A 72,089-nucleotide genomic window follows, 5' to 3' on the forward strand; every position below is an offset into this window, starting at 1 on the left:
ACTGGAAAGGAAATAAATACTTAACCTTGAATTATGAAACTAACAACCATCACCTACCTAGTCAACTCTTTCTAGGGAAGAAAGAGAATAAATATATCTCTTCATCTTGGGAAATCAATATTTTTAACTGTTTGTCCTCCAAATGTACTAAACTTCAAATCAAGATTTTAAACAACATATATGGATCGTTTCATATTTCTTGAACTCGTTTATTTTGAAACCTTGGATGTATTTATACCTGAAATTCAAAGAGGCATGGATGGAGTATTCTGAAGATCTTTCCGTTTTGTCATGGAATTTTCAAACGAACTTGGCGCTCCGTATGGATCAAGTGAAGAAAAGTGAAATAAATCCCCAGACATTTATAGAATTAGTGCCATCAAGTGTAGTATCTTGTATTATATCATCCTCCTCTACAAATGTTCCATTGCACTCAAAACCTCAAAGACGAACTTGATAATTTGCTTCTAAAACTTGAAAACAAAAACTTTTCGGCCTTACGAAGATCAGCAAATTCTACCACTTCCGAGAATTTGGTCTACTAATATGTGCACGTGTATATTGGTAACTTTTACATTTTTTTTCTCGTATTAAAATCATCGATAACGCATTAGTGTTGGGATGATCAGCTTGACTTTAAATAACTGGGAGACTGCAAAGGAGACAAGCATGTATTTCTTGATTTGAATGTTTTTTACATGAAAAATGTGAAACGGAGCCTGTCTTGAGAGTTATTTTGAATATCATCTGCTAAAGTAATGCATTTCTAGCGAGGGTTGGATTATATCGTGTTGCAAAATTTAATTTGGAGTGCAATCAATGGTACCCTGTAGTCAATTGAGTTGTCAGTGTCTTAAAGAAGGGATACGGTTAATATGAAACATGGAACACAGAGATTCTCCCTACGTTTCATGTTATTTATTAGGCATTAGGGATATATGTTGCTGGAATAAGTCGCCTTTTTCTGCTTCTAAGGATTGAGATTCCATGTAAACACGTCTTCAATTTTAGAAAATATCTCCAATTAAAACCCTCTACTGGAGTTTTTTTTCTTGTGTCACCGAGTCACTAAGGTGACCTATTGCTATCAGTATTCGTCCGTCAACATTTGAACATTATCAGCCTTTTCTCTGGAACTGCTGAAACAATTTCATCAATTTAGGTATAAAGTATCTACGGGAAGGGGAAAAAAATTGTGATTTTTTCATGGGTTTTGGCCCCTAGGAATTGAGGGGTGGGGTCAAAACCATCAAAATTAATGCAGTCTTCAAAAATCCTCTTTACTCCTGGACATAAAACACTCGAATTGTTTGCATTATTATAATCAGCGTCGAGTTATCTACTACAAAATTGTGAAATTCATGGCCCCAGGATCAGGAATTTTTATGTTATGGTAGGACTCTATACATGTAGATCATATAGTGAAAATGCATATTTTTTTCAAAAAAAATCTTCTCTTCCTTTATATATTTCGCAGATTCTTTACCCCCCCCCCTTCCCGTTTATTTAGCAGATCAACTAAGTACCTGGTTATGTTGGGCAAGGGTACTTCTTCCAAAATTGTGAATTCATGGCCACTGCGTAAGAGGTTCTGGAGTTAGGGTAAGAGTTCATTGATCATATAGATAGTGGAAATGCATTAATTTTTTGAAAATCTTCCCTGCTGTTAGGTATTGAGCAGACAAACTAAGTGCATGATTATGATAAGCAAGAATGCCTCTGTATACCAAAATTATGAAATTCGTGGTCTCTGAATCAGGGGTTGGATTTAGGGCTGGGCCTCATTGATCGTATTTTGAAAATACATGTAATTTCTCCCCCAGTATATTTAGCGGACCAAGTAAGTGAATATATAGATGAGCAAAGGTACTTCAAAATTGTGAACTTCATGGCCTAGGTCAAGGATTCTGGAGTTAGGATGGGGCTTTGTTGATTATATATGTGAACTTGCATTAATTACTTGCAAAACTTCTCTCCTTTTGATATTTAACAGACAAATTAAGTGCATTGTTATGAAAAAGCAAGAGTTTTCTTCCAAAATTGTGAAATTCATGGCAAATGGGCCATGGGTTCCGCAGTTAGGGCGGAGCTCTATTATGATCATGTATAAAAAAATAAAAGAAGTTATTTTTCTTTTTTTCACCTATGATACTTAATCACGGTAAAAAGAGTAATTGAATATTATCTTAAATAAAAGATTTATGCATGAAATTTTAATTTAAGTGCAAAAAGTACTTTCATACTTTTAAATGGTCAGGAAGACTTGTAAATAGTAGATAATAAAAATGAGAAAATGTACATTAAATTTTAATCACAGACCAAAAGAGGCCAAAGGTTTGGTGGAAGTGCTGGGTTTTATATGATGTGAAAACTGTTTTATACAAAAGCACTGTTGTGTTGTTAAACTTTATGATAATGATACAATGTAGGTAGCACTGGCACGTACAGGCAAGTAAATAGATCTACTTTCTTGTTTGTTGCTGATTGTAGGCAAAATGACGATTTTGTTTATTCCTGATCATCCTACTTATACTCCCATATGCGTTCCATAGATCCTATACAGGAGTGTATTATAGCGTTAAGGTCCTTGGGCTTCCTGTTTATTTACATTTCAAGGAAAATTTGAACTCCCATCCGATCCATTTCCCTTGAGCATATATATCTTTATAAAACTATGATTTTCATCTGAAAATTGAGAGAAAATCATTTAAAGTCAGAAGTACATATATCTTCTACAAGAAATACATTACGAAATTAACCCCAGATGACTTCGACAGTCTGGAAAATACAATTACTCTTTTTTTGCACTCGATAAGTATGAAAATGCATTCATTCTTGTCTGAAGCTTTGTTCTCACCACCGTGGGTTTGAATAAATTGACGGATTGATTATTCCATCTCTATGGACATTTTGGGATTTAAAAATTTAGATTTTATTATTCTGTCAATCATTAGTGTTTCACACAAGCAAGTCTGTTGTCGTTCTTGAAACATTAATGAAAACCTTACTGAGTTAGAGTCTAATGAAATACATGTAACTGGAAAATAAAATAGTGTATCTTTGAAATGAATTTAAAAAAAAAAAAAATCGTGCCGTGTTCTTGTAAAATTGAGTGTAATTTTGAAACAAAAACATCTTTGTAATCGGAGAATTTTTTTTTTTTTTGTTAATCTCTTATATTTGAAAAATTATACGTAAAACTTCGTTGAAGTTCCATGGGACAGACTCAATGTCATTTAAACAGCAAGGATATGATATTTTCTTGGTCTAAGATTTAATATCAAGATAATTTTACATTATAATTCAAAACGTTTTACGTTATCGTAGGGAATTGTTCTTGACAAATACCGGTACATCTCAAATATGGTATTGCAATACTGAAGATTCCTTTGGTTCTCTGGAGTGTCACATTCATTTTTCAGTATACCCTTATAAAGTGAGTTAAATATATTTGAAAAGGTACAACTTAACTTGAAATTTAACTCCAAAACCTCATCATCACTATTTTATGGTAATTTTGAATCTTCGAATTAAATGGGAAAAAAAACTTTGATTTTGCTTGAAACTGTATTGACAACCAAAATGTCACAATCAGTATTTAATACCACTAATTGTCTTTTTTAATGTACACGATCCTTTACGGGGCCTCTCAATGTTGTTTAACTGTCATGAACCCCGATTATGGGTTTTGCAGGCATTGGTCTGTCGCTTTCTCCCCTGCATTGTTGACTAGGCAGCCAAAGTCCAAGTTTTATACTCTACTTGCCATCATTGTTGTACTTGAAAGAGGAAAATAGTGATCGAACCCTTGTCTGGTCCGCCACAAATTTTTCCTTTTCTTTTTTTCACCAATTTTTAACCAATTTTGTATCAAGTAAATATATTTTACTTTCATGTAAATATGTTGAATTTGATTCATGGAATGACATGTTCTATGGTAGTGTTGATTTTTTATTTCAATAGCTCTGGTGTCGTAATTTATGTATTACAATTTAAATACTTGCTGGTATTTCAGTATGATGATTTTTAACCTTATCATGTGTTTTTGCTTTTCAGTTCTTACTTATTTAAAACCCCTTTATTATTTCTTTTGTAAGTTAGTCCATGTGTTGACATTCCAAGTTTTACTTTTAACAGGAAGTGCTATCCATGTCAGCAGTCTTTCCGTAGTACTTTAGATAGCTGTGTTTCTGATTGGTTAAGTTACCATAGGATCTTTGATATTTCTTAGCTTTTATTTTTGGGTCTAGCTAGGATATTTAAGGAGGCATTCTACATCAAAATTTCATCTGATGGATTTTTAAGATGTTCCTCTTAAGCTTTGTTGTGGGCAATGAAAGATCGCTTTTAGCTTGTAAAGTTTTTTATCGCAAGGCCAGGGGTCCTGAGTCAACAAGTTGCCGTTGGACCCCTGATAAATTTCATTCGATATTCTGTTGGTTTGCTTCTCTCATTGAGAAAGCGCCAATTAGATCGGGGCTTTCATCAGTTGATATGAAACATAAACAGGAAGTTAGCAGTTGACATGTTACATGTTTACAATCAAATTTGTATTTCCCCGAAAGACATCGCTGCAGTTAGCTTTTTTGGGGGGTCATTTTTTTTCAAAGAAAATGTAAAAAAAAAAAATGGTTTCATTTCTGTTTCTCTTTATTCATGCGTGAGAGTCGACCATGACACATAATATATAAGCGAACAAAGTTAATAATGCATACAGAAATTGCTAACATGATGACTAGAACTAAACAAAAATATGAAAATGAAATCTATTTCTCATACCCTGAAGAATTCCCATATAAAGTCCATGAAATGCCGATATACAAAAATGACGTGTAAAGTCAAACGACATGAATTATTTCGTGGAAACATAGTACCTCTACTTTGAGGTTGATAGGTTCGATTTACATGAAAGCCCTTCTTGTCTTTTATGTAATGATTTATATGAAGGCATTTTTATATCTCTATATAACAGATTTACTTTATTCATTTGTGTGTTTTGTTTTTGTCCAATCTAATTATAAAGAAGCGGGTTAATTATTCTTTGCTTAGATATGATATATTTAAGTAAACCTAGCAAGTCTCCTTGGTTTTATTTACAATATATGTTATTAAGGTCTTCCGTCTTCACGGAAGACCTTATAGTGATTCTACTGTTTCTTATTATTATTATTATTATTATTCTTATTATTATTTTTTTGACTTTCTAATTTTGTGCACGCGATTTCTCAGAGACTATTGAGTGGATTGGGATGAAATTTGCAGGGAAAATGTGTCGTAGGCTGAAGTTATTTTATCCGGGAGCAAATTCCAAAAATCACATCCGGTGCCAAGTTATGGACCATTTCCTGATTTTAAAATGAAATTTTGTCCAGGGATAATCTCAAGAACGGCTAAAGATATCAATGTAAAACTTTCAGGAATAGTAGATCGTGATAAAGACTTGCCGGGAAGCTTATTTTTGTACGCCGTCGGCACTTCCTGTCGCTACAGGAAGTGGCTTTCAAAAATCGATTTTTTCAATTTTTTTGTTTTTAAATATTTTTCTGCGATATTAGTAGGGATAATAAAGCGTCTTATCGGATTACTAAATATATAATTTGTTTTAATGTTGATTCAAACATACTCTAGCAATTCGCTTTTTTCGTTTTAAGTCACTTTCTAATTTTGTGCACGCGATTTCTCAAAGACCATTGAATGGATTTACATGAACTTTTCAGGAATAGTGTGTTGTAAAATGAACTTGATCTATCTGAGAGAAAATTTGGAAATTTACTTCCGGTGCCAAGTTACAGACCATTTTCTGATTTCAAAATGACATTTTGTCCGCGGATAATCTCAAGAACGACAAGAGATATCAATGTCAAACTTTCAGGGATTATAGCTCGTGATAGATACTAGCCGGGTCGCTACTTTTTGTTCGTCGTCGGCACTTCCGGTCGCTTACGGAAGTGATCAAAGAAATCGTAAAATTTCAACTTTTCTTTTTTAAATTAATACTTACATCACGTTATTGCATCTCTTTTGTAGTTTCGAAATATGTTGGTCCCACCGGAAACAAAAACGTCAACTTCCGGTTACAAGAGAAAAACTACATAATTTGAGTATTTTTCTTTCCCATTAATATCTTTTGTAGTAATTAATGTCTTTTGTAGCATTTGAAATGAATTTTAAATGTGCTATTTAGACTGCAAATGTCTAGAGTAACGTCAAGTATCTTAAGATTTGTAAAATTCACTTCCGGTCGCGTGTTTTTCTGTCCTCAAAATGAGAAGTTGTCTGAGCAAGATCTCGGAAACGGTAAGAGATTTACATTAACGCTTGTCCGCTTGTCCGGTATCAGTGAAAAAAAAAATACGGACAAGTGAATATTGCTTGGCACTTGTCCGATTGGACAAGTGCATTTTAATGTAAAGAAGTCTTCAAATAATAAAAAGAACGACTGTTGAAAGTTCATCGGTAAAGACGGAAGCAGTACATAAAAAACGAACTTTGATCCCGATATGAATTGCTATGTAATTGAGTTCACACTCGATCGGGATCGAAGTTCACTAATTGCATACTACTGCAAAGGCATGGAAGTTACGCCGAGTTACGAAGTTTAGATTCTGTATGATGTTGACAGTTTCATTTGTGAACATTTATGTTGTTGTCAGGATAGAAAGTCTAGATAAAATTTTGTTTTTATGTTTTTTGTATTTATAGATAACATCACTAATCAATCACATGTAATGGACTTTATTTTAGTTTTCAAGTTGACAGTATTTTATCTTTATTGAACAATGTTCGGACAAGTGAAGTTGAAGTTCGGACAAGTAAATGTCCTGGTCACTTGTCCGAATGGACAAGTAGGGAAAAAGTTAATGTTGAGCCCTGTGATTAAGACACCAAACTTTTATGAGCAACAGACCTTAAGATGTAGGCAAAACCATTTGGGTTCAGAGCGTCAGCCGTCACTTCCAGTCGTCACAGGAAGTGATCAAAGAAATCAAAATTTTAATTTTTCTTTTTTATATTAAAACTTGCATCACTTTATTGCATCTCTTTCACTGTTTGAAATATGTTAGATTCCACCGAAATCAAAAACGTCAACTTCCGGTTTTAGGAGATAAACTACGTTATTTTTATATTTAACTTTCTCATAAATATTGCTTATCGATAAAGTACTTGAAATAGTTATATGTATGTGTAGATACTGCAAATGTCTAGAGAAAAGTCGGAGATTTTTCTAAAATTCACTTCCGGTCCTTGTCTACCTGTCCTCAAAATTAGAATCTGTTCTCAAGATACGGCTCGGCAACAGTAAACGACTGAAATCTAAAACTTTCAGGACTGATAAAAGGTCATCACTTTATTTGAATCGTGAGAAAATCTTGTATCGCCGTTACTTCCGGTCGTAACAGGAAGTGATGCAAAAAAGTGAATTGTTAATGATTAGCACGTTTGATTTTCACGTTGACGACCAGGGTTAAATCTCCAGAGTGTCTGAATTTCTTTTATCACTTTTTCAGCTTGAATTTTCGTTTTGTTTTCAGAATCGGACGGAAGACCTCTCATTGCTCGCAATGAGTTTCTAGTTTTCTTTCCATTTCTTTTTTTTTGTTTTTTTGTTTTTTTTGACTTTGTTTTTTTTTTTGTCTGTTTTTGTTGTTGTTTTTTTTTTTTGTTTTTTTGTTTTGGTATAATTACGATGTTCCACATTTTACTTTAACTCTGATCAGAGACCGTCCGGATTGAGGAAACAATTCAAATTAATGGCTATGTAGATTAAGATAATAATCTTATCAGCTGATTTTTAAACTGTTCTACTATTGTGTACTTTATTGATAAATCATTTATTATTTCATAATTTTCAACTTCATAGTAAACATTTCTAACCATGGTAAAGATAATAAATGAGGAAGAAATTTGTTCAAATTTTATTTTTATGTATTATTTACATATTTCAATGTATATATTAACAAAAAAGCAGGGCTTTAAAACGAGTCTGCTGCTGAAATACTTCTGCTTACGGTGGGAATATGAGATCCAACTGACATATTGATGACTTCACAAAAAAGTTTACCAAGTCTTACTGCACAGAACTTCTAACTTACGGATCAATGAAAATGATGCGCATTTGATGCTTAAATGATCTCATCGCCGAGGTAGGCATTTAGAAAAGCTACATATCGATTTATTCTATATTTGTGATGGATTGCGGAAATTGTAAACTGGTTTACATCTCACTCAATATTTTTTAAAGCATTGATACACTATTCCGTTCACACACCTAAAAACCCAAACATTTCTATTGTAAAATTGGTATCAATCTATTCTTGCACTTAAATACAAGTTATGAGAGCTCTATGTGGTATGCACAGTTCTTCTAATCATACACTAATTTACAGAGCTGATGGATGCATCGTCACGGCATCTGTGGGCTGCTGAGGATTAAAAGGTGAAGGAGATGTTGAATTAAATATTTAATTGGTTTAAAATAGTATACTTCAAGTCTTAGCTTGGAAAATTTGAAATCACAAAATTTTATTAAAATCAACAACATATCTCGTATTTAACATAAAAACTTATCACATTATCAATTTTATAAACAACCATTCCCCACGATAAATTAAAGTCCAGGCTTTTTGATATCATTGACAGCTGCTTTTTCAATAAAAATGGAACTCGTTAATTTACTTACCTCGTCATTCGTCATTTGCAAAATTATTTTGTTAAAAAAACATTTTGATTGTGCACACAAGTAGTCTGAAGTTGATATTAAAAAGATGCTTGAGTTTCTGATTGACAATATCTATGTGTTTTTGAAGACCAGATCTTCCAACAATTTATTGGAATTTCTATGGGTACCAATTGCGCCCCGTTATTAGCAGACCTATTTTTGTATTCATATGAAGCAGAATTTGTTCAAAATTTTATACCTGAAAAGAAGAAAACAATTGCTGTGGCCTTCAACTCGACATTTAGATATATCGACGACGTATTGTCAATTAACAATGGTTATTTCCATTCTTATGTCGATACGATATATCCCGGTGAGTTTAAATAAAAGATATCGCAGAGTCTGACACATCTGTTTCATATTTGGATATTTTACTAGAAAAAGACGTCAATGGTTATCTAACAACAAAGCTTTATGATACACGTGATGACTTTAACTTTTCAAGCGTCAACTTTCCTTACTTATGCAGCAATATACCCTTATCACCTGCATATGGGGTGTATATCTCTCAGTTGATTCGATCCGCAAGAGCATGCTCTACTTATGAACAATTTCTTAAACGAGGTAAGCTATTAACAAACAAGTTGATGAGACAAGAATATCAGCAGTCTCGTTTAAAATCGTCATTTCGTTAAGTTCTATGGTTGATACAATGACCTTGTCAGCAAAGACAATCTTTCATTAAGTCGAATACTGACTGACGTTTTTCATACTTACTGTTAGGCTATTTACACAATGGACTGTCGACGGATTTTTCCGTTATTTCCCGATCATAACAAGGAACACACGGCAGGTGTGACTGGTCGGCAGGGGATGCTCACTCCACCATGGTACCTGATCCCACCTCTGATGTTTTAGAGTTCCGTGTTTTCTCTGCTCCAAAATTTCATTGTTTAATGAACTTCTGAGCTTGAATACTGTTCGTTATCTCCATATATTTCCTTTTAATTTCATCTTAATACATGGTTTGTAATCTTATCCTTTTCATTTATTTTATCTGCCATTGTCCTATCCTTAAAGCATAACCCTACCTCTAAATTAGAATCCCTCCAATAAGTCATAACCCCATCTCTTCGTCATCAAGCTACCTCTAAGCCGTGTTCCAAACTTCAAGTCATAACTCTACTTCAAAGTTAAACTCCACCTCTTGACATTCGTTTTTTGACAAGCAATATGAAGACGATTCAAATTTAATAGGCAGGAACTTACGTCTAATTCGAATGAAATTCATGATGATAACAGGGTAATAAATTCTTTATTTGATTATTTGATTATTATGTACCAAAATAATAGAATTGTTGACTGCAATCGTAATTTGACAATATTCATTAAAAATTTAATATTGGGGCTTTAACATTATAAAAGCATAAATTGGCAATAATTTCTAGTTCTGATTTAGTTTAACAGACATCAAAGTAACGATCTATAATCTTTTAAAATATCCCATAGAGTTACGTCATCAGACTGAGTAATCATCAAAATGGAGATATTTGATTTCATATTCGATAATGAAAATTATCTCGTCTGTCTTACATTACCATCTCATTAATACATTGTACATAAGAGATAGGTGCTACATCTCCTCATTCTCAATTCATAATATTAAAACCTGACTTGTTCAGCATTTATCTGCGACACTGCTCTCTCGCACACAAAAACATAATAAATTTCAGGTTATAGATGAACCTAGGTTTTACACTCCAAGGAAACGTGTGTCCTGTTTTATTCTTTAAAAAAATAGTGCTAGTGGCGTATTCTTCCTGATTAAAAAACAATATTTAAGTCATATAATTATACCGTGATGTAATGATATGTCTCTGTCATTCACCATTTCCATAACTAGAATCGTTTTCAAGGGAAATGCCATGATTAAATTTATCGGAATGTGCAAATTAAAGAATGCATCATGGGAGCCATAAATAATGTACCAGTGTTTTTTGGCAATACACTTTACTGCTAGACATGACGAAATCCCAAGAAACCCTTTGCTTCCACAATCACACCGATCAGAATTAACTAATCCCGTCATACCATCTTCACGCATTCTACTGTAATAGCCATTAAGCGTATAAATATATACTACTTCTTCATCAACTAATGTTTCCTTGGATTGCAAAAAGAAAAAAAGGTGTTTCTCTCTTTGAGAAATGAATTTAGAGAAGGGACTCGTCGCAAACAAATTTTTTAATGAAATGGATTGAGCTTTAGGAAATAAGCCCGTATTCCTTGAGAAATGTCAATCAACTTGGAAGAGGCAAAAACTGATGTTTTCAGTTTGGGCAGTATTTTGGTCGGTTCTGATTGAAGTAATCTACCACCACTAGACACCTTTTAAAAACCAAATCAGATCTCTCCCTGATTGGCACGACTCAGAGAATCACTGATGACACTTTCATATCAAGCTGAAATTAAATAATTAGTATTTTGATTTAAAAGTCAAATTGATTTTCTTTCTTTTTTTCGATGTATATATAAACTCATCAACTAGTACAAAAGTGTATGTTGTAAACCTTAGAAAAAAAGACCGAAGTAAATAATGATAATTAAAACAAATATATGGATATGTTTTAATAGAGTTTTTATATCTATTTGTAATCCCCAAGATGGTTAAAACGCGTCAAAGCTGTGATTTGTAATATTCCATCTAAAACAATGTATGAAATGTGTTTTGTTTGACAAAACATTAAATACACACCCTTTCATCAGCAACATTTGCAACAAATTAATCAGGTTTTGATTGGAATGAAAAACTGCATCCTATTTGCGTAATGAGTTTACAAAGAGTAATGACACTAATTGTCACTACTAATGCATGGTGAACAGCACAGCTTGCAGCGATGTATGAACTCCTCTTAATTCTCTGACTTTTACACCTTTCAAATTACCTCTAGACTTTTATCATTGAAAGCTAATAGTAATTTAAATATCTTTTTTTTTAAATGATCACATTTTTCGTTTGTCTGCTGTTTATTTCGATTATAGTAACATTCGTCTCAGAAGACAGTACATTCTGAAGCCAGTCTGGTGACCTTCTGGTAATCACATAGTTGTTTGCTCATCTTGCTTGACAAACTGGCTTTAAGAGTAAAGTCAAATGTTCTCCAATTCTACTTATTGTTCTTTCTGACAGATTTTATTTTATCAAATAAACTCTGCAATATGACTACTTTAAGAAGTCATTATAATTTAATGATATTTATACGTATTAAAAGTGATTTACGCTTTTTAAAAATTATACTTTCTCCAGAAAATTATGACTAATATGGCTGTGTATGCTATATACATAGCAGAACAACCTTTTTGGTATATATATTTTGCACCAAAACTGAAAAGGAAAATTACAATTGAATTTGTCTTATGGAATTATATGCAAATTTACTGACCAAATCACTTCTGTTGTTAGATAAAATACTAGTATAGTAGCACTAGTAAGTGTGAAAATTGATTATTTGGTTATATTTAAAGAAAAATACATAAAATAACTTCGTTTCAAGTTCAATTAATGTAGTTAAAAATTTTCTTAAGCATGAAACTAAGGTTAGAAGCATAGAACTTCATATTCAGTTATTTTAGCTCTATTTATAGGTAATCTGTAAATTCTTTCATATCTTAAAAATCATAAATTTACCGTGCAAGTTCCATTTCTTGATAAATTTAAAGAGGTTTCCGATGTTATATTTAAACTTCTATATAAGATAGTTGGATATTGAAATAATTTAACTGTGTGTGCTTTACTACCATGTTACGATTATTTTAATGTATTTCCATTCAGCTATGTGATATAAAAATGTTTCTCGCTACAATATTCTCCAGCTTATGACAGATATCAGAAAATATCTTACCGGTATAATCACTACTATTGTCTCTGTGCATTGGGTCAATATTGTAAATGAACACAGAAGAGGTGACACGGAAACATCCGTGAGTAAGAGTAAATATGTTGGCTGGTGCAACAGTGCTACGTAAACACAAACCAAAGGGCATAATGAACAAAATGTGGCAAGTCATCAAAAGTACCCGTTCACAATAAGGTGACAAATGGATACATTACGACATCTAACTGATATTTGGACATAGATTTCTATCCATAGGAAACAGCATTACAAAATAAGGTCATTGCCGCTTAGTTTTGGGTTGTGTCTCACCTTCCTACTTCTTTTTGGTTTTGTTTGCTATTATGACAAAATGTCAATGATATCCACTATTCATTCATGATCGGGAAACAAAAACCGGAAATATCCGTAGACAGTTCAGTGTATAAATAATGGCCTAACAATCAGTATGAAAAACGTCAGTCAGCACCCGACTCAATGACAGGTTGTATATGCTGACAAGGTCATTGTATCGACCGAAAAACTTGCTAAAAGATGACTTCAAACGAGACTGTTGATATCCTTGTTTCGTCAACTTGTTTGTCAGTAGCTTGCCTCGTTTTAGAAATTGTTCATACGTAGAGCATGCTCAGAATCAACCGAGAGACATAAACCCCATATGCAGGTGATAAGGTTATATTGTTACATAAGCAATGGAAGATGACGATTGAAAAGTTGAAGTCATCACGTTTATCATAAAGCTTTGTTGTTAGGTTTATATATATAACAATACTGGGGGCTTAACAAGGGGCTCTTGAGACTAATTGGTCAATTGAATATCAGATTGCAATTTTTGTAGTGTAATTCCCACAAGTAAAAGTTTGACAGGTATGTCAAAGCTTGTACTGTCTCATAAAAACTAAATACATTACAAAATTACATCTTAATCGCCCACCTTGTAAGAGTATCATTGAATATAGCGTATTTATACAATATCGTCAAGATTATGATTTTTATTAAGGATGTGTTTGGCAGGTCTTTTTAATATAAATTATTACCCACCGTAGAATTGTGATGAAATATTTGTTTTGATGAACAGGGCTAAAACACGGATCCCTGTACACACCAGAGGTGGGACCAGGTGCCTAGGAGAAGTAAGAATTCCATGTTGACCGGTCACACCGTCTAAGTACTCCTTAGTCAAATTTAGTATAATAACAATGACCTAAAAATAGTATTAAACATGTCAGACAAACAAAATCATTATAGCGACCGTAGAATTGACTAAAAGCTGACTTTGAACAGGATTTGTGAAATCCTTGTGACATCAACTTTTATGTCAGTAGCTTGCCTCGGTATAAAAATCAATGGTACTCAAAGCATGCTCTTGCGTATCGAATTAGTTCATTCAGTTGGGGAACATAAACACCATGTGCAGGTGATGTTGGAATATTATGACATTAATAAAGGAAACTGACGATGGAAAAGCTGATCGAAGCCATCCCGTTTGTCATACAGTTTAGTTATTAGTTGACAATTATACATTATACATCGTCTACAGTGAGTAAAACATGCAAATATAAAACAGACTTCAGTCGGATCGAGTCGACATATGAATGAAAGTAACTATTGGTATATATATATATATATATATATATATATATATATATATATATATATATATATATATATATATATATATATATATATATATATATATATATATATAATCGTTCAGTTGAAAGCCACCGAAAGAGTTTTCTTCGTAGGTAGAAGTTCATGAGGGAATTATGCTTCATAGAGATATAAAAACAGATAGGCTTATAAAGGGTAAACTGGTACCTATCGAAATTCCCACAGATTTTTGGAAGACCCGGTCTCTAAATACTACATGGATATTGTCATTTAGAAACTCCAGCATCATTTTAATATCAACTTATATCTAGAATCAGATTGATTTTTTACAAAGTAATTTTGTAGATGACCAATCACAAGATATTAAATTTGCGAGTTCCATTTTTATTGAGAAAGCAGTTGTCCAGGATGTCAAAAAGCCTGATCTTTTATATATCGTGAGGAATGTTGTATAAAGCTTAGAAAAATTATGTTTTGATGCTTTTGATGTTTGAAACGTTTTGAGATTTTTAAATTTTGCAGAAGTTTTTTGGAGTTGTTTAGAATTCACAATTGATTTATTGCAGTGTAGTTGCACAATACGCCTGAGGTTCCTCCTTCAAAGCAGTTAATAATTTTAGTGAGGAGTAAGGATATAGGCTTGTTTCAACATTTACTGGACCCTGCAGTATATCTTTGTTTGTAAGGATTTTTATGAAGTTTTAGAATCCAGTATAGGTACGGTCAATCAAACTCACATCCATTGACCCGGATGTTAAAGTATTTAAAGCTGAAAGGTGATTTGGAAGAATTTCATCTAAATCTAGATAGGCTCTAGGTCCAAAGGTCGTAATTTCATTAAATTTCATCGAAGCAGAACGAAATACAAACGATTAATCGAGATAGACTCGCAAACCAAAATCAGCTCAGTCTCTGCAAGCATGTAAAACAATTCCGGAAAGCCAAAAGTGACAGATTTACCAACAGATGGAGAGACAGACATACGGATAGACATACAGACAGATAATGAAGTCACTTATAGTTCCCTTTGGTCCACTGATGAAAATAAATGAAAGTTAGCTCTTAATCAACAAACTATTGTATAGGTAATAAAATTAAACATTCAATTTTAAAATTAATTTACAACAGAAACGCAAAGTGTTTTGCGTTTAAACGCAATATACATTGCGACTAAACGCAATCCTTTGCGATTAAACGCAATGTTTTGCGTTTAAACGCAATACTTATTGCGTTTAAACGCAATAAAAAATATTTCTTTCTCTGAACTGGCCTCAACGGGCTTCTGTAGACAAGCTTTCAGGGAAGTTAATTTTTTATATAGGACAGTAAAAAAAAAAAAAGAAATTAATATCACAAACAAAAAGATAAGAGATATTTGCGAAGTTACCATCAACAAATGCATTATTAATATAGCATTCTTACAAGGTAAACATTTACGGCGTAGGAGGCTCTTTGCTGAGTCGTCGGATGGGTCATTAAGTGACCGCTTAAATAATTAAAGAGCACGTTATTTTGATACATATATACATGTTATCGTCCGCCTCCCATGCCCAGAATGGTTATTTGATGGATTTTCAAAAATGTCTTTCTATTTCTGTGAACTGCACTGATGACTCAATTAGGGGAAATGAAACTTGACACGAGCGACATTGTTCGTTAACGAACAAGCTTTACGTATGTGCAGGATAAGCTTCCCTAGGCCTAATTTGTATCTCGGAGGCATTTGTAAATTAGCATGGTCTGAGAGCATAACGATATTTTCTTTAACATTATGTGTTATTTAAAACTTTATATCCGGTTGTCACTAGACAGCATTATTGTTTGTATTCTTTTGCTAATACGAGACCCTTTCCGGTGACATCTATAGTTCCTACTTACATGTACAAATTTCCGGTGCTTTGCGACATGCGATATTCCAGGGCGTGAATTGTGAGAACTCATTCAAAACTCTCTGAAACTGAGTTTATCGGTTCAAGTGTTTTGGATTTCAATATACAGATAATATACCTTTAATTGCATATAAATGTTACGTAAATTGCATTCAATATTTTGTTCTGTTTGGGCAAAATATTTGCTATTTTATTACGGATCCTCAACTCCTGTTAACACAGCTCCGATATACTTTTGAATAAAATGCAGTCAATTTTATTCAATTAATTGTTGCTTAGCACCAATTACTTTTCCCTATACCCGCATGCACTTTCTTAAGAAAGTTCGAGTGTATTGTTGTTATACAGGTCGGTCCGTCTTTCACACTATTTTCTTCATCAAACTCTCACATTTTAAACAGTAGCCAATTCATCGTTTGGAATGTGATTGACGGTGTTTGTCAGATGTGCAATAAGGTTTCGGAATTTTCATTTCCACACTGGGGATAACTGGACGGTTAGAAACGACTTTTTCTAGGAGAATTTTTTTAAAAAAATTATGTTTTACGCAGTAGCTAAAACATCCTTTAGAATATGATTGATGTCATGTGTAAATCATACACGATACCTATTTTGATGCACCAGAAGTGCATTTCGACAAATTATGTCTCTCCAGTGATGCTCATGCCGAAACGTTGGAAATCCAAAATGTTTAAATAAAACAGACTTGAAGAGCTGGAAAAAGGTGTCAAAGACTGGAGCCAAATGCGTCGAAGGATTAGAGCTTTGCATTAGGGAGATAATCCTTAATTTTGGAATACATTTCTTAATTTTATCACAGCAATTAAATATATCCGTATTTTCAAGCTAGTACCGAAGTATATATGTGCAACAGTGTTTCGGATTTTTTTTATTTCACCCTTGGGGCTAATTGGGTCAGGAAACAACGTTTTCTACGAAAACCTGGATTGTAGAATTTAATTTACTTTATACACTAGCCAAATCATCCACTGAATATATCGGTGGTGTCCTATGATGTAGACGGAAGCCCATTTAGGACCTATTAAAAAAAATTTGAATTTTGTATGTTGTTTAACGTCCCTCTCGAGAATTTTTCACTCATATGGAGACGCACCACTTGCCGGTGGAGAGCTGCAAATTTTGTCCTATACTCGGCACTTACGACCATTGAGCAGTGAGGGATCTTTTTCGTGCCAGCACCTACTGCAACACGGGACCTCGGTTTATACGGTCTCATCCGAAGGTAAAAGTTAAAGATAATGAAAAGTAATCAATCTCATAAATTCAGTAAACAAAACTAATCATGAACAGGGCTAAAGCACGGACCTCTGGAAACCGCAGAAGTGTGATCAAGTGCCAAGGAGTAAGTATCTAATGTTGACCGGTCACACCCGCCGTGAGCCCTATGTATTGATCAGGTACATGTATACGGAATACTCCTTAGTCAGATATAATACAAATGCAATGACCTAACAAATGCTATGAAACATGCCAGACAAAATACGACCCAACGATAGGTTGTATTTATAAATAAGATCATTATAACGATCGTAGAATTTGCGAAAAGCTTACTTTGAAAATTGAAATCCATGTAACATAAACGTATTTGTCAGTAGCTTGCCTCGATTTAAACAATGATCGTATTCTGAGCATGCCCGATGTTGAAATAAAACTACATAAATACGGGGAGTTTACAATGGAAAAGCTGAAGTCATCGCATTAGTGATTTTGGATGACTTATTATATGTTGTTTAACGTCCCATTCGAGAATTTTCAATCACACAGAAACGTCATCACATGTCGGTGAAGGGTTTCAAATGTAGTCCTACATCTACATTCAGAGCCAATGAGCAGTGAGAATTCTTTATCGTGCCAAGGCCTACCATGACACGGGACCTCGGTTTTTAAGGTCTCATCAGCAAGACACGTGACTTTCAGGACGCTTGGCAAAGGAATAGTCACTACCTATGTATACGTCTTAGGTATGACGCGGCTCGGCGACCGAATCGAATCCGGGCCTCCCGATCACGAAACGAACGCCCTACTAGGTTACCGTGTCCTTTCAGGCGATATTCGAATATAACTACAAAAATAAAGGAAGTTGACGATTGAAAAGCTAAAGTCACCATGTTTGTCATACAGTTTAGTTTTAATTTGACCATTAGTCGACCACTATCGTCTATAGTTAGTAAAACATCCAAATATGATACAGATATGAAGACTCTCTAGTATCTTTTATTTCGAGTATACTTGGACAAATCAAGTCGAACATATAAATGAAAGTAACTATTTATAATTGATAAATAATCGTTGTTTTGGAAAATTTGAAATCACAAAATTTCACCAAAATCAACAACATTAAAACTTACGACTTTTCAACTCTATATACAACTATTCCCCACGATAAATTAAAGTCCAGGCTTTTTGACATCTTTGACATTTGCTTTTTCAATAAAAATGGAACTCGTAAATTTACTTACCGTGTCATTGGTCATTTGCAAAATTATTTTGTTAAAAACATTCTGATTGTACACACAAGTACTCTGAAGTTGATATTAAAAAGATGCTTGAGTTTTTGATTGACAGTATCTATGTGGTTTTTGGAGACCGGGTCTGTTGGAATTCCCATGGGTACCAATTGCGCCCCGTTATTAGCAGACCTATTTTTGTATTCATATGAAGCAGAATTTATTCAAAATCTTATACATGAAAAAATAAAATCTCTTGCTGTGGCCTTCAACTCGACATTTAGATATATCGACGACGTGTTATCAATTAACAATGGTTATATCCATTCATATGTCGACACGATCTTGAAATATAAGATACCACAGAGTCTGACACATCTGTTTCATATTTGGATATTTAATAATCTAATAACAAAGTTTTATGATAAACGTGATGACAAACTTATTGCAGCAATATACCCTTATCACCTGCATATGAGGTGCATATCTCTCAGTTGATTCGATACGCAAGAGCATGCTCTACGTATGAAGAATTTCTAAAAAGAGGCAAATTATTGACACAAAAGTTGATGAAACAAGAATATCAACAGTCTCGTTAAAAGTCATTATTTCGTAAGTTCTATGGTCGATACAATGACCTTGTCAGCAAATATAATCTGACTGACGTTTTTCATATACTAATTGTAATGCCATTATTAACACACCGACGGATTTTTCCGTTATTTCCAGATCATGATAGGGAGTACAGGGCGGGTGTGACCGGTCGACGGGGGAAGTTCACTCCTCCATGGCACCTGATCCCACCTCTGGTGTTTTTGGAGGTCTGTGTTTGCTCTGCTCCCGATTTGTATTGTTTTAGTGAACTTGGAGCTTGAATACTCTTCGTTATCTCCATATTTCATTGATAAAAACGAAACGTCGAGCAAAAGTTTTTTTTAATTTTTTTTTTTTTTAAATAAATTCTGCTTCATAGGAATATTTAAAGATATTTAAAAAAAAAAAGGGGGGGTCGGCTTATAAGGGGGCACAAATATTGTTCATCGGAATTCCAACAGATTGTTGGAAGACCTGGTCTCCAAAGGCTACATAGATAATGCTCAATGAGGAACTCGAGCAATTTTTTAAATATCAGCTTCAGAGTCCTTGTATGTAGAACCAGAATGATCAATCACAAGTTATGAAAATTTGCGAGTTCCATTTTTTTTTTTTTTGAGGAAGCACTTGTCTGTGAAGTCAAAAAGCCTGATCTTTAATTTATTATAAGATTTGTTATATCGCATTCGATTTAATTTACAAAAGTCAGAATTCATGATTTCAAGTTATTCATTTTTACGGATTTTACAACCCGATGTGAAGGTAGGGTAGCATGAGTGCAGTTATAAGCTCCGCGTACTGCAATTTGATTGGCAGTTTGTCATATCCCCTAGTTACCCGGGTATGTGCCGGGGAGGAGGGGGGGGGGCAAATGAAGGAACTGATGGAATACAGTGAAGAATAGGTCAGAATCTGACGAAATGCAAAAAGAAATACGTTATTAAGATGCATAATAAATGTGCAATAAGGTTTTTAAAATTTCATTTTTCATAGGGGAGGCCATTAGAAGCCAAATAGAGAATTTTACAACAAAAGCCACCTTCCCTGAACTCCTTACATTTTACGCAGTAGCCCCAACATATTTTAGACTATGAGCTGTCCTGTAGTTTGGAATTTTCATTTTCATCTGGGACAATAACAAAAAATTAACAACAACCTCCTTTCTAGAAGTTGTTTTTAAACAAAATAATGATTCTTTATTAATTTCAGACTGATAATGAATTTATTATATTGAGTACTAACATAAGAGGCTCTTTGGCCATATACTCACCTGGACATTTTATGCTCAATTTGATACAAGTATATTCATGTAAACTGTAGAATAACTATTGTGATTTATTCACTAGTTAATTACCCAGATTCGAAGGAGAGTACATGTAAAGGCAAAGCCTTGCGTGCAGATATATCTGTCACTCTGTTCTACATAATTTTAAGTACTCTGAAGTTAATATTAAAGAGATGCTGGGGTCCCCCCATATCTAATATTCAATATCTGTGTAGTATTTGGAGACCAGATCCTCTAACAATCTCTTGGCCTTCAACTCGACATCCACACATATCGATGGCGTTTTATCAATTAACAATAGCTACTTCCATTCATGTGTCGACTCGGTATATCACAGTGAACTCGAAATAAAATAATAATAAAAATAATATAAAGTAATAGCTACAGAGTCTGCCACATCTATTTCGTATTTGGAGGTTTTACTGAGTATAGATGAAAGGACCAACTGCATGTAACAACTAAATTGTATGACTAACGAGATGACAAGCTTTTCCGTCGTCAACTTACCATATTTATGTAGTAATATCCCACTATTGCATGTACCTGCAAATGGTATTTATGTCTCCCAGCTTGTTCGATACTCAAGAGCATGCTCTGAGTACAATCAACTTTTAAATCGAGACAGGCTACTGACAAATTAGTTGATGTTACGGGGATTTCAACAGCCTAACTTAAAATCAGCCGTAAATTCTGTGGTCTTTATAATTTATGATGACCTTGTTAAGAAATACAACCTATCACTGAATCGTAGTTTGACGGACATATTTCATACCAATTGGTAGGCCTTTGTTTTGTTTTTTAAACTAAATTTGACTACTCCGTCTACTTAATCAATACTTATGACTCTGGGCGTATGTGACCAGTTGACAGAGGATGCTAACTCCTCCTAGGTACCTTATTTCATCTCTGGAATTTCCAGAGGTCCGAGTTTCATGCCCTGCTCACAGATTTTTATTTGTTTGTAGGATTTTTTGAGATTGATCACTTTTCGTTATCTTAAGCTATCTCATTATAACTTCGTCTAGTTTTTAATGTTATGAAGTTGTTATATTACTCAAACTCTTGAAACCTTGAATTTTTTTTGCATCAGAAGACGTAATTTATCATATATATATATATATATATATATATATATATATATATATATATATATATATATATATATATATATATATATATATTGTTTTGATATTTGTATCAAAAGTATGAATCAACGCACGCAAAGATAAAGATTGATTTAATTCTGATTATCTTTTTTGTAGATGCTGTCAAATCGTCGGTTTACCAGTATTCCATATCTTGGAAATTGAAGCCATTGTAACTACGTAAGAGTACAATTAGGAGAGAGGAGCGGGAAGCAATATTTTTCTGTTTGGCCAAGCAAAAGTATTTTCTTCGATGTAAAAGTAGATTTTTTTAGGTCCTGAAATTGAGTTAAAGTCTGATTGATCATTTTTATACTTAGAAATTTGGCTCAGATGTTCCGAATGCAAAAATGTGCTTGTTAGGCACCTTACAAGTATCAGTTATTTCTCATTATTACATCTCTCACTCTTCAAAACAATATCATTAAGAATCAAAACGTATGCTGTCTTTATGTTTGTTTACTCGGATGAAGTTCAAGATGAAGTTCAAGATGCACAAAATAAATAAAGTGTCTTAGATTATTACGGGATTCAATGCTTCCATCCGCAACTTCCTGTATTTATGTAGAAAAATTCCACTATCACCTGCATATTGTGTTCTTTTCTTCCAAGTCCCCATTACTTGTATACATCCTGGTGGAAAGATGCGTGGTTCCGTCTTCAGGTGGATCCTCCTTCATCAGCTGTTTCGGTGCTGTCCACTACAGCCTCCAGAGTTGCGCCGACTGGGGTGATCAGATCCCAGCCCGGAACCACTTGGCTTAACATCACTGCTGTTCTATTTTACTGTCTATATCACTGCTGTATCTTAACTGTCTTTCCACTTATCTGCCCTTCTTCTCCACAACCACATAGATGCTGACTCTGCCTCCCTACACAGACTCCCTATCAGTCTCCTTCTCTCTGCTCCAGTAAAACCAATGACTCTCAGTGCCCTCCACATGGACTGTTCGCAAAACCACGTTTTGAGTACGATCAATTTTCAAACTGAGGAAGGCTACTGATAAATAAATTGATATTACAGGGCTTTTAACAATCTCGTTTGCAAATTCTAAGATCGATATAATGACTTTGCAAATGCAAGCTATCGTTAGGTCGTACTTTGAATAACATGTTTTCTTCTAATTTTATACCAATTTTGACTACTGATAACTCCGTTTTCCTGATCAATGCAAAGGGCTTACAGCAGTTTTTACCGTCAATACAAAATGCTTACTCCCCCTAGGCACTTGATTCCAACTATGTTTCTAGTGGTCTGTGTTTTTGCCCTTTTCATGATTCTTACTAGACTGATTACCGATATTTTCACCTCTTTTCTTTTTCCAACCTAATTTGTTTAGAAAAGAAATCTAATCAAATCTTTGCCACCGTCTTTGATTGAAGGAAAAAAAAACTTCCTGTTTTTTTCTATAAAAATAACATTCTGTTCCAATGTATCATGGACTTTCAAGTATTTTATTAATTTGCGGACGCCATAATTGAAACGATAAGCAAGTAAGTAGCCATACATTCTGTTGTTTTGTAGGCTTGGTGATTACATAGCGAAAGGCGAGGGACCAGATAATTCTGCCTATCTTGATTACCGAAAGAAGTCCAGAAAAGCAGATAAAGCCATGAATTTATCACCTTCGCCCGCCTCCAGTCATCTCAGACTGTGTTACGGTAGCTATGAATCGCAAATGTGCTTTCCAGTTTAACCTAGAATAATCCGTGTGTGTCTGAGACCAATATGATAAAAACTCAAAGAACATTTTCAAAAAGTATTTTGATCCCTTGACGGGTACTATTCCCCTGGGGAAAGCGCCCTAGGAAAAGTTCCTCTCGCGGGTAAAAATATTCCTATGCTGAACTAAGACGCAAGCCAAGAAATATGATAAATTATATATTCCTTAATTTTTTTCCATGAATCAGGATGTTTTGAAGATATATTGAGTCTTTAAACCTAGTTTTATAAAGATTAATCCATAAATAAGAAAGAATTGATATTTTACGTTTAAAGGAAAACCCTGACGATAATTAAATAAAGGTTCAATGTCATTTTGTGAGCTACTGGATATATGTACCATGAAAATATAATTTATGATTGATAATTTACTTTGTAGTACTAAGTTGATTCCCTTTTTGCACGAATAACAGCCTTAATGCAATTAGGCATGTTATGAACTACTTTTTCACAGAACCTTTTTGGGAATTGAGAACCGTTCTTCCTGGAGTGTCTTTGTGAAAACTTAAGTTAATAATACCCCTAATTACATTAAGACTGTTATGCGTGCAAAAAGGGGGGCAACTAAGTACTGCATAATAAATTATCTATCTAAAATATCAAAGATTTAAATGCAAAATTGATCGTATCTGTATTCGTTCACAAAAGCAAGTTAGGTAATTTTTTTAATTGTATTGGAGATCCGACACAATATGATCTACAGTGTTATTGGTTTTCTAGTGTTATATATAGAGAGAGAGAGAGAAAGAGAGAGAGAGATTAGTACTAGACTGCACCTAACAAGCAAATTTCTTAGTGTATTCAAATTGTTAAACCTTTCCAACATAACGAATTAGAAGGCAAAATCCCCATATATAGGTCATTAGGAATCTTTATGTGATACAAAGAAAGAGAAAATTTACACAGGGGAAATTAATTTGTAATTATTCCTATCGTAAAGCCATGTGATGAGGATGATAACATTTTGTAGGCTTAATTAAAATGTCAGGATTTCAACCTGAAGTTTGTGGTCTCTTCTTCCATGTTATTCACAAACTTTATTCGAGTCCATTTCTGGGTAGTAGAACTTTACTTTCTTTCTTTTCATAAACCTTAATGTTCTATTCTCGTGAAGTTGGGGATTTGACCTCTGTAGAAACTATTTGCATCAAATTACAAAAGAAAAAAGTGTGATATTCGATTAAAATCCTTCTTTATAATTCCTTAAGTTCTTTTTGCTAAAAAAAGGGATTGGTGTAAAATGTGGAGGTTGGAGGCTCCAAAGTGAAGTGTCACAATGCAGGAGATGGAGTCTTTCGAGTCAGTTTATGCAAGAAGTAGAGCATCTTGTTGCAATTTTAGAACTTGCTTATTAGATCTGTCATCCCAATTTCCTATTATCTAAAAAAAATTCTTTTGACTGAATAAATCTATTTTATCCCGAAACTTAATTTGTGTAGATAATTTCAATTTTTAAGATAACGGAGACTGAATGAAACAGAAACAACATTCAAAATGAACCCTAAGTGCATTATTTTCATTTTTCGCAAAAGATGGAGAAACGAATAAACAACAAAATGAAATCAGCTTAAAAAATTACCTTTAAATATTTTCTGGCCCAGCGGTTCTTGTGAATAAGAATTTCAAAAGGTGCACCAAATTTTCACAAATTCTTTATTATCTCCCCCCGTAAAAGGGTGTGGCCCTTCATTTGAAGAAACTCTAATCCCCTTCACCAAGTGATACTCTGTGCCAAGTTTGCTTGAAATTGGCCCATTGGTTCTGGAGAAGAAGATGAACTTGCAAATTTATATCCTCTCACTGTTTGAAGTTCAAACCAGTACAGCTAGAATCTCATCAAAGAATCTGATCACTTAATTCTCAAAATATTGTTCCTAAAAGATTTTGCTAGTATTTTCCATTCTGAATACTTGTTGAGTATAATATGAAGTAGAAAGTTAGGAGACTGGAATTTATGCTTGTTTTTACCGTATGCAGGGCTAGTGAAAATCCTTCTTCAAGCAAACTTTTGACATTTTTTTGTCGTCCTTACTAAACCTCGCAACGAACTCTATGTACTTTTTTTATCGAATTTAATTCACTTTAGTGCTTATGTTATCTAAGCGTTAATTCTGATTAAATTTCAACAAGCAGTACCATGTGGACTGAGACTCTGGCATATTCAAACTGCATGTTGTGTTTTACTTTGTTTTGCACTCTGGAGTCTTTCTGAATTATCGTCATCGCTCTCCTACATCAATACCTGGTATTTGTTTCTGTACAGTCAAGGCTTCGGGTATTGAGTATTAAACAAGCCCACTAATTATTCGAACTTATTTATTCATTGGTGTTCTGTTGAATTATAGTTCATACAGCTTATAGTCAGGGCCTTCGAATTTCCATTCAAAGAGCGACGACGTGACTTCAAAGTATATGAAATCGAAGTATATTATATTTGACAGACGTCAGAATAATCCTGAAATGGTGTTGTAATCTTTAATGTAGTTATTTTATAACGCTACATGTGCATTCTTTTTCATTGTACTTTGAAAGACCTATTTGAAGCAAGAATTTTTTTTCCCCAAAATCAATACACACCTTTTCACAAGTCAACAAAACCCCAAAATATCCTCCTTGATATTGTTAAGATAAATAATTTTCGGTTGGAATGGTATAGACACAATTTTCTCCACGGTAACCACTCAGTCCGTGGAGACTTCACATTTCGTCAATCAATTTATCCAATCCTGCTAAGGTGTCGACGAGAAACAAGAAGAATGATTTCTGTCTTCTACCGAATGGATAACTAAATCACACGGGGGCCAGAAAATCTGCTGTATCGAATTTTGAAGTCTGTCACTGGGTTGTATCTAGGATCAAGTTTTGGTCTCCAGTACAGGGTTATCGATGTAACGGTAAGAATAATATTGAAATACTTCTGCACCTTATATAAGAAGGGGTCAGAACACTTCCTAGCAAGATCGATATAAAAATAAGTTTAAGAGGGATTTTAAACAAAGAAAAGGGAGAGAAGCAATCTTTATTATATGCTAACGTCATAAAGCAGACGGCATCATTATTATATTTACGTTATAAAGAAGCCACTGGTTAATTTGGTTATTTGAGATCACGTGTTTTCAAAGTTTTTAAAAATTTCGGTCATTGCAGTGAAGGACACAAGAAGAAATTTATTATTTTTAAAGGTCATCCGAGTGTGACGTTTAATCGGTTTTTTGAGCATTCAATTGTATACATGATGGTGTCACCAACGGAAAGCTACGGAAAATCACAAGTAATGACAAATCCCTTTCCGGAGTGGTGGTCAAATTCCAGTATACTTTTAGTCTGTTAATGTAGATAGATTGTTACACTGCATAAATAAAGAAGAAGTATTTTTCTGCGTCAGTTACTACAAAGCATGTGATAAAATTTATTTTATCTACTACGGTACTCAATTTACCTGATCAAACACTTTCAAGTTTAAATCAAAAAGGCCTACGGTGGATACATTTTTGTTGACAATATGGCTCACTTACATGAATAGTAGTAAAATAAAACCAGAAAACTTTCGATGCATTAAAATTGTTGCTTTAAAATCCACAGTTTATTATATTTTTGTAAATTGCTTATTTTCTTAATTTTGTCATAATCAAGCAGTTATATTTCTTTCAGGTTAAAATCACAGTCCATGATGCCTCTGACTAATATTTCACCAAAGGGATGTTTTTGAAGATTCGATTCTAAATACCATTATCTAGCAAACAAAGGCGGTTTATTGTCAAGAAATTTGCATGTATTTCTTAATACAAACATATTACATGCATTGTTATGCAAACAATCCCAGTCATACAATACATAAATTAGATTCGTAAAATAAAAATAATGATGATAAGCAGGGATGAGAGGAGTTGTGATGTTCTTCTGATTTAAATGGGTAATTAAGGATTGTTATGAATAATAACAGCTTGTATCTGATAAATTCTATTCTGTTTTTACTATGAGAACAGTCCAAATTATTCCAATATAATACTCCATTTATAAATCTCTGTGGGAAAGTTGTGAGTTTGTTTGATCTATAAAGGGTTACCCTAGTCCTCCGGAAATGAAAAAAATCACAAAGAGAAATGTTCAAGATGGAAACCTTTTAAAATTCAAATTGAAAGCGTTAAAGTAAAGATTTTCTATATCGCTTTTTGTGGAGTATTGTCTCCGATGCGGATCATCGAAGGATTGATATTAAAATGTTTTGTCTGAAAACAAAGTTTAAATGACGACTATATACTTATCGCTATCACCAATTATTCTATAGAAATAAACTACTAGTGCAAAACCCGTCATCGTTTCTCATTTCTTGTTAATGAACATGTACGTTGCATAGTCATACCCGATAATGGGGGGAATAGAGGGCGTTCGTTTCATTAAGTTGTTGATCGCTTTTATCATGAGAATATTTCAATAATGGTGACGTTTCTACGATCCAATGTATTGCTACACGATCTTCGACTTCCTTTATTTTGTTTTTTTCTGAAGATGAGTTGACACGTGACAAAACATGACAAGATGAGCTTTATTAGAGTCTAAAGTAAAATGGAGCATTAAAGAATGCATTCTCAAAATTCCTTACAGCTTAAGTTGAAAATAAATACATGATCTTACTTTTTAAGTTATTTTTTTTTTAATTATTTCTTATAACCATTTTCCAGCAAAGTTTATATGATACTATAATGTATTTCCTCATGCAGAATATGTTTTAATCACTTTCTAGCTGTTAACTGACAGAAATATATCTGCAGAGATCGTGTGATTGAGTCAGAGAAATATATCTGCAGCTCATATGGTTGAATTACCAAAAATATACCTGTAGCTTCTGTGATTGAATCCCAGGAATTAAAAAAAAGGCTCATGGGCCACAACGCTCATCAGACTCATTATGGCCCTGCTGTTCATCAACATTGGTATAAAAACAAAGGCTTAACAAGTGGTATGAAACAAGGAAGTTTCAATACCACCCATTGATAAGTTATATTCGCTAACCAGGTCATTGATGACTTAAAACGAGATTGTTTAAATCCCTGTAACATCGACTTATCTGTCAGTAGTTTGCCTCCGTTTAAAAAATGGTCGCACTCGGACTCTCGGAGCGCTCTTGAGTATCGAATAAGATGACACAAACAGACAGACGCCGGACACCCTTCAATTAGAAAAGTTTACTTGAACCTTCGGCTCAGGTGAACTAAATAGTCTCTTTAATTTGTTGGCAGTTTCGCTTACTTTCACCAATGAAAATTAAATACTTAATACTTTACGTCATACGCAAAGTGCATGTATGTAATTTACAAAGTACAGATAATTTTCCGAAATATTCTCAAATTAAATCATAATACCATTAGATTTTCTTACACACACAAAAAAAATTTCGAATACATTTCCAGTTCTGAACAGATTTCAAATGATGAAAATTAAAAAAACAACAACAAACTTTTAGCTGGTATTTTTAACATTTGATTCAGAAAAAGGTTTACAACATTAATACCAGATATCATGAAATTGCACAAAGGTCCTTCAATAATTATAACTCTTAAATTATACAGGAATTAAGAAAATAAAGATCAAAGTATGTTGCGTATGTCCATAAAAGAAAAATTATACACAGTAATTATCATACCTAAAGTAATTATAATTTTTCTTGTTTTTCAAGTTTAGAAAAGCACCTTACTCGCGCCAGTATTGCTTTTATGCCTCTGTCAGTTATTTTCTCTAGTTTTCTTTCAACTATGTCAGCAATTCGATTTGCGCAAAAAAGTCTTTAATTTTAAAAGTCTATAGAGTCATCACCTAAGTATTGATTGACTGTTCCACGGCAAAGCGCGAGTTGATTTATCACATAGTGTACATAGAGAACGGTTCCAGAAGTCGGCTATCTGCTCTCACTGCATTATCAATCTGGTCGCCGTGCTCAATAAGGAACCAACTTCGTGTGTTGTAATGCATCTCCTATGGAAGTGCCGAAAAACTGTATCCGTGCTTAATTTCACGAACGGCGTTGCTGCAAATGTTATTTTTCGGCAGTAGAATGCTTGATTTAAAATATCAATTAAAGCTCTGAAGTGTCATGTCGGTTGAAGACTCACAATGATTAGTAATTTTGGATTTTTTATTTAACGATGCGAAAATGGATAAATATCGTTCGCGTGAGGAAAACAGCGTAATCAAGATATCTCTTCATCTTAAGATTTTGTATGGAATTTTATTTATCAATTGCTCAGTAACGTTTCTAATGATAATGATGTGGTACACGAGTTACATTGGTGGTCAATGTACAAAAGACGACTTCCAAGATAGACAGGAAGTCCGTATTTCAGCAATATCTCACATGAACCTTACAGAAGACAAATCAGAAAATACCAAGAGAAATCGAAGATCGTACACTGCAAATGTGAGTAAATCATTTCCAGTAATTTTTATAAAAAGTATACACGAGAAATAATCAAGTAACTAAACAAGGTAAATTTTTAGCAAAGCATACGTTAGCTTCAATTGTAAAATGTAAGTCAGGTTTTCAGTTTATAGAAATCGAACTCAAATGCACTCTTTCAGAACACTTAGCAACTACGGATTACCTTACCTTGGCTTATTGTAAAAATTTCAGGCATTTTGCAAAGTTCTTCCCCGCCCCCACCTTCAACCCCAAAGTAAAATCTTCCTAGACATTAGCAATGGCGTCACATACTGGTGAAATAATATTTTGACAAAATCCCACAGATCAAACTCGTATCTGACTATGTCGTCCGCGTGGCGCAGTGGTAGAGTGTCAGCTCTAGAGTCGCGGAGTAAGGAGCTGATCCTTACGACGCGAATTCAAATCCTACTGCGGGACATGGATACCGGTCGTATGAACCGGTCCAGTGTCGCAGTAGGTGCTGGCACAAAAAAGATCCCTCACTGCTTAATGACCCTAAGTGCCGAGTATATGTCTACGTTTCTCCGTTGCAGTCGTCCACCGGCAAGTGTTGGAATCTCCATATGGGTGAAGTATTCTCGAGATAAACGTTAAATAACAAACACACATATCTGACCAGAGGTACTGTGAGCACTGAGCGCGCAAAATGATATCTCCTGCTCCAATATGACTATGATGGCAAGGTCCTTTTTTTTCCTACGAGAAACCCCAAATATCTGTCTGATCAGAACACAAAATAGGAGGTGTATAATGGCACTATGTCAATAAGAATCTGTGAAAGTCTCATTAAATTTTATTCAGTACTACAGGAAGAGTTGTGGATAAGAGATGGGTACCCCGAATATTATGGAAAGAATGGCAGTGTCCAGGTTTTGCAATTATAAACCCTAAATGGGACTATGCAATACAGATTCTGTGAGAGTTTCATTTAATTTTATTCAGTGGAACACGAGGAATTACAGATAAGAGATGGGTACGCCCGTGTTATGGATGTACGGAAAGAAGGACGTAGGATGAACGGACGGACACCTCCATCATAATATACCCCCTTTTCTCATGCGGGGGTTATAAAAATAAATTGATAATTGAATAATTAATGTATTGGGCCAACCACTCAGTAATTTTATAATTTTTACACATGTGTTGTATGCATGTTTTTGTTGTTAAATTACAATGAGTGTTCAATCTAAACTTATTTATGATTTATCATATCGAATTTTTTTATTGGAGAACTTTTATGATACTACTAAGTAATACAAACAACAAATTTGAACAAATTTGTCATGTAATCATTTTCAACTTAAGATTGAAAATTAATTAAAAAACAATACTTTTCTGTGTCAATTTGTGAAAGATATGTTTTGAGCGTCTATATGAATAAAACTGTCAGGATTATGACATAAAAAATAAAATGTGAGGATAATCATGAGCAAGATCATTCTCAAAAGTCTATTTAAACAATACAATTTATGTGCAGATCCGAAACAGACCCCTGAAAACAGGTGGGATTAGGTGCCATGGAGGAGTAAGCATTCTCTCTGACTGGTCATACCCGGTGCTCTATGTCATGATCAGGTAAACGGATAAATCCGTAGTCAAGTCAGTGTAAATGTAATGGCCTAACAATCTGTATGAAAGTCAATATTGACCAAACGGCACTTTGTATTTGCAAATAAGATCACTGTATCGACAATAGAATTTGTAAAATATTGACCTAAAATGAGATTGTTGATATCCTGGTGTCATCAACTTATTTGTCAATGCCAATAATGTTCTCTTACTTGTTAATAATATTTCGTGAACATGAAGTACAGTGAACATAAAGTGTATTATTAACTTGATAAACGTGTTTCAAGGAGGCAATGATGAACAAATTACCATCATACAGGAACACAAATAGGATGGTTTTATAATTCATGGAAAAAACCCAAGGGACTTCTATAAAGACTGCTGGCTAAACAAACCTATGAAAATATACAAATAAAAGTTAAATCAGCGATAAATTGTTCAAATGCGGGCTCTTTCAGACATCACATAGCCTGATGGAAAATGACTTGTCAAAAAGAACAGGACAAAACTGAGTGTACATATATATGTAATTTAAGATGAAAGACATCATGAAAATTTTATGACTTTTACGTTCAAAAAATTCAGGCGCCACGATTAATTGAAGCTTTCTGACTGCATTTTTATAACCAACATTGGCAAGAAAAGACGAGACTTGTTAAATTATAAATATTCCATGCACGAAGGTGAGGGAAGATGATATATGGGTAATTCTTGTACCTAATTGTTGAGGGAAAAAAGGAAATATTGAAAAGTTAAAGATATACACAAGGTTGTTTAATGTCCCGTTCGAGAATTTTTCACTCAATAGAGACGTCACCATATACCGGTGAAAGGCTTCGAATTTAGACCTTTACTCGGCACTCTGGGCCATTGAGCAGTGATGGTTCTTTATCGTGCCATTGTCTATCGTGACACGGGGCCTCGGTTTTTAAAGTCTCATCCGAAGGACATGCAACTTTCACTTCAAAATGCCGAGCGCTTCGCGAAGGAACAGTTGCTACCTATTTTTTATCGACTTAGGTCAGTCGGGGCCGTGATTCGAACACACGACCGTCCAGTTACGGAGCGAGCGCTCTACCGACTGAGCTACGATGTTGGGGTTATAAAAAATTGATAATTGACGGTCAAAGTTAAAAGAACAATACACACACCCCGTGGTCATCATCTCTTATACACACACCCCGTGATCATCATGTCATTTCATGTCACATACATGTATACTGTCAAACTACTGGATATCACTAAAAGTTTTCTTTAAAAAAAATGTGATAAATAAGCACATGTCATTTTACTGACGATCGTCTGTCTAATTCTCTCTATCATGTGTAATTTTTGGCGTCTCTAGAACCACTAGTACTGGTCCAATGACAACCAGCCTTGACACAAAGCTGGAATTGGTGAACGAAATATTATTTCAAGTTAGTTCAAGTTATTTCATTGAAAGTTTAAATTAAAAATAGGGTAATGTCCTTAACAAAAACATTTTCCATTTTACTTGCTTTTCATTTTATTAGAATATACAATGTATATCTATGTTACAACATTTGAAAGTATGTTGGAACGTTGATGTTCAACGAAGAAGACATAAATTCAGTACACATATGTACTGGAAAACAACATCGTGGTGTTAATTTTATCCTATAACTCATGACAAGGCAGTTATGTAATGTTAGCGTATACAGAAATTCTTAATATCAGTACTAGAAGTGTTTCCATTTTAAAGATTTGTTGTAAGCCAGTGAGGGACATGTTTCCCATGGTAACAATCTCAGCTTGATTACAGTATCAAAAAGGTTCATCTAAGATTTCTGGTAAATAAGATTACAAATGTGCTACTTTGTTTCATTATAATGAAAATTTCTTGAAAGAAAAATGCATTTTGATCGAGTGCATCTAACCCATATATATGTACATGTTATTAATTATACGTATGTTTCCTAAACGATTCTTGCCAAACCACGAATTTATACTTGATTGCAAAATTTAAAGTTTCGTTGAAAAATACAATTTTGCTTTCATGTAATTGTGAGCAACAATTATTCAAAACGAACAAATACGAGAACTCGCTCATGATTGTTTAAAAATTGCACAATTTATTATTTATAAAATATGATACAAAAAACTGATACACCTGGAAGAGTCCTGGATAATTTATAAAGGAAAAAAAATTCTGAATTCAATGTGCGTATTTTTAATTTAAAAATCAAGAATTGGCTTTTAGTAGAAATGCATTAACAGAAATTCTTGAATCGTCAGAAAGAAGTATGAAAATTAAGTTTCTTTTTTGGGAATTGGTCCATTGGAATGTTTCAATTCAATTCGAAGTTTTTCTGCCAAACAATCATACATAATTAATGGATGCCACTAAGGACCAAACTTCACACATCTTTATAGATTGGTATCGAAGAATCAATAAGAGTTAATAAAAATCGAGTTGGGAGGTCATGTCTTGTGTATTAAATGGTTATAAAGCAAAAGGAGAGGGGGAAGGAGAGTTTTGTGTGTGGTATGGTCTTCCGTAAATTGCAACTAAATGTGTTGTGACATGAAGTACTGACATTGCCAGCAGTACTGTCGGATAAAAAAGATATTTATTTTACCAAAAAAAACTTATTACAGATAATGAAAGACGAACACTAAACATTTTCAGTGATCTTGTAATATACATTGTAGCTCTATAAGTCCAGTTAAAGTTATTTCTTCTTGCTCGGGGTACTTTTACAATAGCAAGGGAAGAACATTCAAAACCTTAATGCACAGCCAGTATGTTGAGACACAATTGTTGGGGAGATTAATTTTTAAATACTGGCTTATATAGTGTATGTGATCAATTAATGTCAATTAATTTTAAAAAAAACTTGATGAAATCCCGCGCAAGCGCAAGGAATTGAATTTTTACTACGGCTAACAGAATAATTCCAGTAATATATCATAGTTTCTACTGAAAATTAATAGCAGGCATATAGCAGGAAGAAATACTTTGTTCAAAATCCTGCATCTGATTTAGGAACAGAAGTTCCCCTCTTTTTCTTTTTTTTAAATTCAAAATGCTTTCTTCTTTGTTCAGGTCTGACGATACTTTCATAGAATATCTGATTTTGTATATTTATCACCGTTAATATCTTTTGATTTTTAAACTGGTTTCAAAATGCCTTAAAAGATGTAAACAGCAAAAACTGTGATATCAGTAATCCATGTGATATAAAAATAGGATTATATAGAAGATACAAGCTCTGGTATTTTGCACAAATGCCTGGTAAGGAACCTCAATTTTTTGTGGAAAAGCTTGTTAACGTAGCAATACTTCAATCACAAGTTCTTTAAAAATTTAGATATTAATGAGGAACGTTTCGTCTGACCTTAATGCGGGGATCGACGGTTCCAGTATTGTAGAGAAAATACATAACCCGCCTAAGCGCGTTGGGTAATTTTCCCTGCAATGATTGCAACCACCATCCCAGCATTAACAAATAAAGAAAGACATTTATTGTTTATATTTCAATCTGTTTAAATTTGAATAAATTGGAAGAAACAACGTGAAATATTGTATTATTGGTTCGTACATTACATTGGTGGAAGAGCCTATTCTTAAGAAATCTGTCAAAAAAGATGGCTCTAAGAACCGGTTCTAACTAGTTCATTATTTAATATATTGATAACGGAAATCGGTTTTCATGAGAGAAGAAAAGGCAAAAATACGCAGTATATGTAAATATAATTTTATGAAACAACTATAGTTGAGAAATAGACCACTGCGCTGATTACGTTTCAAACACAACATATAATATAATCGGGCATAGTCTTATTTTGTATTGTAACATGGAATGTAACCTTGCTTTGATCATTACATCGATAGATCGATGTGGCTAATGTAATTTATCAATTTGCTAAACGTGCCTGAAAGATAGTTCCTGATGCCATTTATGTTTTTGTTCAATCCATTGATTGCTTTGTAATTAAGGACGCTCTATGGAATTAAAAGTTGTTGGAGCATATACATTCTATGACCCCCTGATACTTGGTCATTGTCGCTGCGCTTTGGGTAACGCCAGCTTCTATGTACTACTTGGTCTCAATTAGGCTAATCAAACACCGCCCTGTATCACGAGATTCTTGGAAGGAAAATCGATACTTGATGAAGATAATCATCATTTTGACTGCCAATTCAGATAATGCTATATTAGTCAGACAAAATTACCATGTGATATTTAAACTATTTTCAAGCATAGCTCCCCCCCCCCCCCACTACACACAAACACATCAACCAACCAAAATTTAAATTAAAAAAAAATGTAGTATATATGATTTTTACATCAAAAGAGACCTAAGTGAGATGATTGTCTGTTATTTATATTTTATTGATAATGAGGTTCTCATTCATCTTATCTCATTCAACCTTGATTAATTCACTGGGTAAGCAAAATCCCGGTCTTTCTAAAACAAACTTAATTTCTTCAATTTGTCTCCCCCTCCCGGAAATGGGTTTGATTTCATGAAGCCAGAATCCTTTTGCTTACCCCCCTTTTTATTGTAAAATACTATATTTTTTAAATTATTTTATTACTTTTTTATTTACATTATATTTGTAAATGCATGCATTATACATATGTAACAGAAATGATAATATAATGCAGTTCCTCTAGAGTATCCTTTCTTTATATATCTGAGTTTGAGAAATGGGTTATAACTCGCGTATTAAAGAGTTGTAATCGAGACAGGAAGTGGGTTGTAATAAGATAAGTTTTACAAATATCTAATTTGTCCAAAAGAATATCTAATTTGTCCGAACGAACCCTAGCAAAAAATACTATAGTTAACTTGAAAACTTTGACACTATGAAAACTTTGATTTACTATAGTGTTAACTTTGACACTATGATTTACTATAGGCTAGTGATAACTTTGACACTTTGATTTACTATAATAGTGATAACTTTGACACTTTGATTTACTATAATAGTGATAACTTTGACACTTTGATTTACTATAGTGATAACTTTGACACTTTGATTTACTATAATAGTGATAACTTTGACACTTTGATTTACTATAGTGATCACTATGAAAACTTTGATTTACTATGGTGAAAACTTTGATTTACTATATTAATAACTATGACACTATAGTGATCACTTTGAAAATTTTGATTTAGTATAGTGATCGCTTTGACACTATAGTGTTTACTTTGAAAACTTTGATTTACTATAGTGATAACTTTGACACTTTGAGTAAACTATAGTTAACTATAGTATTTTTTTTAGGGAATATCTAATTCGTCCGAACAGATATCTAATTCGTTCGCGCAAATAAATATTTTTTTTTATCTGGCCCATCAACGGCACCATAGGTATCAGCATGGGAACATATGAAGAACTTTGTTTTCCAATTAAAATTAAGAATAACTAGAGCAAAGCTCGTTGAAATGCAACGAGTAGGTCTTCCGACGGCCGGCGGACGTTGAAAGTAATGTATTTTGTGTTTTATCCTACTAGGAATAAAATTTTGGGAAATTTCTGAAAATTACACAGAAACTTTTTTTTCGAAAACTTCCGGTAATTAGGTCGTCACTTCCGGCTGACATCAGAAGTCACAAGGCCAGAAAAAAAAATTAAAAAACTCGATTTAAAATAATTTTAAACAATTTCTAATGATTTCGGAGAAAAAGCTTCAATTTTTGACTACTTCTGGTTTGAACCGGAAGTAATTCCAATGGATGCTTTTTTGTTGTCAATTATCCATGTGAACATAAGTTCTATATGCCTTTATTCAAAACTGTTAATTTTTTTTCAAAATCATGAAATTAAATATCACTTCCGGTGTCAACCGGAAGTAACGAATGCAAAATCAAAAGGCGTTATGCATAACTCAAAGAGATGTTCTATCATTCCTGAAAATATCATGATTCCCTCTTGAATCGTTTACAAGAAAATGCGTGAACAAAATGACAATTTGAAAAATGAAAATCGGACACAAAATGCGACCGGAAGTGATTTTTCAAAAAAAAAAAAAAAAAAAAAATCTAGAGATATGAACACAATACATCATTTCTGAAAAAATCCTTGAAATCGGTCCGACAGTTTCCGAGAAATCACGTGTGCTATGAAAATGGAATAATAATGACAAAAGGAAACAAAAGAAAAAACAGAAAGGTGTTCCGAAGGAAGTGGGAAGACCTTTAGTTAACTAATCGACACGTGAAAACCTTTCTTTTTCAAATACATGTTACTACATGGAAGCATGTGAATAACTTTCTTTTTTAGATAGAAAAATGAAAAGAACTTCATGGAAGCAAATGAATGTCAACTTTCTTTTTCAAATGGAAAGATATAAGTTACTATTATAGAAGAACTTTCTTTTTCAAATGGAAAGATGAAAATAACTATATGGACACACACGTAAATAACTTTCTTTTTCAAAAAGAATGATAAAATGAAAACTTACATGTAACTACATGGAAACATGTGAATAACTTTCTTTTTCAAATGGAAAGATGTAAATAACTCCTTGTGAGCATGTGAATAACTAAATGAAATCTTTAATAATACCTATACTTCATGAAGACAAATGAATTGAAGCTCGAAATAAATTAATTCCAATTACAAAGTGTAATCTTTGCTGATTTCCCTTGAACCGTCTTATAAATGTGGGATCTTATGAGTACGAATTTGAGATTGTGTGAAAGATTTAGTCTATCAAATGTGTTACTTGTGTTTGTCCCTGAAATACCATCTTTTTACAGAATTCCCAAAAGTGCTATGTCGTCAACTTTGATAAAATTTAATGAACGAGATGGCGCCAGAATTTCCAATTTCTCACGACTTGACATTTTTTAGACTTGCAAATTTGATTTCGATGTTTTAAAACAAAAACCGATTCAGAAAAAGAATATTTATTATTCAATTTCCACCGAGCTTATGCATATGTATTTTTAACAGAAGATATTCTTCTTGAAAATTCCATATTTTGTTTTCCTAAGTTAGATATAACGTAACAAAATCGATATCTTTATATTTCTGATTTTATTTAAGTTTGTTAATATGCGTGCGATGAAAAAAATCTTTAAAAATTCTTAATGCAATCTGATCGCGAGTTATGGGCTTCATGAGTCTAATGTATAATTTAAGTACATACGATTGATTAAGCCGCCTTGTTGGCTGGTTCTTTATTTCCCATCACCGGAGATTAAGTCTAATGTCTACAAATGGATATTAGATCTTAAGCTTGTACTCTGTGAAAAAGAAATGATATAAATCAGTTTTTACACATTTTAGTTTATCTAATGTACCATAATTATATCATTTATACTTCAGACGGAAATCTCTCTTAGCCATCTGAATATTGAAATGCAATAAACTCGGGTTATTTCCTATCGTGAAATCTCAATAAAATAAGACAATCGGCCAGTCCAATTTGTAGCTCTGTCATGAAAGAGAGGCTTTGTTAGCTCGCAGTCCCTTGCGTGCTTTAACACATCCATGTTATAGCTCAGAGGAAGGTGGCTTGTGTCCTTTCAAAAAACAATATTGATTACTTTTGTGTCAAATTGCCAACAACATTTTAGAAATGACCTTTCTCTTTATTTTTTACTTGACCTTCTCAGAACGGTTTATATATTGATTATTTTTTCAAGTTTTTGTGGCAACGATGTGATATTAGACAGTTTCGTGTAGAAAAATACCCATTTTTCAAATCTCTGATGAAGTCTTGTGGATTCTACATAAGAACGTACAAAATTAACAAATGTATATTATTGTAAATGAATTATAATGTAATGAACACTCAGTAACATTAAAATAAACTACTGGTTAATGATTACTAGGGCTTTGCCTTACAGTAAATAAAAAGAATTAATTTTCCATAAATTTAAATAAATATTACATGTAAAGAAAATGGATTATAATGTTAAACGAAATTATTAAAATTTAGTTTTAAACAGCTTTTACTTCGAACAAGTTTTCATAATATATACAAGTATTATAGCTTTCTTCGTTATAAATATTACATTACCATGTAATACAACCCGAAGACATATGATACTTCGATTGTTGTATTATTCAACCAAGCCTGACATTGTGGGCTAAGTAAATAAATTAATGCATTTAATTGATTAGTTTGTTTAGCTAATTTGTTAATTCAGTTCTTATAAAAATTGTCATCATTTCGTCAACGTTATGTTTGCAGTCTTTTGTATTAAAGGATTTTGCATTCCATGCCTCCTATTTACCCCCCGTCTCCCATTACAGTTAAATGTGTTATCCAAATTGGTATCCATAGCCATTTTAAAATTATAAAATTTATGTTTGTATTTTATGATCTCTGCTGGTCGGCGATGTCCATTTATCAATCATTCAATTTGGGCTTTTTTGTCACTAAAAAAACTAACATAGATTTAGTGATACAGGTTTACCAATTAACTATTAGGCAAATAAAACCAATTATAAACTGCTTTGTAAATTCCTTTTACAAAGTAAGAGGTATTTCTGCATAAATAAAATCAAACTGAAGGCCATTTTTTAAATTTCCTGTGCTTAATTTAATTTGTTCAGGAAATCTATAAACGTCATAATACTGCTATCACTCATGTTTTATGCGTTTAATTGAATTGAAAACTTAGACTGACTTAAGTTTCGTTAATGGATCTAGTTTTGTAATTCTTATTTCGTCAAATTAACCGAAATAGGCACTCTTCTTTCAACAATGACAACGGTTTACATTTTATGATGTCCTGTATCAGTAGTTTTCATTAGTTGATCTGAGATTATTTTCTTTCATCATTTGAGGCATCTTGTAATGAAACAAATAGAATAATAACTTTTACATTACTTCAGTTAATTTTAGAGATAACATTAATGCATCAAGTAGGTAAGAAATCCAGGCCAGCTTAGTATAGGTCTTTTGCTCAGTAGCGGACAGTATATTGGGAATAAAATATGTGAAGAACTTATACTGCTACACTGGAGAGCTAGCTTTTCTCAGGCAAATTAAGCAACGTTGTTTGAAGACCTGCTCGAGGAAGCTTTAGAGCTAGAACTTAGTGTCTATTTACAGACTTGGGTGTCTATGGACGACAGAGGTTGCCGTTACTGAAGAGGTCTCAGATCTGCTTCAGGAACCTCAAGGGTTAGCACTAAGTACATGTATCAGTATCCGTAGACGGCAGGGGTTGCCGCTACTGAAGAGGCTCCAGACGCTCAGAAAGGACCTATGCTAAATTTCGGGTCGAAGCTTCCCTGATCGAGGGGATGTGTAGCGGACAACATATAGAAAATTTATACTACCTCACTTGAGATCTAGCTTTTCTAGTGATGCTGTAGAGTCTCCCTCGATTTTAGGCAAGTTAAGCAACGACGATTCTATAGAGCCCTATTATGTGGACCGCTTCACGATACACTCACTTATAGATAAATTCCGGGTATAGTCCGTCACACTATTTTATTTCTTAAATTTTGTGCAGCAGCCAATTCATTATTTGGAATATGATTGTTTGTGTCTTGTATATGTTCAATAAGCTTTTGGAGTTTTAATTTTCACCCTTCTGCTGATTGGAAGTAGGAAAAACCACAAACGTTTTTATACGAAAACCTGTTTCTAGAACTCCTTTTATATTTTAAACAGTAGAAAAATTATCCTTTGGAATATTCTTGGTGGTGTCATATATATGTTCAAAAAGCTTTTTTGAGTTTTCATTTTCACTGGGGCTAACTGGGAGTCGAAAAGGGACGTTTTCCTACATAAGTCTGGTTCCCTGAAGTTCTCTAACATTTTATGCAATAGCCAAATCATCTTTTGGAATACGATTATCAATGTCTTGAAGATGTGAAATAAGGTTTTGGAATGTTCATTTTGTCAATGAGATGGCCAGTTGGAGGCCAAAAAAAACCAAACATTTTTTCTGCAAAAATCATATTCCAAGAACTCCTCTTACACATTTTGCAGTAGACCAATTACCTTTTAGAATATGATTGGCGGTGCCTTGTAGATGTACAACAAGGTTTTGGAATTTTTATCCAGGTGGCAAAATGTATAAATGACAAACATTTAAAATGGCTCTTTTAAAACTACATATTTATCTAAAGCTCCCTTTTAAACACAATGTAAGCTTCATTAATTTGTTAACTTTATTGTATGAAATACCAATGTGAGGTCCTTGGGCTACATGCTTACTTTAGCATTTTTATGCTCAGTTTGATTCCTGTAAATTTACCGTTATGTAAATTTCTGACTTGACTTTTTCGCTAGTAATGAGTTACGAAGGGAAGTATGTTTACAGGCAAACACACGTGCGGGTATTACTTACTGTCTTCTGACAGCGTCTGGTTTTTCCTTGCTATTCGCCGTTTCACTGTTCTTCGGGTTTTATCCTTTACCAAAAACGGACTTCTTAATCTTTGTAAGGAGCAGTCCTCTGAACAAAATAGGTGGACGTGCCTTTGTGAACAATGTTTGAATAGCTTCTCTTGTCAAAATTGGTAGGTAATTATAAGCATCGGCTTAGATTGCGACATATTACAACAAATCAATGCCCAAGGCCATCCTCTGCTTCTAAAACCCCTTACTTCACAATGAAATGGACATTGATAATTTCATTATCCTGTCAGGCTGTTCCTTCTGAGAGATCTGATTTAGCCTGTTTAAACATTTATCACATTTCCAGGAGCGGCGACATCATAAGTCTATGTCGCCTTTGTCGTAAGAAGTAAATGATAAGGGCATTTTCGCTGTTGCCCACACACACGTACACCCATATTGAAATTGTCCTTCTCTATAGATGAATCATAATTTGAGAGATATTTTGATGCAATCATCCATCAAAAAATAATGATAATAATAATAACTAATGTACTTCAGAAAATTTGATTAATTTCCTATGGCTACTAAAATTAAAGTTAAAAAAAAATCAGAAAAAGCAAGTAACGTGAAGAAGTAAAGAAAAAGTTCTTCAGAAAGTTGTTAATTGCGATATCTTACAGGATTCCAGATTATACCTCCACCTCCTAAAGAAAGTTTGGGTATATTGTTGTTATCCTGGTCCGTCAGTCCATTACACTATCTTCATCCTCAGACTACTCTTACATTTTAAGCAGTAATCGACTCATCTTTTGGAATATGATTACAACATGCAATCTCATTTTTTACCCTGGGGCCCAATGGGGGTAAAACATGCGTTTTTTTTCTACAAAAACATGGTTCCCTGAACTCCTCTTATATTTTTCACAGTAGTCCATTCGCCTTTTGGAATTTGATTGGGAGTGTTCTCTAGATGCACGTGCAAGAAGGTTTTGGAATTTTGATTTTCACCCTGGGGGCGATGGGAATCCAAAACCCACGTTTTTCTACAGAAAAAGGTTTCCTGAATTCCTCTTACATTTTTTGAGGTAACTAACAGACTAACTCATCTTCTGAAATATTGGTGGTGTCCTCTAGATGTGCAATAAAGTTTCAGATTCTTGATTTTTCACTGTGGGAGTTAAATGGGGATCAAAGAATTTTTTTATTTAAAAAAAGTATTTCTTTATTTCTTTATTTATTCATTTATTCATTTATTTTTACAAAAACCTGGTTTTCTGTATTCCTCTTACATTTTTCACAGTAGCCCAATCATATTTTGGAAGAAACCCGGGTGTTTTCTGTAGATGTGCATGTAGGTTTGGGATTTCTACTGGGGGCGATTGAGGGTTGAAACCCGACTTGTAAATTATAGAACTAATGTGCAATCACTTCCCCTTTTACCCAAATATGAATGTGAGTACATTTAGAGACAAATACCTCAGTGCCGGCATTACTGTCTTATGACAGCATCTAGTTTACAATATGAATAGAAATCCACAAAACACTAAATGATGCATATACTATGGTTTCGTTGATCGGCTTGAAAGAAATATTTCCTAGAGTGGTTCTACTAATATGAAAAAAAGAAAAGAATTGCTTAAGGTATTTCCATCCTACTATGATGTCATAGGTTTTTGCAAAAAACTTATTAATTTAAATTTATGGCCAATAGAAACAATCTCTTTTGAAAGACTGCTTTTCAATAGGTGTAATAAAAAATATTGTTAAGTAAAAGAATTTAATAGATATATATTTCCTTTAACTAACCAATTATTCGATCTTTTAAAAATGTTGCCAAGGACAATAACTTCTCATGTATGTTCATTCAGGCATTTTCTTTAAATGTACTTCTAATGTAAAATGGATTTCCTGATATTCACAATTCAAATATATTTATAAAGAAGCAATTAGTTTGGAAATTTTAACATCAGAAAATAATAACAGGAAATTGAGGGCAGATATACATGATATATGTTATGTACGTTCAAATTAAAATTTTCACCGATTTTAAACTCGGATAACCCCATGTTTCTAATGTTATGTTGACTTTAAACTTTGTTGTAATTGTGTTGAATATTTCTATGATCCGCTACGCGCATGACTGTACGAAAATAAAGCATTAAAACCATGGTGGTAGAGGAGGTATAAATGTACATGATATTGTTAAAATAACCTAATTTTCTCTTTACTTCTCTTGATAGCTGCCTATCTCTTCCTCGCTTTTCTCTCTGAATCTGTTAAACTACATACATGTACTTGTGTTCGCTGGTCCACCTCTCGTTCTCATTGTTTGCTATTATTGTTGATTGTCTAAATATAGTGTCACGTGGTCAAATTAAGGCGGAGTTATTCAAATATGTATTATTTTTGTGGAGTCGGTAAATAAATCGGTAATTGTTTTAAATTATTTCTTATATCTTTGAAACGCGATCTATTTAAATTGTGTAATGTACAGAAAAAATCCTATCTTCATTTAAAGTAGTGAAACAAATAGAACTTTCTAATTTTGGTTACCTGAACTAATCAAAAATACGCCATACATAGCTTTAAATTGAGATGCCTTTTTAAGCATGATTCTTTTTATGATGATTGGTCTCATTTAATTTCATTTAACGTAATCAATCAATCGATTTCTGTAAACATACAGAATGTATCTTTCCAGGTGCCATCAAGTTGTGCTGTGTTTATTCGTGATTGCAAAGATTCAATACAAGGTAAGGAGACACATTTATCTTTATAACCTAACCCACTGAATCATTTAAACGAGACATTTAGAATTGTTTCCTGATTATTTTAATTTTGATTAAAGTCTATTGACATTTAGGCCTATATCATTAATTTACAAAATTATAGATTAGGGTATGAAACACTTGTTTCATAGGTACTCGGTGAGCAGTCAAACTGTTGTCCCTCGGTAGTGTGGGAGACCCGGGAAACTGTTGCCCTGGCTTTTCGCCCTTGTCTTCCCCACTGATTCGGGACAACAGTTTGTTTTCCTCTAAGCCACGAAGTAAGTGTATTATGTAAATTATTTGCCGTCATTTTTCATGATTTTGGTGGAATATAAGAATATATGTAGACATTAATATTCTCTTCTTGTTTTGAAAAAAAAAAATTACTTCCTACTTTCGTAATTAATTGCAGCAAAATCTGGCCGACCTGTGACTGTAACAGGCAAGGCAAAAGTCTCAAACGTCAGGGAAAAAGTGAAAGTGATGGCAGAAACACGATTCGTGATTTTGCCTAAGCTGTTGGCATATCGCTATCGCGAATGCATTTTTCATGATTGATTAATTGTATGTTGTTTACCCTACTGTTCGAGATTTTTTCACTCGTATAGAGACGTCACCATATACCAGTGAAGGGCTTCAAATTTGGACCTTTACTCGGCACTCAGGCCATTGAGCAGTGAGGGTTCTTTATCTTGTCAACGCCTACCGTGACACGGGGCCTCGGTTTTTAAGGTCTCATCCTAAAGACCCGAAACTTTCACTTCAAATTGCCGAGCGCTTGGCGAAGGAACAGATGCTACCTATTTTTGTCGACTTAGGTCAGTCGCGGTTGTGATTCGAACACACGACCTTCCGATCACGGAGCGAGCGCTCTACCGACTGAGCTACCGTGACGTTTCCTATTCTTCGTCCAGTTGTTCATATCTCTCTCCTCCTAATCTCTTTCAGAATAATTTGTTGCGTGTTATTTCGGTTTGTGTCTAATTTCTATCCCTCCTCTTTCTTTAATTAATTACCTGTCCGTGAGTTGAGCGTTATTTCCGTAAGAGTCTCAACAAATCTAATTTTCCATCTGTTCTGTAGACTAAATAACCTTTTTGCACGGACCATTCCGAGATGACCTATTTGTGATAATTCCCCTGTTTTTATCTTTAACTGAAATTTGTTATAATTATTTTAGACTTAATTTTAGAAACATATACACACATTTTCTTTATAGTAACCTGTGGCACGTTCGTTTGTTTTATTTCACTAAGTTTTATTCGTATCATTTGGCTCATTAGGATTAGAATGATTTTTTTGATAATTAAATCAATACTAGTATTTCTTTTCTATTACTGGAAAAAGTATTAACAATGTATTGTTTTATACACTGTCTAGAGATTGTAAATCTTGTATGGAAAATCAGTTTAACTTATAGAATAATTGCAGAAGGTTTTTAATTGTTGTGTAAGATGATCTTATTGTGATTACTTTTTAACCCACAGATTCATTCTCACTGAAAGGTCAGAAAGGTGACAGAGGTTATACCGGAGTCCCAGGGGTCACCGGAAGTATGGGACAAAAAGGATCTAAAGGTGAAATAGGTTTAAAGTATAAATGATTGATCTAGGTACTGACCAAAAACAAAATTCTTTCACAACGATCAGGGGGTTAATAAATCTAGTTAGAGATGGAAAATTAATATCAAGACTTTTGACTCAGGCCAGTGAAATGTTTTTTTGAATCTGCACATACACCATATTTTTGTACCACATCATCACTTTTTTTTAATGTTTCATTGGGAGTTCACGCTACTTTTACGAATCATGCCGAACGTTTTCGAAGTAACAGACAATACCTGTGTAAATTTTTCTAAAATGACCGAGCTAAGATTCGAACTCGAGAGGAATTAAGCGGTGAATGTGCTACGCATCGATGAAGAGGCTTGTATGAGATTCATCGAAATGTAAAACCTTATATAATCAAATTAAAATAGCTGAATAAGGAAATTGTAGATATGAAAAAATATTCAGATAGAACAAAGTGTATTATAGAGGATGTCTGTGTCCTTCCAATAAAAAACAAAGGAAAAAATAATACAGTATACAGATAGTAAGGCTATATATCGGATAGTTTACGAGTATTATTTAAAATGTCTATATTAAACAGAAATAAAGTTACACTATTGTCGACAGAAATCTATCACGAACACATCAAAAGAAATCATTTTTTCAGCTGGTAACTGGAGACTCATAACAAACAAAAGGAAATTAATTTTTAATTCGAAACATTAATTATTCATCGAAAATAATCAACATTTTGAATTATCCTGACACGTTTTCTTTGTCTAATGCAATGAAGACTTGGCTATTAGACGAGAACAATTTGACAAATTGTGTTTGTTACGCTTCCAAGTATGAACAAAAATCCATCGATCAATTTACTTGACGTATCTTAATGATCAATATTCTACAGGTGATACTGGGGCTATTGGACCGATTGGACCCAGAGGACGGAGGGGAGAAGTAGGACTTCCGGGTCTTCGAGGCTCACCCGGCGAAAGGGGGTTTCCTGGTGAACCAGGTTAGCTTCATTAATAAGATGTCTCTAATACTGTAAAATCACATATTTTCGTGGGGTCCATTTTTCGAGGTCAGAGGGAAAATTGCTGGTTTGTAGGGAATTGATTTCGTCGAAGAAGTGTTGAGATACGATATATTTAAAATTTTCGTGAAGGACATGAATTCGTTGGTTTCTTCATACCACGAAAACAACGAAAATTAAACCCCCATGAAAAATATTGATTTCGCAGTATCACACCTTTGACTTTAAAAGTGGCATGGTTCTTAATTTTGTGTTTATTACGATAAAGTAAAATATATTGAATACAAACAAGTTTTTCTTCTTATCAGAATTTATTGTAATACCTTCAAAGATTGTTTTCTTTATAAATATATGCAAAAAAAGAACATTAATTTTCCAATGTTTTATTGAGCAGTAAAAAAAAATCGATGTTGAATCGGTGGGTGATATGTTGGACTTGTCGATGAGATATTAGACCGCTATGACGTTTTTCGTCACACTGTAGGCGGGATCAGTCACATTTTATTTGAATTTGTTGGTGTTCGACAGTTGCAGAATTAACGGAGTCAATTCCGCAGTGCGGGTAATAAGATATTTACGTAATGAAAGCCAGCGCAAGATTCGTTGTAAAAAGTATAATAAAACATTTATTGACCGTGTTCTCAGCCAAAATGCGTTTTGTCGACCCTTCCAACCAAATTGTTCGCCAACAGGTTAGGGCAAACAGTTTGGTTCTTGTGTCCAACAAAACGCATGATACCCTCGAACCTAATCAATGAATGTAAAATACAATTCTTTTGGAGAAATTTTGTTCAACTTGGTTTTATAATGCATTTAAAAAGTAGTCGCCTCGTCTTAAGTTCAAAGGATTAACTCATTTCGTAGTTAAATGTACCCTTTTGAAAAAATTTCATTTGTTAAATATGCAAATTAGGGACGAGGACAGTGTTCAAAAATAAAACTGGGTCACCATTTTCTGATATTATATTTTCATGTAAATGAGTTGAGTCTGATTCGTCGAGGAATATTTTGTGATAGAACGTCAACATTGCTTGACGACATGGATGGGGGAGGGGGGCTTCCAAAAATTATTTGATAAACCAAAAAAGCTATTTTACTGTCGAAGTCCTGGAATTTTCCAGTGCTTGACCTTACAACATTAAAAAAAAGGGGGGCAGCATCTAAAAGAAAAATACTATACTCAGAAAAAAGTGGTGCCCCCCGCGTTCTACGGACCTAGGGTAATATTGAAAAATTCATCCCTCGAAACCTTGGTTTTCTTCGGGTTAAAATTTACCTTCAACTTTATGCAATCATACGATTTTTTAAAGTTAGAAAATAAAATGCTTGGAGTAAAAGCAAAAAAGTTAAAATTGGGATAAAATTTATTTGAACAAATTAATTTTTATACAACTCTACAGAGTATAAGGGTTCATTCTTTTACAGGAATCCCTGGAGAGCCCGGATTACCAGGACCGAAGGGAGACAAAGGGAAGCAGGGACTTCTGGGATTCCCCGGTGATGACGGACCAGCAGGTTAACCATCTCCTCATTTCTTACGGCTCTATTTTGTCTTTAATCCTCAAGCAATATTTGATGCTGTGGGTTAATTCAGAATACTAGTTATTTTTTATCAAAAGTCATTTATATTAAATGTTTTCACATAACACAGAGCATCCTACGGAAGCATTAGTACCATCTCTTATATAATTATAATATTTTACACGTACATCAACGTAAGCCATCTTGAGTGAGGTAAATTTGGTTAAAAAATGTACACATTGTTAACTACTGCTAACCTTATCTGATTACAAGTTTGTTCCTTCACTGAAATCATAGAATTTAAGCAAACAGTGATATAATATTTTTGTTATACAAGGTCTAATAGGAGAGAAAGGGGCACCTGGTGAGAGGGGACCCCTGGGACCGTACGGGCCAGTGGGACCCACGGGTCCCCCAGGTAAGGCTCCATCGTACATGTACCTGTATTTCGTTATTTTAACGGATTTCATTAGTATTCTCTTTTTCTCTTGATTTTCCTTTAGTGGAAAATATAACGGTTAAAAATTGCTAATAGGCGGTCATTCGAAAATGCTATGTTAATGAAAAGTCTTAAAACTGGATCAAACTATTCCATCAATCTACGATATTATTATTTAAAAAAAATCCGAAAATATTTGTAGGTTTTCCTTTGGTAATAATTGCCCTTTAAAGTATAACTTCTTGCACATTTTGACACATTTAAAGAAATCATAGCTTTATACAAAACAGGTCCAATGGGGTATAAAGGAGATAAAGGTTACCGAGGTCTCATTGGATACACAGGACACAAAGGTGACAAAGGTGAGATATAGAAACTGACCTCGGTATGATACAACAGTATATCTTTATTGACTGGGTTAGAGGGCAACATGCGTTTTGTAGGACCTAAGAACCAAAAACTTTGCCTGGGGCAAAACGCATGTTGCCCGAGATAAATATTTTGTTATATCTTTCACTTTTTATTATAACGTATCCTGCGCTGGCTTCCATGTTTGCTTTCAATTTCACAAAATCTTGATGTGCATCTCGTTTACCCACATTGCGGATTTAGCTCGGTCAATTCCGTAACTGTCGAAGACCAACAAAAGCAAATGAAAAACCGTTGATCTCACATACAAGTTTGACGTAAAAAAGGCATAACGGTCCTACATCTCATCTATCTCTCAGCGTCTCGCTGAGCCGTCCAAGATCGATTTTGCTTTGGACTGCACAGTGTCACAGGTTCTTGGGGACGGAACCCCCCCCCCCCCCCCCGCGTTCCGTACCCCAATGTTTCATAAACTTTATTTATATAAAATATTTTCTTACGACACATTTAAAAAGTAGTAAAATTGAAAAATCCAAAATACATGTATAATCAAAACTAGCCTTTTATAAAAATCCACACTCTCTGATACTAAAAGAGAACAAGGTTGGCAACTTTGACAGACGACTTTCGATACCTCGATGAAAAATCCTCACAAAATGAGGATGAAAGCTACTCACCTAGTAAAGGTTTCCATATCTTCAGAGATTATTGATTAATTGATACATCGCTAATTTGTCCAATTGTATTTCCAGTCCTGGGAATCTTCATATTTTAAACTTGCACTGCAACTGTGGTATGGAACGCGGGGGGCCCCGTCCCCACGCACCTGTGCACAGTGTTACTTTTTTTAGCATAGATTTATATAGGAAACATTTTTTTTTAAAAGGTATAACAAAAAGCCATATTTTCCTGAGAGGCATTTACAAGCCTGGCAAAACATCCATGTAGCTAATCTAAGATTAGAAGCATACGGCGGGTGTGACCGGTCGGCAGGGGATGCTCACTCCTCCATGGCACCTGATCCCACCTCTGATGTTTTAGAGGTCCGTGTTTGCTCCGATCCTGATGTGAATTGTTTGAATGGACTTTTGAGCTTGAATACTGTTTGTTATCTCCATATTTAATTACATCTCACCTTAATTATCTTGAAAATATAGGTCAGATCAACCATGTTTGTAGTGTTCATCCCTAGATGCATCATTCTTGCAAGTTGGGTCCTAAAACTTTAACTTGATCATTCATCTGGAAATGTATGCCAGATGCAGTCTATAGTAAGCATCCCTAAATGCATCATTACTAAGGAATGGAACTGCCTCAAAAACCTTAATCTGTTCAAACATCCGGCAAATTTGGGTCAATGTCAGTAGGCCTTCTCAAAAAACTCAACTGAAACATGTATATCATATCCTTAATCTCAAGTATGCTGGTAATGTGAATTCCTAAATGCTTCATCCATGCAACTTTGGTCACTTGTAGTTACTTGGGAAAGGACCTGCTTTGAAAAATTGGTCAGATCGAGCATCTGAAGCAAGTCTGGTAATGTGAATTCCTAGATGCATTATCCATGAAAATTTGGTCCACCTAGGTATAGCAGTGAGTTATTTAAGAATGGATCTGATCCAAGCTGTAGGCCAGATTTAGCATCTAGTGTGCATCCCTAGTTGCATCATCAATGCAACTTTGGTCCAGATAGGGTTATTATTATTTGGTATGGACTGCTTTAAAATAAAGGTCAGATCCAGCATCTGAAACAAGACTGGTATTGTACATCCCTAAATGCATCATCCATGCAACTTTGGTCACCATAGGACTTACAGTTATGAGGGATGGAACCTGTTACAAAAGCTTGAACCTGTCACTCAAAAGGAAAATATAGGTCAGTCACATCCAGCATCTGAAGTATGTCAGTTAATATGCATACATTCCTTAATGCATCATCCATGCAAGTTTGGTTCAGGTAGGGCTTATAGTTTCTTGGGAATAGACCTGCTCCATTTAACCTATTAACGCGTCTGGAAAATGTAGATCAAGTCCTAACATTAGAAGCATGTCTAGTACTTATGCTTCCTCAGATGCATTATCTATTCAAATTTACAGGTAGGGCTAATAGTTACTTAGGAATAGACCTGCTCTAAAACGTCTAACACATTTAGTTAACCGGAAAATGTAGATCAGATCCAGCATTCTAGCAAGTCTGATAATGTGCATCTCTGGATACATCATCCAGACAATTTTGGTCCATTTAGGGCTATTATGTATAGTTACTTTGGAATGGACTTACCCAAAAATAACCTGGTAACTCATCTGGAAAATGTAGGTCAGATCCAGCATCTGTAGTCAGTATGGTAGTGTTTATCTCTACATGCATCATCCGTGCAAGTATGGTTCAGATAGGGCTTATAGTTACTTCGTCGAGGTGAGCTGAAAAGTTCTCTTGAGTTGTCAGCCGTAATAATATCTAATTTGGCTTTAGACATTGAAGATTATTGACCTTACAAGATTGTTTCTCCTAAAAGTAAAAAAAAAAAAATACATGTGTTTTATAGATTTAATGCATTTTGAGTATGTTTAAATATTCACCTACAAGTACGAATTAAAGGAAGATTTTAAAATATATACTATTTTTTTCTTTTCTCCCATTCACAAGATGCCATTGAGCAAGGCCATTGATATTATCAATTTCCTAATTCCTCATAAAGTTCATGGTGACCATGTTGAGTCAAATTCTGTACATAAACATTCTATTGAAGCAAGATAAATACATGTATGTGCTTTTGTTAGGATGTGATTTATACCTTTGTAAAGTCAAATGCAACGTTGTAGTGAAGGAATTGAGGTAAATATTTTCATCGAAAAGAAATTAGCAAAAGTGAGATTCTGGAGACACATCTTTTGAAAAGCATTTTCTCTTGCTGACACTTGGTATAGAGCTCGCTTATTACCAGGAACCAGTGTCGGTATTGCATGGTAATTTGGATATGTATTTGATATTGAAACGTGCTTAAAAGCAGAGAAAAGTCAAGCAAAATATGTGACGTCAATATGATGCAAAAAAATTAAAATTGTGGTTATTGAATTTTATATAAATGCACTATTAAACTTCAAAACAGAGCACACAATATAAGAACAATACTGTGTGGGATATGTTAGTATAACGGGTATTCTATATCGGTGATCAAATATTACATATTACATTGTATGTGTTTTAGGTCCAGCAATGTATCTGAGATCCATGTTCTTTTATTCCTCATATGGAAACAAATCGAATACCGCCACATCAATAACATCGACTAAATTTTTATTACAAGCAATAATGTGTTATTTGTTCAAGTGTGAAAGATATCTCTGTAACAAATTCATTGCTTTTCTTGCAGGAGAAGTCGGGCCTAAAGGGGACCAAGGTGACGATTTCCTAGTTAATTTGATTCCAGTAGTCTCTTGCTTTTTCTATATCGATTCCAAGGAATATCTGAATTTATAAAGTATTAACGTCTCATGAAAAAAGGAACTCCGCCATTGATTTCCGTTAAAGGGCTCACAAAACCCTCCGAAGATTTTTATTTATAAATTTACGTGCTTAAGTAACATTTTCACCGATATGGATGTAAGTAATATAGTTTTACGAGTAGTACACAGAATTTTCCATCACAGATAGATTGAATTAACTGCACTAGTCAACATTTGTGCAGGCTCAGTTTTAAATTTGTAATACTAATTTTTTTTTTTCACCACCCATCTGAAATTAGCATCTTTCTTCCCCTATATCTAGGTTACGGATATCCCGGAGTGACCGGACCCAGGGGACCAAAAGGGGATAAAGGTGAATGTCAAGGTAGGCTGATATATCACCTGTTATTTCTCTCCGTATATCTTAGAAATTCAGATATACCATTAAACTCTGAATGCTGTAAAACAATTGATCGAACATTCTTTTTTGTATTTTCGCTTTTTTTTCTTCGTTTTTTGTGATTTGTATGTGTTGTTTTGCTTCAGTGTTTCCGTTAGTCTAGATCACCGTTATCAGGAAACTTTTGAATGACTACCTGTACGCTTAGACTGGGTAAAATAAACAACAAACAATCGTATTTATATTTAGTACATCAGCAATCAAATTCACTTTACACATTGTGAACAAACACTGTGTTGTAGTAACTAGTATATATTCGCATATAACAGCTAATATCATGAAAATTGTAAAATTTCATTTTTATTGAAGCAAAACGAGATTTTTTACAAAAAATGTAGTTGAGACATTGATCAAAACTTGTATTTCTTTCTATTTGCAGCTTCTTCCTTCAAAATGGAAAACCTGAAAATGGAAAGAGATGCCACAAATCGTCCAGGTAGATCAGTCTTCAGAACAGTTATAATGAGAGGACAAACCCTTGGTCTCCCATTGTATCTTCACGTTACTCCTCGTTCTCGATTTCTTTAAACCTATTTGATTGGTTACATTTGACTATAAACTTCACCCCCCCCCCCTAAAATTTTCCAACAATTTGACAAATTTTCATCCAGTACTTGCAGTTAACAAGTATGTTCAGCTTTAAAGTTTAAGTATTCATGTTATATGCGCAAAAAGTCGTAAAATCAACTAAAGGAAGTCTAGCATGTTTTGTAAATGGGAGAAACAGGTTTTTATAACATTAACTAATGAGTCAATTTTCTTTATGTCAAGGTTCTTTTGTTTTTCAATTTAATGTTTAAATACTTATATTACTCCCTTTTTTGTTTATAAATGTCTATATTACAAATGCGATGAATATGTAAATTACTAAATCATTAGTGTAATTAAGTAAGTGATGTTATAGGAGCTCCATCGAGCTGATTTGAAATATTTGTCATTAATCTGCAGATAAACCTTCATTACAAAGTCAATGTGTCTTTTAGCGCGTTTGATCAGGTGTTTCAATAAACAAATGGATTATTTACTGGTGATTATCTGTCCTCAGTTTCCTTATTAAACATACACGATGGTTTAGAATCAATTGACTGATTAAAATCATTAACAGTTCGCAACTTTTGAGGTGCAGACGCTTTGGCTTCAAAGTTTAATACATCAAAGATAGATGATCATTGATCGACATTTTACTGATCATGAACTTTGAATACCCCGGCTGTTAAGGTCTGCAGCTATTAAGGGACTGATAAACCGAAGATCGGTGAGATTTCGTGTTATCAATCTTTTACACATCTGAAACGTAAAACTGGTCTGGCCTTTGAAACTTAAAGAGGAATACATAGCACTAGATTCATTATTGCTTCAATTAGTGTAGGGATTTAAAATATTTTATTGGGAGATAATCGTTTGATACGAATTTGTGATAAAAGTAAGAAACCCACAAATGTACTGAAATCTTTCATCATTTGGTTACATAACACACCAGGATTTTTGTTCACATCTATTTTGCAATACAATTTTTTTCACGTAAAATTGTACCGAAAGTAATGAAATTACCAATTCCATTTGCTGAACAGTATAGAACACAGATAAAGACAATATTTTAGGAGCTTTGAGCACATATAGATAAATGTACCAGCTGACCTCCGTTTTTACAAATGCAGTGATTTATGGACGTTTAAGTAAATCAAATAAAAACATATATAGCATTTTGCACCATTCTAATGCATAATGCAGAGAGGTGGCGATTTGTAATAACAATACTGTTTCAAACTTAATGTAACCCAAACACTATTTTTAATGTACAAAAAAAGGAAACACAGAGATGTCCTAAAATAAAATGTACCAGTGGTTGATTTTTTTTTAATTTTAATATAATTATTTTCTTATTATATACTTTTCGAATAACAGAGGGAACAGTGTATTACTACTGAATGATATATAAATACTGAATGATAACTACTGATTGATAATTACTAAATGATAATTACTGATTGATAACTACTGACTGATAACTACTGAATGATAATTACTGAATGATAATGATAATACTTAACATAGAGGATTCTGTAGAAAGTCTGTAAATCAGTAACGAGAGGCGTACTTAATTTTATACAGTTGAACACTTACAAAATGTATATCGCTGCTTATTTTTATGATGCTAAATTTTTTAACATATTTTTTTTTTCAGTTCGCACGCCTCAAAGAGACAAATTTGGTAAGAATGATAATTATCATTTCATTTTAAATTATCAATCAAAATATTCTGTGTTTAATATTTCTACATGTAACTTATGAGCTGCATTTAGTAAAATACAATGATATGTTAGCCTTTAAGCTAGGTTTTGTTGATGAAGAATGTTTTCTGTGCTTTGTTAATTCAATGTCAACCAGGGTATTGATTCTTAGAGATTTACCATTCTCAAAAATAGCCACCACCATTTTGTTTCAGGGTGTATGTATCCAGTTTAAATAAAAAATGATTAAAGTTTTTTTGATAATTTAAATGATAGTAACTGTTTATTTTGAGACAAGGCACAGTTTATTTGTTATTGTCAAGAATGATATGAAAGTATTCATGTTAGACAGACTATAGTAAAAAAATATTGAGAAGAAAAATCTTAAATGCATTGTATTTTCCGGACGAACAGATTTTTTTTAACAGCATGAAAGTAAAATGTGAAAATAACGAACAATGTTCAATCTCAAAAGTCCGGTAAACAAAACACAGACCCCTGGAAACAACAGAGGGGAGATCAGGTGCCTAGTAGGAGTAAACATCCCTTGTTGCGAGTCACACCCACCGTGAGCCTTATGTTTTGATCAGCTATACGGAGTATTCAGTTGTCAAATTCAGTATAAATGTAATGACCTACCAAATGGTATCAAACATGTCAGGCAAAATACGACCCAATGCTAAGTTATAGTGACAAACAAGGTCATTATAACGACCGTATGATTAACAAAAACTTTAAAGGTGTTGTTGAAATCCTTGTAACATTAACTTATTTGTCAGTAGCTTGCCCCGATTTAAAAATTGATGGTACTGGGAACATGTTGTTTTGTATCGAATCAGTCGGGACATAAACGCCATATGCATGTGATAATGATATTGATAAATAAGGGAAGTTGACGATGGAAAAGCTGAAGTCATCCCGTTTATCATACAGTTTAGTTATTATTACTATTATGCAGTTGGCCATTATCGTTTATAGTCAGTAAAACATCGAAATATGAAACAGATGTGGCAGACTCTATAATGTCTTTAATTTCGAGTTCAATACTGTATGTGTACTTAGCTTCATAGCAGGCTTCATATTTTAGCGGCTTTTGTGCAGACAACGATGCGCTAATTCATAAATACCGCTAAGATATCATTTATAAATACAATATACGGCACGGACATGTATAGCGCTAATTCACGATTTCGCAAACAACTCCATACCCAGAGATTGCGCTTAATTTTGAATACGCCAAATTATGTACACGTACAGTATAGAGTCGACATATGAATGAAAGTAACTATTGTTAACTGATAAAACGTCGTAGATTTATCTAAATGTTGAGATGAAGGCCAGAGTAAGAGTTTTCTTCCAATGTAGAAGTTAATGGATAAATTCTGCATCATAGGAATATAAAAATAGGTCGGCTAAAAAGGGGCAAAATTAGTGCCCTTCGGAATTCCAACATATTGTTGGAAGACCTGGTCTCCAAAGACTACATGGATATTTTCAATGAGGAATTCCAGGATCCTTTAAGTATGAACTTCAGAGTACTTGCATGTAGAATCAGAATGGTTTTTTTGACAAATTGCGAGTTCCAGTTTTATTGAGGAAGCAGTTGTCTGTGATGTCAAAACGCCTGCTCTTGAAGTTACCGCGAGGAATGGTCGTTGAAGCGTAGAAAAGTCATATGTCTTGATGCTTTGATATTTGAAAAGTTTGAGATTTAAATAAACCAAAAGTTCTTTAAAGTTCCCAAGAATCCACATATGATTTACACACTTCTTGAATATTTAGTAACTGTTGTACAAAATGTCTGAAGTTTCTCCTTCACAGCAATAAATATTTGGTGAAAAGTAAGGATAGGGGCTTGGTTGAATACTTACTGAACCCTGCAAAATATTTGTAAGGATTTATGAGGTTTAAATTGGAATCCACCATAGGTATGGTAAATCAAATTCACTTCCATTGATTGGAATGTTTAAAGTATTTTAAAACTGAAAGTTGATTTTAAAGAATTTCATTTTTTGAGAGGGAACTCTGAGTACAGGGTGGATTACCATGCAGATCGAGTTCTTCAGTCGAAAATGCAGTTGAAATAATGATCCTTATAATCAAAGACTATATTGTAACAAGCTTTGTCAGCTGGAATCAAAACATATATTTCTTGCAGTCTTTCTAATTCTTATATCACATTACCATAAGTTGAAAATGAAATAAACTCCCAATATCCAAAAACAAAATTCATAAGTGTAGTATACTACTATTTTGACTAGACTTCGGTTGACTTGTTACTAATTTAAAAACATTATAATTCTGTAAAAGTAAACTGAAAAAAAGTGTGTGATGCTACTTTTCTCCCTCTTCTTCATAAGTACGAGGGTTGTTCGATATGTAATGTGTATTGTGCGATATCTCAAAAGCATGGTCAAAGGAACATTACGTCCCTTCAAAGTATTCTCCGCGGTTTAAAATACACAATTTTAATATCTGAATCATTTTCCAAAATGCGTCACGGTACGCTGATTTAGGTATACTTAAGTTTTGGAAAAAGGAAAAAGTCGCCTGGAGCTAGATCTGGAGAGTGTGGTGGGTGTGGCAAGACGGTAACCTTTCCGACTTCAAAAATTGCTTCATAAGCTCGGATCTATGCGATGGAACATTATCATGAAGTACTGTCAGTGGTAGACGAACATGCCTTAATCCTGACACAGGGCGTCGTTTATGATAATATTTCTTGAGCTTTTTAGTATAACATCTCCGTAATACCGACCCGTAACACTTGTGCCCTTCGGCACCAGAATTTGTACGGCTATTAATATCATCACACGAGAAGAATATGCAGTAAAGAACCTTCTTTGTGCTTATGGTTCTTTTGGCAACTACAGTTCTTCTTTTGTGTTAAGTTAGCCATACTTTCCCCCCAATTTTTCTTTCTGGGTTCGAAATAATGAAACTCATATTTCGTCACCATTAACAATGTTTGCAAATTGTCTTTGATTGAATTTGGGAAACATTTTAAGCAATGGCTTAGTGGTTTGTATTCGTACCCGTTTTTAGTCATCTGTCAATATATGCGGCATCCATCTGGCAGAAATCGTTCGTACTTTCAAAATACGCTTCAAAATGAAATATATCCATGATAGCGATATGCCAACAGCTTTGGCAATATCACGAATCGTGTTTCTGCCATAGCTTTCAATTTTTTCCCCGACTGTTGAGACATTTGCCTTGCCTATTACAGTCACAGGTCGTTGATACGGTATTGAATAGAGCTATTCAAAAGTATCATCATCCACAAAATCGTGAAAAACGTTGCTGTGGTACAATACACTAACAAATCGAACAGCCCTCGTACAAAACAGTACATCTACAGTCTCATCAGGAAATTCGGGTTTCTTTGACATATTCCTCTTATTTGATTTTGCATTTCCAGTTGAAACTTCATATGGCAGAAATGTGAAAAGCGACACAAATTCGGATAGGAAAAATAGCTTGTGGGCGTTTTCCCTGATTATCGTCTATGCAATTTGCTGATATGCCATTAATGGTAAGTAATATCGTTAATTAAATTCAGACGACACGTTCCTCAATAATATATAATTTTTCCCAAGAATTTGTCATTGAAGTACTGCTACTTTAACAAGTTTCCTCACAAAAATTGAGTTACCTTACCAGGCATTTGTGCAAGATACCAGAGGGTGGTGTTTTCTGTATAATCCTATTTGGATTGTCAATGTCACAATTTTTATTGTATTTATTTTCTAAGACATATTAAAAACAGTTTAGAATTCACAAGATCATTTTAATATTATGAATATTTCTTATATTTTACAAGGAAAAACAAAACAGATATTTGAGAAACGAGTCGTCAGACCTTAACTACTGACTTGTAAGATAAATGAACTAAAACGATTAATAACACAATTTTGTAAAAACAACATATAATACTGTACAATGGTCTTATTGAGGTACTTATTGTTGACGAATCTTGTAAGCATGAATACGAGTTATGACGTGGATGAATACCCTTTCAAAAAAGATTTGTATTTTTCACAGGCTACTATGGGATGTAAAACTGATCTAAACGTGGGTGAACGAAGAAGCGCTTCCCGCTACAGACAAGGCGTATGTGAGACAACTACGAAGTGCTCGGTGCGATGACTAAATCTAAATTTGCTAACATCATAATCTTACTTGAGAATGTAAGATAAATGGTTTCTTTCTATTTTTGTTTCCGTTTTACCACTTATCATGGAATAATTTATTATGTAAGTCCAAGTTCAATCAAAGTCTAACAATGTAATATGTATTAGAAAACTAGTCATTGTATCAACCAAACCTGTCATTTAATTTAACAAAATACTCCCATTCATTTGTTTGACTAGTGCTGAGTATAGAAAAATGATGAATATCGCAGCATATTTTTTTTTTCATTTAGTTGCTACAATGTGTACATTTAAGTTAATGATTGCTTCCGTATTGGTGTATATATTTAATGTTAAATTTTTGATGCAGTTTCACCAGTAGTTCTGAGAATAATAAAAATATGTTAATTCTTAATTGTAAGAAACCTTTGCAGTGTGATTTTTATCAAAGTGGCCAGCCACTGATATAAGGTTAGATGAAGTGAAAGTGATTAATTATGGATGTAGGTGTGAGTTTGTGAAACTTGTATGAAACCAGATTATATGAAATATTGTGGATTTATTTTATGACGGTTATGTGAACTCCGAATTACTGTTATAGAGTATAAATGTACTACTTAGTAAGCTAGAGTTTTGATGTGTAATTTGTTTCTCATATTACATGGGTATTATGTGGTTACTAGTAATTTTTTACTTGCTTTACTGGTATATAAATGTGCATTTTCATGGTTTCATGCAAATTAAAAATTTGCTATATCAATTTGTTACTCTTTAAAATTTGATGTACTACATATTTTACATAGTGTTCAAAATATGTATAAATCTTGATCAATTTGCCTTCTCTTAAACTTGCTGACAAATTTACTCTGTTATTTTTGCATTTCATTCCATTTGAAAGCACTCCCCGAAATTCTGTAACAAAATAGAATAAAGTTGTTGTAAAATATTCTAAGCTACCAGTAAATCAGCAACACAGTTTATTGACAGCTTCCCTTTAATGATAGATTGATATATATGTTTTGACATGATCTACAATGTACTAGGACAGTGCCATAAGATAGCTACACATTGTAAAGGTTTCAAAATATAATTCTTATAAAGCAGCAAAATTATAACCACGTAATTTTTAATAAAAAGAATACAAAACTGAAAAATATTAAAAAGAAACTTTAAAATATACCTTTTGTATTAGTAAAAGTAAATGGTCGCTTATATAGAAATAGCTGCTGAACTATAGCTTGCTGGTCTGAAAAAAATTGAATGAACTATCAGAGAGCTACAGTGCCACCCATCAAAAAAGTGTATATTTATAGCACACGCACAAAAAGTGCTCTGTTTCTCGATTTATTCTCCGTATATTTAATATGAAATTAACCGAGAAACGGTGCATTTTTTGTGCGTAATAATATACTTTATTCAAAGGGTGGCTCTCTTGTCGTCCATTCCAATTATTTTTCAGACCAGCGAGCTAAAGATCTGCAGCTAAGATAGAAAACTGATATTTTAGCCATTTATATATCAATAAATGTGCATAGACGAATCTTTCATTTATCTTGCAATTTTAATTCATGAATTGCATTTGTTACAAAATAAGCTGAAATAGTTGCATAATAGCAGTAAATGATTTTGAAATTCTGTAAATAGCCTGTATTTTTTACATAAGATCTCGAATGACAGAACTATTTTAGGTTGAACAAGATGTGTTTGTGAAACACTATGCCCCCGATGGTAACGCAATTCTGGAGTGGGACGGGGGACGTAGACTACAGTGCAATAGTTATGGCAAATGTTAAAGTTTTTCAAATGTAGGTCAAAGGTCACATGATCAAAAATTTCTGTACCAATGGAAAGGTCTTGTCATAATGAACACTCATGTCAAATATTAAAGCCTTACCCTTGACAGCGCAATAGTTGTGGGCAAGGTTAAAGTTGTCAAGAGACAAACAGACAGACAGGACAAAAACAATATACCCCCGGGATCTTTCGATCCGGGGGCATAAAAATCTTTCAGTAATTCCATGACCATACATAACATGGTTTCACCACATTAAATTTATGAAAGTGATTTGACAATTTTTTGTCTAATTCTTTTATATCATAATTAACTGTGTCTTGTCTGCTTTTCTTAATCTTTGGCATTAGAAATTACTGAAACAAATCTTACCACTCTATGAAAAACAAGCTTAACAGATAGAGAAGAAGTTAGAAATGGCTAAATCCTTCACATTTCAAGGACAAAAAATAATTCTAATGTTTAAAAAAAAATGAAGAAAATGGACGAGAGGTTTCTGTGGAGATTAAGCCCAAACGACAAAACTTCTGACGATCAGTTTTGTCCCTTTAATATACATGTTAAACAGTTGAGCAACGCAACTCGTAGCATGATTCAGCATTTAAATCTTGTTTTTAATTGAATCCCTGTAAAACTTAAATTTTTTCACAAAAGATGTCATAAAAATATACGTTTTGAGTATAGTGGACTCATCCCATGGCATGCTTTTTGTTAACCGAAAATTCCACATTTTTACATGGAAGATATACTTTCAATTTTTTTTACTAGAAGAAGAAATAATTTCAATGATTATAAAAATTAAGTATTTGTAAAGATTTTATTAAATGTATATTGATATTAACTTTTTTTTAGTTTCTTAATTTCTTTATTTACCCTGTGGAAAGAATAATGACATAGTGTTAGTTGTTAGGACAACTTAAGTTGTTTTTTAAAGCCGTAATTTCACTTTCTTCATAAAACTAACCAACGAAAATGCGAAAGATAAAATTCTTTGTATTATTTCTTGAACGACCAACATAATTTCATTAAATTACATGAGGTGCAAGCATAACATACATGTAATTGTATATATTAACATGAAATTAAAAAAAAAAAGATAAAAATTTGACAAAATAATGTAAACATATTCCTAACTGACACGCGTATAACTAAAGCAATGTAAAGCAACTTGTATTCAATATTAAAAAAAAAAAACTTTTGTTTTAGAAATAAATTAATCATCTAAATAAAAAAATCTCATTCAGCGAATTCAGAAAAGAACGAAGCGGTGCTTCCTTTTTTCAGAATGAAATTAATATATCTAACTACTAGTATGATATGAAGAAAACAGTGAATAAAAAAGAGCGATATAAAGATCTTTATCATGTCATGGGCTATATAGGAAGCTAATATTTAATGTTATATATTAAGCTCATATTAGAAAACATATGAAATGCTGCCTTTTAAGTCAAAACATGTACCTCTTAGAAAAAAAAGCATCCATCAGCAAAAATTGTCTTCCTTTAATAATATTTTTAGGAAAATGCACTAAAAATAAAAAATTTATTTGTGGTACTTAATAAATTATTGAAAATTTCATTTTTTTTTTAAATAAAGAATAGAAATGTTCCAATTTGTGACAGTTGAAAAAAAAGATGAAAAGTTTTAGGTCAAAATTAATTAATAAGCAAATATGAAGATAACGAACAGCAATCAAGCTAAAAACCCCACTGGAAAAATACAAATCAGGAGCAGAGTAAACACGGACCTTAAAAAACATCAGAGGTAGAATGAGGTGCCATGGAGGAGTAAGCATCCCTGTCAACCGGTCACACCCGCCGTGTGCTCATTGTCATGATCGAACAAACAGAAAAATCCGTAGACATATTCAATGTGTAAACAAAGGCATAAGAATTAGTATGAAAAACGTCAGTCAGAATTTGACTTAATGATAGTTTGTATTTGCTGACAAGGTCATTGTATCGACCATAGGACTTGCGAAATGAGACTGTTGATATTCTTGTTTCATCAATAGCTTGCCTCGTTTTACAAATTGTTCGTATGTAGAGCATACTCTTGAAAACGAATCGACTGGAAGACATAAACCCCATATGCAGGTGATAAGGATATATTGCTACTTAAGTAAGGGAAGTGGACGATAGAAAGAAGTCATCACGTTTATCATATAGTTTTTTTTTAAGATAACCATTAACGTCTTTTTCTAGTAAATATCCAAATATGAAACAGATGTGTCAGACTCTGTGGTATCTTTTAATTCAAGGACACTGGGATATATATCAAGTCGACATATGAATGGAAGTAACTATTGTTAATTGATAATACGTCGTCAATATATCTAAATGTCGCGTTGAAAGCCACAGCAAGTGTTTTCTTCTTCTCATCATGTGTAAGATTTTGAATAAATTCTGCTAAATATGAATACAAACTAGTGCTAATTGTAACGGTAACCGTTTCAATTGTTTCCCAAACGGCTCCCCCGATGCCCCAATCCCTACAAGTTTCATTGAATAAGACAATACTTTTTTTAAATATAGATGGACACTTTATTTTTGAGGGTATTTTATTGGAAAACTACTCTGATATAGCCATAGGGGTATTAGCCAATCAAATTTCAGCGCATGTGCTTGCACATGTTTTCTACATTTTTCTTATAAATTTTCTTATAGAGTCTCACAATATATACATTTGTGTTTAATGTCAAAGAATTTCACTGAAAAATAAAAGAGATATAACCATTTGAGTATCAGCCAATCAGAATTCCACACACGCGCATGCATTATGTTGCATTCAATTTTGATAGTCTCATAATGTAGGAGCCCAATGTACCTATCCATTTTATAAATTTCATCCTGTTTTGTTGAAAACCAAGGAAGTTATAGCTATTTAAAGTTTCAGCCAAGAAGATTGCAGCAAACCTGCATGAAATGTCCTATGGAAATTATTTCACGAGTGGGACAGGATTTTTTAATATTTTCACGAGTGCGAAGCACGAGTGAAAATATTTAAAAAATCCTGTCTCACGAGTGAAATAAATTCCATATTCATCTACAAAACGTTGAATTTTCTGTTTATTACATTTTCTTTGATTTTCCCTTTGCCTCTGTCTTTTCTTAACACAGTGTCATAGGCTTGACGTCATAGTTGAGCGGTTGAGACGTCATAGCTTAGCAGTTGTGAGATTGAAAACATTACATAGCATGGATTTTAGCAACATATTTGGGAAGAAATGTTTAGCTCTATCAAGATGGTTAGTTACTAGCTCTATCTTAAGAAGGGCCAGAAATTATTTTTTTACTTACTTTGATATCCTTTCACACTGTGAGAGAATATCATTTTGGTATCCTTTCACACTGTGAGAGAATATCACTTAAAATAAATCACAGTATTTCACTGTTGAAAATGTAATAAATTCTTATATTTAAATTTCAGAGCATTTTGTCAAAAAAAAAAAACACACACACAAAAAAAACAAGGAAGTTATGGAGATTTTTGTATCAGCCAGTCAGAGCAAAGTGACGTGCATGCGCATGGGTTCATGCTAATTTCACCACGTCATCTTGTCTATACTACTAATGTATTTTTATATTCTGAGTTACAAAGAATTCATAAAAAAATATAAAAGTTTTGGTTATATTAAGTATATCAGTCATTTCACTCGTCGCACCCGCGCGCACGTGCATGCATGTGCACGCAAAACGACCTTCGTTCAGCACATCTACACAACATGCCTATTAACCCTAAAAAGGTTTCATCTCAATCGGTTGAGCAGTTTTCAAGAACACTCAAGAAAGTACCGGAGAAGAAATTTTGATTGATTGATTGTATGTTGTTTTACGTCCCATTCGAGAATTTTCCCCTCATATAGAGACGTTACCATATACCGGTGAAGGGCTTCAAATTTTGACCTTTACTCGCACTCAGGGCCATTGAGCAGTGAGGGATCTTTATAGTGCCAACGCCTGTCGTGACGTGGGGGCCTCGATTTTTAAGGTCTCATCCGAAGGACCCGCACTTTCACTTCAAAGTGACGTGCGCATGGCAAAGGAACAGTTGCTACCCATTTTTTTTTATCGAATTAAGGACATACGCAACGTACCTTACCTTCTGATAATTTTTCAAGATATTCTTAATTTAAGATTATAGTGCCATCAGATGTTCATAGACAAAAATTCACCATACATTACCAGGGATTTTGAAAAGATATCAATTGATGAAAATTTTTGTATAATTCAAAGAAAAATATACAAAAATTACTAAACATATATTCTAGATGTTTTGTTTATCCAAACTTGTTCTAGAAGAAGTGCACAACAGCATATATAGACATTAAAATATAGCACACAGTTCCTTTAAGTACTGGAACTCTTCAACTCCAGTGAAAAAGACAATAAAGTTCAAACTACGTTGCGTATGTCCTTAAATCAGTCGCGGCCGAGATTCGAACCCAAACATCGTTTGGGGAACAGAATAACTGATTGCAATCGGAAATTCCGACAGATTGTTGGAAGATCTGATCTTCAAAAACGTAGATATTGTTAATCAGAAACTCTAGCATCTTTTAAATACATGTAACTACTTCAGTGTACTCAAGTGTATAATCAAAATGTTTTTTTGTTTTTGTTTGTTTTTGTTTGTTTGTTTTTTTTTTTTTTACAAAATAATTTTGCAAATTACCAATGACAAGGTAAGTAAATTTAAGTTCCATTTTTATTGAAAAAGCAGCTGTCTATGATGTCAAAAAGCAAAGACTTTTATTTATCGCGGGGAATGGTTGTATAAAGTGTTGAAAAGTCGTATGTTTTGATGCTATTGATTTTGGTTAAATTATGTGACTCTAAATTCTCTAAAAGTTTCTTGGAATTTTTATGTATTCACATCAGATCTGATAAATACGGAAGCGTATTACTGCCATTTTGACACTTTTTATTTTTTAATTTCTACACTTTTAGCTGTAAAATTTACACTTTAATGTGTAAAATTGACACTTTAATCTGTAAAATTTACACTTTAATCTGTAAATTTTACATTTTAATGTGTAAATTTTACACTTTAATCTGTAAAATTTACACTTTAATCTGTAAATTTTACACTTTAATGTGCAAAATTTACACTTTAATCTCTAAATTTTACACTTTAATCTGTAAATTTTACACATTAAACTGTAAATTTTACACATTAATCTGTAAATTTTACACTTTAATCTGTAAAATTTACACTTTAATGTGTAAATTGTACTCTTAATCTGTAAAATTTACACTTAAATCTGTAAATTTTACACATTAATCTGTAAATTTTACACTTTAATCTGAAAAACTTATTCTGTAATCTGTAATAATCGAACGGTCGTTGCATGGTGTTAAACCTATGACATTTGAAAAATTCATATACTCATATACTTTAATGATTTATGCATGTATATACTTTCCAGATCTGTAATTTACAGATTAAAGTGTAAATTTTACAGATTTAGTGTAAATTATACAGATTAAAGTGTAAATTTTACAGATTTAAGTGTAAAATTTACAGATTAAAGTGTGGAAAATGAAAAATAAAAAAGTGTCCAAGTGGCATTAATACGCTTCCGTAGATTTACACCACTTCTCGAATATATTGTTGTAGCGTACTCTGAAGTTTCTCCTTTACTGCTGTTAATATTTTGGTGAGGAGTAAAGATAGAGGCTTGGTGGAACATTTACTGGAACTCGCTATGTGTCTTTGTTTATAATGTAAATTTTATACGGTACCAATTTTGATGCACTAGATGCGCATTTCGACAAATTATGTCTCTTCAGTGATGCTCACGCGAAACGTTGGAAATCCGAAATATTTAATTTCAAAAAAAAAAAAAACCTTTGGAGGGCTGAAAAAGGGGTGTCAAAGACTGTAGCCAAATACATCGAAGGATCAGAGCTTTGCCTGAGGGAGATGATCCTTAATTTGGAAAAATTTTTCTAAATTCTAATCTAGTATAGGTATTGTAATTCAAATTCATTTTGATTGTTGGGAATATTTAAAATATTTAAAATTGACATATGATTTTGAAGAATTTCCTCCTTAGAAAGGGAGCGATTGGTATGAATTGGATTACCACTTGCAAAATTAAATTTCAGTTCCTCTAAAATACAATTAAAATAATGAGCCTTACAAACAAAGACAATGTTGTTATCTGGGACCAGTACATACTGATCGTGTAATCTATCTAATCTTTTTTTCACTTCTGAATTATTGAACACAGAAGGATCTGATGGTTTTCATATTGCCTCTTACTCGCTATAAAAATGCGAGATTTTAACATCCAATACATTTTATCTATTCTGACAAAGTGTCAAGGTCTTCTTTTCCATGTTTGGCCCATCAACTGGCGTAATCTTCCACAGAATATCATGGTCCTTTTAAAATAAGATCTTTAATGTCCTCTTTATTTATTTAGCTATATTAACGTAATTTACGTCAACAGTGACGACGTGTCCACCAGGACTATCGTTGTAGGATGAAGGATTATGCTTCAGATGTTCGATATCTAGGCCCTGTAGAGTTTTCTTGTTAGTGAAAAGTTTGGAAGCAATAGTCAATGTATATTTACAAGATATACAAGGTGTTTGAACTCATAATATGGTGGAATACAAGATTGGACCATATTGTGATTATTTTGCTTATATTTAACATGTCAATTGAAATGTAAGGGAAAAAACGGTTGTTTGAGCAGTACGATGGGTGATCAAAAGTTCGTGAACTAAATGAATTACTTCCAAAAAAGAAATGATATTAAGTTTCAGTGTTTATTATTTTTTAACGTAGTCCTCTCCAATTTAAATACACATCTGCCACCGTTCTGCCCATGCGCGAATCACGTGATACAGGCGGTCACCTGACATGTTCCGTAGCGTTCTGTTTACAGAAGCTAAAAGATTTTTCCGAGTCTTATATTTCTTACCAGGCACTTTTATTTTTACAAGAAGATCAGTCCATTTTTCAGAAATAGCCAAATCTCGGCAATTGGATGGGTGGATAAGGATATTCTTTCCAAGAATGAGCATGGTGACCATCACAACCCGACTCCTCTGTCTTGGGAGCGTCGTTTATCCAATGTAGATAAAGTATGGGTGCCTTCTTTTTATCATATCTAATATGTTTAAATTCTAAAGTAAACGGTATATTAGGGATTTAATAATTATATTATTGTTAAGATATTCAACTATTTTTCTAACTGCAACTTGGCGACCTTTCATAACAAATTGCTCAACTAAGGACACATCTCTTCCCCCCAGCTTGCTTCAGTGGGCAACAGAACAAACATCATTTTTTAACCATCCCCTTCCTTCACTAAAACAATCAATCCAATTAATGATTGAACTTCTGGCAAGTACCGGTATTTTGTCTTCATAAACTTTGTACAAATTACCATATGCTACTGCAAAGGATTTTCCAAGATACACGTTAACTTTACAGCCGTTCGTTGCTAGAGTACGACTGAGTCAATCATTTTTTGTCACAAGTCACCTCCATATTGACGTCATTTTCACATTGTGACGTAACAAAAATAGAGCAAAACATTACATAACCTGCTATTTATAGAACATGTGTATGACTATATGTGTGCCAAATTTTATTTTGATCTGAATTGTGGTTTCGTAAATATAGAGATAGTTGCGAACTTTTTGATCACCCCTCGTATTTTCTTCCGTAAAACGTGGCGGTTTAAAAAGTCTATGATTTGCAATGTCCATAATCACAGATCCGAGTTTGTATTCTGTTGTCGATGAATCCAAATATGGACTTTCCCTGACTTTTTCAAATAGACTATTTTTAAGTTTCAAACATCTCAATATTTGGACTGCTTCCTTAAATTTGAACTAATTTAACCTTATCGTAATTGTTTCAATATTTGTAACACTGCCATAAACTTAAGAAAGCCATTATACTAATAATTTCATCGTAATGTTTCAATTATTGCACTGCTACCTTAAACTAAGCAATTTAACTATAGTTATGTTTCAATATTTGGACCGCTGCCTTAAACTTGGACTAAGCAAATTTACTGTATAGTAATATTTCAATATTTGGACTATTGCCTTAAACTTGAACTAAGCGATGTTTCAATATTTGGAACGGTACCCTGAACTTGCATGACGCAATTTAATTTTATCTCGATATTGCAATATTGCACTGCTATTTCAACTTGAACTAAGCTGTTTAACTTCACCTAAATGTTTAACTATTTAGACCGCTGCCTTAAACTTGAACTAAGTAACATAATTTTATAGCAATGTTTAAGGCCGAAGCCCTAATCAGGATCTGCATTCTTAACCTTTTCCTAACATTTAATTGAATTCCGTTCAAAGATTTTGATATATTACTTGGAAAGTGTAGAGAGAACCAAGAAAAAACATTAAATATAATCTCCTCCCGATTTCGGATGAAAAGTACATATAATCCTTTTTTTTCTTTGCGTAAGTAAAGGCTATATTGTAAACACTGGTCTATGAATATTCCTTTAGGCACCGCCAAACAAGAAAGCCTCCATGTCCGTTATGCTTTGCGGTTTTCCCTTTTTTGCCTTCAGCAATTCCTTAGAATACCACTGAGTATTCGGTCGCAAAACAATATTTTTAGTGCAAAAGGGGGTCAATGTTCATTTTCTTATAGTTCCTTGATGAGACGGTTTTCCGTTGCATGGGTGGTTTATGATCACTGTAAGACATCCCTCTGGAATCACATATGAAACTATCATCGACTGACGTGGGATATTTTAAAAAAAATTGTACCATCTCTAGTTATAACAACATTTAGTAAATGACCTTGAACGTGTGTTGATGTTTTGTAGATTAGTAGTATAATCAAGATATTTAAACTGAGTAAAAGTGTTGTTCGTATGGATTTTTGTCATCTTTATATTCTTCCGAAATACGATTGCAACACCACCACCTTCCGATTCAAGCGGGGGTTATGTATCACATCGTAACCTGGTAATGGTTAGGGTAAGATCTTGCAGTACCGCATTGTCAACATAAGACCCAAGCCATTGTCTCTGTGAGAGCACTGACATCAATATTCTCAGATACATATAGATATTGCTTTGTTTTTCACTGATCTCCAGTTTAAAGAGTACAGATTTATTAATGGTATACTTTTATTTGAATTACTTGCAGTCAGAATGGAAACAATGTTGGCAAAGTTAACACTATGACGTTTTTTTCCGATTCCGTCTCTGTGAAGAAATTCTTGTTAAAATGGAATATTCATAATTAGCGCTAATACAGTGTACCCTATATATTTGTATTGGCTGAAATTTGTATAAGATTATTTGAATTCACACATCCTTGACCACAGCAAAATTTAGTATTTCTATGACGAGACCTCAACTTTTATACGTCTATCCATTCTGTGCCCAACTTTGGATCCGCGCCTTGTCGGTTTGAAGTTAAACGGCGAACAAATGTTCACGTTTACAAGTAAATATATATGCAACACAAGTGCATACCAGACAAAAATAACAAATCCATGGCTGATTGATCACGATGTAGAATTTGTCTGTTTCAAAAGTCATTCAAATATCAGAAATACCTTGAAATTTTGTCGTCCTTAATCCCTCACCAAATACGAAGTTAAAATTTCTAGATAAACGTCAGATATTTAACAAAAACTGTGGAGCGGGAGCTGCCATGACATAGCGCTCACAACACCTTACAAACCCGCTTATCATAAGAGAAACTCTAAAAGACAAAGATGGGGCTAAAGATCAACACCAAGAAAATAGAGATAATGAAGGTCGTGAAAGGGGAGCTGTAACAATCAAAGAAGATATTGAAAAGATCAGCCAATTTACTTATCTTGGTAGTAACCTGAACAAAATAGGGGCAGTGACAAAGTCATTTAAAGTCAGAATCAGTTTGGAAACCAGCAGCATTATCAGGGGAACACAATATTCAAACATTTAACGCCAACGTGAAATCTGGCGTTTTCTATGGTGTAGAAATCTTGGAGAGTAATTAAAAACTTACATCAGAAAAGCCAGGTTTTCATCCACCAGTGCCTATGATACATTTGCAGAATTTGGTGGCCTAGAACCATAAACAATATGAGGCTTTGGATACAAACCACCAAAATCCAGCAGTTGAACGGCTCAAAACAAGAGCATGGCAATGGATGGGCCATACTCTTAGAAAATATGTCAATACCATCACTAAACAATTTCTAGAGGGGAATCTTCATGAAAATGAGGGGAAAAAAACTTAAAGAGGTGTCCACAGCTGGAGAACAAGGACAACAGAACCAGAAGAAGTGAGATCACGCTTGAATGAGGCGAAGAAAACAGCTCAAAAGAGAGTCAGATTTAGAACAACTGTCAAAGCTGCATGTTCCACAAATAATAATGAGGATTAAGTCAAGTTTAGTCATAAGCTGTGTCTTCAATTTGTACTATAAATTACAGGTAATTTTCAATGAAGAAAATAAGTGTTATTTTTATATTGATTTCTTTTTCCGTAATAACATCTTTTGTGTCATCACTCCCAGATATTTTAGATTCTCTAATAGGTCTTAGAAACCTAGAGATTCTTTCATTTGTCTGGAGAATATTCAACAGAAGTTCATTTGTAAAAGAAAAACAGGTTCCATAGCTACATCAGTCACATGTTGTCTTTTGATCTTGTTTGTTTTGTTAGCTCTAATGGTCAGAGATACAAGTATTGAACCTCTAAAAGCATCAGAGGTGGAATCAGGTGCCTTGGAGGAGTAAGCATCCCCTGTCGACCGTTCACACCCACCGCGTGC

General features: G+C 33.6%; 1 protein-coding gene across 2 annotated transcripts; it reads left to right on the forward strand.

Annotated features, from left to right (window-relative positions):
* Positions 1 to 29,165: 29,165 nt before the first annotated feature.
* On the forward strand, positions 29,166 to 60,284 carry LOC133183328 (cuticle collagen dpy-7-like). Of its 2 annotated transcripts, XM_061318288.1 has the most exons (13): positions 29,166 to 29,685; positions 44,269 to 44,320; positions 45,826 to 45,915; positions 46,796 to 46,903; positions 48,350 to 48,439; positions 48,783 to 48,863; positions 49,175 to 49,246; positions 52,628 to 52,654; positions 53,023 to 53,085; positions 53,540 to 53,596; positions 55,346 to 55,372; positions 58,813 to 58,926; positions 59,436 to 60,284. In XM_061318288.1, the coding sequence occupies exons 1-12, from the start codon at positions 29,422 to 29,424 to the stop codon at positions 58,911 to 58,913; spliced, it is 1,032 nt and encodes a 343-aa protein (XP_061174272.1). In that variant the 5' UTR covers positions 29,166 to 29,421; the 3' UTR covers positions 58,914 to 58,926; positions 59,436 to 60,284. The 2 variants fall into 2 exon arrangements, with proteins under 2 accessions (XP_061174272.1, XP_061174273.1); XM_061318289.1 differs by lacking the exon at positions 58,813 to 58,926.
* The last annotated feature ends 11,805 nt before the right edge of the window (positions 60,285 to 72,089 follow it).

This window comes from Saccostrea echinata, unplaced genomic scaffold, assembly GCF_033153115.1.
Source record: "Saccostrea echinata isolate AGI-Se365-2 ecotype Australia unplaced genomic scaffold, CSIRO_AGI_Sech_v1 ptg000009l, whole genome shotgun sequence".
NCBI lineage: Eukaryota > Metazoa > Mollusca > Bivalvia > Ostreida > Ostreidae > Saccostrea > Saccostrea echinata.

What these genes read in the sequence shown, in the direction of transcription:
- LOC133183328 (XM_061318288.1), top strand. Translation starts at nt 29,422, where the DNA reads ATGGATAAATATCGTTCGCGTGAGGAAAACAGCGTAATCAAGATATCT. An exon ending in GAAGATCGTACACTGCAAAT is followed by an intron (nt 29,686 to 44,268) that starts GTGAGTAAATCA and finishes GTATCTTTCCAG; the next exon opens with GTGCCATCAAGTTGTGCTGT. An exon ending in GCCTCAAAGAGACAAATTTG is followed by an intron (nt 55,373 to 58,812) that starts GTAAGAATGATA and finishes TTGCATTTCCAG; the next exon opens with TTGAAACTTCATATGGCAGA.